The sequence below is a fragment of the Leptosomus discolor genome, chromosome 1, assembly GCF_034619465.1.
Source record: "Leptosomus discolor isolate bLepDis1 chromosome 1, bLepDis1.hap2, whole genome shotgun sequence".
NCBI classification, from domain to species: domain Eukaryota; kingdom Metazoa; phylum Chordata; class Aves; order Leptosomiformes; family Leptosomidae; genus Leptosomus; species Leptosomus discolor.
Window position 1 is genome coordinate 153,820,707 of NC_141391.1, and position 72,089 is coordinate 153,892,795.

At 40.8% G+C, this 72,089-nt stretch overlaps 2 protein-coding genes across 2 annotated transcripts; both read right to left on the minus strand.

The window, feature by feature from the left end:
• Positions 1-4,722: 4,722 nt before the first annotated feature.
• SLC13A4 (solute carrier family 13 member 4) lies at positions 4,723-30,057 on the minus strand. Its single transcript, XM_009952249.1, has 16 exons — positions 29,959-30,057; positions 23,798-23,926; positions 21,057-21,193; positions 20,344-20,525; positions 19,563-19,617; positions 17,875-17,914; positions 17,137-17,214; positions 15,442-15,632; positions 14,057-14,176; positions 11,135-11,236; positions 9,869-9,970; positions 8,666-8,763; positions 7,641-7,771; positions 6,668-6,829; positions 5,494-5,631; positions 4,723-4,860 (listed from the first exon to the last, which is right to left on the minus strand). The coding sequence occupies exons 1-16, from the start codon at positions 30,055-30,057 to the stop codon at positions 4,723-4,725; spliced, it is 1,902 nt and encodes a 633-aa protein (XP_009950551.1).
• Positions 30,058-34,774: 4,717 nt separating this feature from the next.
• FAM180A (family with sequence similarity 180 member A) lies at positions 34,775-59,201 on the minus strand. The gene is made up of 3 exons (XM_009952248.2): positions 59,126-59,201; positions 36,132-36,232; positions 34,775-35,116 (listed from the first exon to the last, which is right to left on the minus strand). The coding sequence occupies exons 1-3, from the start codon at positions 59,199-59,201 to the stop codon at positions 34,775-34,777; spliced, it is 519 nt and encodes a 172-aa protein (XP_009950550.1).
• Positions 59,202-72,089: the final 12,888 nt, after the last annotated feature.

Sequence of the window (72,089 nt, forward strand, 5' to 3'; positions counted from 1 at the left end):
CAGAAACTTTTATTATGAATTCAGGTAAAGATACATGACTCACAGTGATTTCTGATGAATAAAATAACATAGTCTTGATCTAGCATGACAGGACATTTCTCAGTGGTGCGGATAGTTGTGGTATCACTCAAAATATGTATTGCCTTTGTGAATGCAGAATTTTTCCACTGTGGTTGGTTGCCCTTTGTGGTTCTCCTTTGTCCTGTGGTGCTTGCAGCTGTGTGCACCAACAGCTGTTACGACTCCTAACATGTTATACATGCTGAGCATCTGGAAACGTGCTTTGAAGGGCTCAGACTACTGTCGGCCCAGATTATGGGTGGCCCTTGTGGTGAAATTGAAACGTTACAAAGGAAAAACTGGAATTTTCAGAATTAATAAGAAGTTGATTTAATAAGCCTAGAATATATCTGTGTTTCTAGAAACATGATTGTGAATTGGTATTTGTATGTAAAAATCATTACCCACTGTATGTAATGCAGAATTATTAGGAAGTGACGGTGGATATCAGAGTGCCTATGATACTGATAAACTCCGTAGATAAATTTCCTGTACAGCTCTTTTTATTTTTGCCCCAGAGGGACAAGAAAGAGACACCTAGTTCTATTTATTACAGTTCTTGGTGGTATATGCTAACATTTACTTTACAAACTCCCAAGCCAAGGTTGTTTTTATTGAATTTGTGCTGAGATAAAATAGCTGTGGAGGTTATTTGCTTTTTCACCTGAAACATACATAAATCACAGATGGTCAAATTTACTTTCTTGAAAAATAAAACAAATTTCATAATTTGCCTTCAGAATAGATGTTCCCACCAAAGTCGATTCTGGGTTTAGTCTTTAATACATCTGTAAAATACCTAAATACGCCATTCCTATAAATCACTGACTAACACCATAGCTACACTAGTAACTTTCCTACCCTGTGAGCCCAAACGCTGGATGGGAACACATTGTTGGTTTTCTGTGTGAAAACAGAGATTATGCAACTTTTCATGACACTGATTGGAGCCCTTCTCTGACAACTGCATCTTTGGGTTCAAAGAGGCAACCCAAGAGGTAAGATAGTAATCAATGTATGAAAAAAATATAAAGGCCTGTCTTAAATTCTAATAGTAATATTTTCTGCAAACCAGAGGGAGTTTACCAACCCATGTACAAGTATTAGGTACAGCTATTGTGCTCTGCTTTTTCTTTCCTGGGAAATAAAACATTATCACCTACAGAATGAAGAATTGCTCAGTATAAATCACCTCAGTTTACTTCAGTTAAATTGTTCAGGTTTTATATCACTGTGAAAAAAAAAAGTATGTAGTCTTAATAGGATTCTAGTGAAAGGTAATATAAAACTGTAAGATAAAATAGTATACTGCTACTAGTTAATGTGATTATACTTTTTGAACAGGAATCTTAAATTCTGGGCTGAAAGCAGAACTTTTTTTTTTTAGGACCTGATGTATGTGTGTGCTGAATGTTGAAAGCATCTGGAAATCACCTAATTTGAAATCAGGCTTATCTCCCCTCTGAGGAAAGTACTTCAGCTTTGGGTATTGGTAGAGACAAATCTGAAACTGGGTGACAGTATGCTATAAATTACAATGAAAATTTCCCACTTATTTCCAGTTGCCATTTATTGTAATTAAAAAAAAAAAAAAGGCAGCAATCAGCACCCATTGCTATCACACTATGAGCCATGCAGCTTGCCCAGCCCTAAGCTTGTTGTTCGTCTGCTGCTGTTTTCCTTTGCCGTGCTCAGATTCTGCCACTAAATACTTTCTCATGTACTTTCTTATGTCTTCAGTGAAATGAAAGGAATCATACATGTATATCTAAGGGCAGAATCTGGCTGTGGTGCATGCACTGACTGATCTGATGGGGGAAAAGGGCCAGTACAGCACACTGCCTTCCTGTAAATGCCTGGTGGGACATGGCAGTGACAAGTGCCAGCAGCTGTGGACGTAGGAGTGTGCTGAGAGCACTGGAACAGGAGGGAAGGCTTCTGGGGAAACTCCTTGCCTGAGTCCACTCCATATTTCTCTAACCCAGTCTCATGAGACATAAACTATACCAGAGACTCATGGAAATGTTTCTGAAGAAATATTGCTTGAGATATGCAACACAGCACCAAGCAATTTCCATTTACTCAGTGCTATTGGTGTTGTTACCGAACAGTGTTGGTGGCCACCCTGTTTTGAGTTGTGAGTCATCTTAAATTTCCCTAAAGCTGATTGACATGCCAGCTGCTTGTCTCTTGCAAATGAGAATATCCCATGTTCATATCCCGTGGGAAAAGTGTAGGATAGCAAGGCCTGACGGGAGCTGAGCTGAGCCGAGAAATAAGTATTAGGAGCCCGGAGAGTGATTTGTTGCCAAGCAGCTAGGCAATTTGAAGATGGTGGTGGACCAAGTGTGAAGTGGAAAAGATTAGAAGATGAATGCACAGTAAAAGGTACAGAGTGGCTAAAGTCTTGGGAAGAGAGCAAGCCAGAAAGAGAGTTTCTTGGCAGGGGGACAATGTTTGAAAATAACTTTGGGGACTGTGAACAAAGAGATGTCCTGCTTGTTGTGCGTGGGGACAGGACCCTTGGTACTGCAGACGCCCCCACCCACCAAAGTGCTTGTTTCCAGAGAAAGTTGCCCGTCTTGGTGGACAGGCATTGCAGCCCCTCTCTCCTGCTTCAGCAGCTTCGGTACTGGGTGCAGCTTGCTGGGGGACTGCAGCTTGTGCTGGGAGGGAGGCCGGGGCACCTCTGCTGTGAGCACCATGTTGGGGTCTGTGGCCAGCAGCAGCTGCTTGCTGGGGAGCGGGAAGACACCCAGGGAGGGGAGCCGATGTGGTGTGGAGGATCTGGATCCCAGCAGCAGGCGTGAGTTTTGTATGCTGGGGTGCAGCAGAACAGAAGGCTCGGGATAGGGGGAACGCAGGAACTGGGATTGTAAGAAGAGTTGAAAAAGTGAGGCTGAGGTCTTGTTTCATGGATTAGGAGGGCATGGGCATACACCGAGTCACTGATTCACAGAAACACTTTGTTTTCCAAACCAAATTTACAGGGACTACTATGAATAGCAATACAGGATGCTGCCTCGTGCTTTTGGTACAAGGGCTAAGACATGCTTTTGTCATTTTCCCATTTTGCTCCCCCTCTGCCAACCTATGACCTTTTACTGTATCTGTTTATTTCCAAGACAAGTCTGTGGCATCCGTCTGTTTTGACAGCAGTAAACCAACACCTCCTGCTGTCTCAACACCGCTTCCCTAATGGCTTGGTGACTTATGGGGTGAAATAGATTTTAATTTATATTCTCATAGAGCACTAGAATGTGCAGTAGTGAATAATTTATTTTATTGACATCTTATATTTGCAGAATAGGCATTCACACTAACATCAAGAGAACCTAGATTATAAGTGGAAAGCATAAAAATTCATTAAAGTATATATATGAAGAGTATGATTACATGAGATCAAATCATCCTATTATACAGCTTAAATGCATTGACATTAAAGAAGTGATTAAAAACAGGACATTATACAAGAGAAGGTTTACTGAGTATCACAGGGATCCAGTCAGAAAAGCAGGGCATTCACTTTGCAGATGATAAAGAGATTGGCCTTTTGATTTGGTAGTTATCTGCTCTATGTCACAGTTTACTACATTTGAAGTTCCTGTTCTCTGGGCTGCTAGAGAGCAGGTGGGTGTGGTGTCCAAGTGAATGTGCATGATGAGGAGATACACCAGCACCACTCCTCTTCAGCCCTCTCCCTTCTTACTCATGGAGCAGCACTGAGTACCATCTTGGATGAGATTGTACTTTCTCTGTCAGGGAAATCATGACTGCGTAGCTATCTAAACAGCAGCCAAAGAGAGAGGAGAGCGATGGGTGTGTTGGCCTGGTAAGGTTTTGCTAGTCACAGCTTCCCCTGCTGAAAAAGCTCGTACTAAAGTACAGTGATAAGAAGGTATTGAAAAAAACTTTCTCTGTTTCTGAAGCTCTTCCTTCCAAAGCAGAGTTTGCAAGTACTGCAATATTGGAAACTTTATACTAGTGCTGTTGAAAAAAAGGCATTCTGCTTCTGAGGAGACTTCTCCTTCCTATCTGTTTGGTGGTTTGTATTATCCCTTTGAAGTGCTGTAGCTGGTAGCTGTGTTTCTGTCCAGGCCACATCAGTTAGGTGGGAAAGTGTTTTTTTTGCGACACAGTGATGAGTCACCGCAAAAGAAGAATAAGAATTTGCCTTTAAAAGAAGTAGGCTTATAAAACTCTGGGTTTGGGAATAAGACTCAGCCTTCATTCACTGTAGTAGTCAATGGTTGGACTGAATATCCTACTACTGAGTACACCAGTGTATGTATACTTGTCTTCTGTCATTGAAGTCCTATATTCCCTGTTTTACAAGTTCTATGTAATTGTTCTAGGGCATGAAAAAGCCATAGGTGAGAATTTGGAGGACAGGGTTTTTTCAGAGTTATGGAATCACAGGGAAAAAAAAAAACAATAGAGCAAAGCTAATCTCTCCTTTTAACTCATGCTGATTTTCAGAATTGAAAAGCTTACACAGAAGATCTCCCTGTGGATTTTCTTCATGGTTTTGCTATGGATCGTGGTTCTATGTATACACATTTTCTCCTTTCTTTCATATGTGCAATGCAGGTTTAATATTTTGTCCCAACTCACTTTGGTCTTGCTTTTTTTTTTTTTTTTCTTTTTTGTTTTCATTGGAGATTATGTTTGGCTAGTGATATTGCTGACTGCTGCCCATTCTGGAAAAGTATTCAGCTGGAAGAGTCTAATTCCCCAAGTGTTGATTGCCACCGTGACAACAACAAGGCCAATCAGATTTACACCGAGGCCAGCTTTCACCTGCAAAAGCAAAATGCATCAGAGCACCATCAATGTCAACTTGATCCAAAACAATTAACGTGGAAAAAAGAAGGCAGTAGGGTGTATGTATGTATGTATACTGACTTATATAGTGTCGTAAATTATGGACACTGATCTCTAGAGCCAAAAAAAGCATAACTGTTATGTATCAGGGTGTACATTGTGGGAGAGTATTAAGGAGTGATAGTCAGAGGCTGATGCAGCTCACTGGAAAACTGCTCAGTTTGTCACTTGAAGTTCTCAATCACATAATCAGAATGGGGACTTATACCACACATAGCAGGGTGACAACTGCATGGAGCTGTGATAAATCAAATTTCTCGTGCTCTCCTGTGCTTGTCTTAACAGGTTTGTTTGATACTTCTTTAGACCATTGCATTCATAAAAAATAAATATGAGAAATGTGCGTATTCTACAGCAGATGTGTGGATGTTCTTAACCTGACAGCTTGGTCACTTAACAGCAGTGAAGATCAATATGACTTCGTATTAGCACTAATATCATTGTTTATTATTATTATTGTTGTTGTTGTTATTATTGGCTGCTGGATGTGGGGACAAGGTGTTGAAGTTGCATATAGCATGAGAGGATATACCAGATCTCAAGACTCACCATATCTTTGATCTGGCAGTGCCCATAACTGAAGACAATGGCATTTGGAGGATTACCCACTGGAAGCATCACCGCAAATGAGATACACATGGTGACAGGAATCAGAGTGTATAAAGGGTTGATAAGCAGGGTTTCTGACTGGAAGGAGAGAAGGACAGAGGTGTTTCACTGAGCCAATAAAAACCACTGCTCACAATTAGGATGAAAGGACCCTCTCTGCTTTATGTGAAGATAAGATTCTGTGAATCTCACCTCCCTAGTTTCTAAACTTAAATGTGGAAGTCTTTTTTGTTTGGGTGGGGGTTTTTTAGTAGAGTAGGTAGAGTAGTGCTATAATTTGGAGCTGGTCACGCTCCAGCATTTTCTATTGAGATGTTACACACTGAAGGATGGTGGAGATTGCTACTATTAGGCTGCCTTTGTCTTAGCTCTTTCTCCCACTTGTTCTCCATGTCAATCTGTGTTGTGTCTTCTGGATCTTAACATTGACTGCCACTTCAGTCTTCATCCAACAGAAGTCACAATAGGCCAACATGAAGAACTTAGTTCTTTTAGTTGCTGACAATATTGAGACCATTATGTAAAGTCCTTCTGAATGGTGGTTAAGAAAACTAGTTGTCTGTGGTCCAGACTCGTATGGCAAGAAGACAGTGATGATGGAATGTTCTTTACAGTGATCTAAAGAGTTGTTCTTCCACTGCAGCCTTCAGTGGTGGTGAAATTTAGCATTTTCGTTTGCATTGCCATGGCCTAGTTTTATGTCAGAGGGAAAGGGAAGGGTATTCATAAGGCTAACTTCATTTTGCAGAGGGAAGTGTCTCCAGGTTACTTGTACAGTCAAAAAAGGGAGACTGCCTTAATATGGCAGTTCAGACTACTAGAAGTAGATTGATGCTCTAAATTTCTCTTCAGGAGAGTCTCTTTCTGAATGGGACAGAGGTAAGTTTGAACTCATAAGCCATACACATAATTGCTTATTTTCTTCTGCCCATACCTTCATAGTACCTCAGAGCTGTTCACATAATGTACTTTGGGACAATCCCGTAAAATTGCTGTAATAGGGAAACATGACCTGCATTCTGCTTCACATTATGTAAAATAAAAGAGATAAGACAGTTTTCTGTAACTGCTATTCTAATATAGAATGACAGACTGAAATGTTGCTTTTACTCACCATGCTGCATAAAATAGGCAGAAAGATGGTTATGGTTGCCGGATTACTAACAAACTCTGTTACCAGGGACACCAAAATGCAGGCTAGCAGAGTTACAGCCCAGTAGGGAAGGCTGCTCAGGGAGAGCATTTGGCGTCCAATCCATGTAGAGAGGCCAGAGGTCTAGGGAAAGGACGGAAGTGCAGGAAATACTAAATACTTCCTATGCTTGTAAAACAGATTCTTCTCTTTGGGGCAGTTTGCACCAGAGAATCCCACCAACAAATAAACAAAGTTTAGATCAGTGTTTTCTGCATTTCCTTTTGTTCAGTAAAATGGATTTCACTGTAGTGCCTAATAAATAGTTGTCCATAGTAACAAAGAGTTACGTTTGACAGTTGCTAACATTAAAAAGGCACCAAGGCTGATCTTCCCTCTTTCTTCAGCATGTGAACTGGAGTATTGTAAATTGATGATGAAGGATTGCACGATCTGGGTAGAATTCATTGAGATTAAAATACACAAATTTAGTTGTCTTCATATAGGAGTCTATAGGAGAGCTAGATGTGTATTAATGAATTATACTTAGTAGATACAGTCAGTAGAGCCTAGAGCATGATTTTTTCCAGTCAGCGCTAAAAGCTTGACTCAGTTGCCTAGAGAGGCAGCTGGGATGTTCCCTCTCTGTCTGGTTAGCTGCTAGTTGAGAAAGTGTGAGGTCTCCCTCAGACCCTGTGTCATGTCTGCCAGTGCCTTGCAGGAATATCTAGATATTCTAAAACATCTGAAATGGTGGATGCTTACACAATTGACTTGAGCCCTAACTATCTTTTTGTTAGCTAGATAGCTGTCCATTGAGCGCAGGGAGTAGGACTAGGTGATGTGGAAACTTGAAAGTATCCACATTGTAAATCCAAACTGGGGAGCATACAAAGGGATGAAAGGGCAGGTTTATAATTTTTTTAGGAAGGAGGATAAAAGTCTAAATCTGTACCTTGCATCCAGCTGCTAAGGCATAACCTCCTCCAACCAACACTACAATCTCCCAGGGCATGGTCTTCTGGAAGTCCTTCCAGGTAATGATGGGATCCAGTGTGTTAACATCTGTTGACTTTTCACCATCTCCTATATCAAAATAAAGTAAGTGTGTAATCAGTATTACATTGGCCTTTTTGCAAAGATCTTCACATTTTTCACACTAGTAGGATTAATATAACATCTGTGGGAGTTATCTTAGAACTATGTGTGAGAGAGGTGAAGACGAAGCACGTAGCCTATTTCACTGGTTAGCTCAGCCTCAGGAAGTGCAACATAGTAATTCCAAATGTCTTGACTTCCCCTTGGCTGCTCTGTTGATGTGAGTAGTTTTAAACCCCTGTGTTTCATTCTATAACTTTTTGAGGCTCTGTAGTGTATACGCATGTGCAATTTCTCTGTACACCACAAAGATGGAGTTACAATGGGATTACTTTCTCAAAGAAGGGCATTTTTCTCTCTCCAGTAGGCCATGAAGCTTGATAAAGTGCATTTATGCCCCTAGGTTTTATCTGAGGACATTATTTTTTCAGATGCGTGAGTATTTTCTTGAAGTAGGAGTCAGAGAGTGTAATTTTTCCTAAATGCTGCTTAATATATGGCAGTATGAAAAATAAACATACCTATGTACATTTGTAATCCCTACATAAGACTCTATGCTGGCAATTCTGTTTTCATACAGAACTGCTGAAAGCCTGGCATAGCAAACTGATTAATAGCACTGCGTGCCACCCAAACGTGAATGTGAATTAACGATCATTATTATTATGAAGAACACTGTGAGAGAAGCATTGCACAAAATTGGAACTTTGTCTGACATTTACTTTTACGTTTATTTTATGACATTGTAGGTGATTTACTGGAGCTTATTTTCAGCTAATTTTGAAAACATCTGCATTATAGTTCTCTATATGGAATTCCATCTGAACCTTTCCTAAAACTCAGTCCTGAATTTTAATGACTTTCTTGCTGCATCCTCCTCACCTTTTTCCCTGTTTCCAAAACATGGCTTTTTTGCTGGAATCAGGAAAAGGAGAAAACCAAGAAATACAGAGACAGTGGCATCAGTCCGGTAACCTTTCCTAGGAAAGAAACAGTGGGGTTATCATAAAAACACACTAACAGAAATATTTCCAAACAAGGTACATGGCTCCAAGCAAATTGTTGCAGGTGAAGTTGTACTTCCACAACTGAAGTCTTACTAACAGCCAACTAGAAAAATACGTCTACATATCAAGGATACAAATTGGATTTTTTTCCCATTTATTAAACTGACTCCTGTAGACAAATTCAATCACAGCTCAACAATTTTTAACATTCCAGTGGAAAAAAAAGAAATCCCTTTTGGTTTACAAATCTATTAACTTGGATATACAGAAAAATAGTGTGTTTACTAGAAGCAAGAAACAGTAAACACATTCTGGGGAAAAGCCAAACCCAAGTGATCCTTTCGAAATTAACTGTAGATTGATTTTAAATTAAATGTTTAAAACTAATTCTGAAAAACTATTTTGAGGAGTGCCCAACTCCAGAGATCCTCAGGAAATTGTATTATTAGAAATTGTTTTTCTGTCAAAATTAGGACGAAAAATTAAAATAATTTTATGCAGTAGAAACGTAAAGAAAATTTAAGTTCAAAACACTTATTCTTTGATATGCATTGTGTTATAGTTACTTTTAATATAATTTGTTTCAACATTTTTTAAAATAAAAGAAAAATTATTTGCTTCAGACACTATTCTGTGTAATATTTAATTGAAATGGACATTTTCTTGATAAAAATTATATTCAGAAAAATACACTTTTTGTCAAAATTATTATTTCAAAGTAAAATTGAAAAAACCCCAAAAATCTAATTTGATTTGCAATCTATTTCAGTGACATCTTCTCTATTAATGCACTAAAATGTTTTAACTTCAGAATCTCACCCTCTATTTTTTTACATTTGAAATATGTTTATGTTACTTTCTCTACTTAATTCACTCTGCTTTCTGAGAAAGAATTTGGTTTGCTACCATGTGAACAGATGTAGCTTAAAAAGCAAAAATCCTAATTTTTGAAGAAAGACTTAATTTTTCACTGCCTTGTTAAGAATGGCTGATGATATTTGAAGGCTGAAAATTATTGCAGAAAGTTGGAAGGAGCAAGGCCATATTCCTGTGCAGTTCTTTAGGGAATTTCACTTACTTCTCAAAAAAAGATGACCATCCTGGTACAAAGCCAGGCTCACGAGTAAACCAAAGCAAGGTCATCAGAATGAAGAAAAACGCAGTCACCATCTCAGGATAGCTAGAAATAAAAGCAAAACAAACAAACAAAAAAAGCAAGGAATTAAATCCAAGGTCTGTCTGCAAACTCAAGATCAAGTTCCAGAAGAAGTGAGAAAGTAGAAATTGGTTCCAAAAAAAGGATAAAAAACATACGGAAAATAGAAAGGAATATTAGGTTGAATGCAAGAATTCTACATTTGGCTTCCAGCTGTGAACCATTTAAATCCAGTAAAAAATAGGCTAAAAATATCCATCTGTATTTGCAATTCAATCATTTATGGGCAAGATTCGAAGGAAAATATTTATAAATGCTTGTTTTGTATTTGCATTATTATCTGATTAAATGTGTTAGCAAGGTAAAATTCATGTTACTATTCCACTGTAAACACTCTCTATTGCATTTGTTAAGAGTGTAGAAAGCCTAAGAGCAAATGACAATGTAAATAGCACAGATATTTTACACACATGGAATAAATAAATGGTGACTTGAGGATACTGAGTTTTAATTTAGGATAGATTTAAATTAAATGGTTTCATATTTAGGCACAGTCTGAACAACAGTCTAGATTCAGAGTCGATCGTATTCAGCAAGTTCATCTGTCGACATTTCAGCTGAAAAACTCAAAAATGTTTTGGGAAGAATGAATTTTACGAGGTATCATCCCTTTTGAAATATGAATATCTTACAAAATAATCTTTTCAAGAGACATTTCTTACCACCATGAATAAAGATTATGGGCAACTGGGAGGGCCGGACAACTCATGGCGTGGAGGTTGCTGCAAAGCCTTTGCTAACAGTGAACTTCTATCCACCAGAATAAGTATGTGCCTGAATTGGGAAGTGGGATCCTTTAATAATTTAGTTCAAAGGTAGAGACGAATCTTGACTCAATGACCTTTGGACACTGGTATATGACCTTTGGACACTGGTATAAACCGGGACCTTCCCTTTTATTTCATTTTTCTTTAGAAATAAATAAATGAGTAAATAAATGCATGCTTGTAACAAAGTCTTTGCTTTTAGTTCATATTTACATTTAGTTCTACTCCTATCCTGGAAAGGAGGAGAAAAAACTGACACTTTAAGAATAATGTACATGAGCCATAGGCAACATGGAGGGTGATATGAGAGGATGGTCCCGCCTAGAGAAGCAAATTCCTGAGGAAGGCAGGTCTGCTTTACCTAACATTTCCCAGTTTCTTATATTCTTCGTGAATTCTTCTCTCTGACATTTCTTCCCGTTTGGTCTTCTTCTTCTTGCTCACAGAACAGGTCTCTCTAAAACTGGGGGGAGACAGCACAGTAAAATTAGACAAGGGCATCAAGTGGAAAAAAAAAAGTCATCAAAATTAACAGCAATGAGGCAAACTGACAATTCCAGTTGCCAGGGGCTGTTGGGAGAACATGTGACTGGGGCAAGGTCTGACGGCAATGGAAAGGGAAATTACTGCATGTGATCTTTGCATAATCTAGTTTCCAGATCTTCTGAGAGTCAATGCCAGACATAGTAGGAAGGTCCCCAGAGCATTCTAACTAATACTGGCTGGTGTCACTGAGACATCTTGAGCTGTGGCTCGGCTCCCTTTGTGCAGGTTTCCTCAAACAGCTGCTGGTGGCTGGATTTTTCTGGTGCCAGAAACCTCTGAAGGGTATACCTTATTTCTATCATCACATGGAAAGACTGTGACAGAGGCCAGCTATCAATAGATTTTTTTAATGGAGGATCTGTATGCTTTCCAGTTGGATAAGGGGTATCCAACACATATGGAGCCCAGTCTAGCTTCTGAGCCTGGGTTTGACTTGAATATTCAGGACTCACTGTAAGTAATGGTGGAAAGCTGTGCTCAGGATCCCAATAGCTTTCACGATCTGTCTGCTTCTACTAACTGTTTCTAATCCAGGCACAATCAGTGTAGCAAGGCAATTAACCTAGTGTTTTTTCATGGTGAAAAATGCCTGTGCTTCTGCCAAGAACATACAAGCACATGCGCATTCCATAGCTGAATACGTTTAAACCTGCTATACATTTATATGAGAATTAGGTGAAGTCCTTAGTTTATTCAGATTGTCCTCATACTATAAAAAACCCCCTAGATGTTCCTAACTGAAATTAAGTTACTTGCAAGCTCACTTTAACCTTTTCCTTTTATTCATTCCAGTAGCATCGCTTTGCTGTGCTGTGAGCCACAGAACTCTGCTTTTGTGCTCCAGCTGTACCCTCTGTCACACAGAGGTGTGTGGGGTGGGTTGAGAAACCTCGGCAACTAAGCCTGTCTAAAATAGGCTGCAGCAGCAGGGACTTCAGTGACTGAAGTACCATGGGAGCACAATGGCCTGCTTTTATAGTTCCTGCTATTTTATTATCTCATTTGGTATCCCAGTAGAGATCCATGCCATAGCACTGGCCAAACCACGGACTATGATCTCTCTCCATGTGTCTGGTTAAGGCCAGGTTCTCAAAGGAAATTGCAATAGCTCAAGATGCTGGAAGGCCCTGTCTAGTTAATGAAAAGTCTTAAACAGGCTTTTCGTTTCACTTGTAAATGGGCATCTACATGACACTTGTTTTTAGCATCCTTAGCACTGTCCTGCACCTATAAGTCCTTGCAAACCTTTCTGTTAGACTCCAGGAAAATCCACCAGCAGTAATGCAGCTGCTGGAAGAGAAGAGCTATATGGTTTATGACGGCCAGTTCTATGGTAATGGTTTTACTCTTAGCTTTGCTTTACTGGCAAAAATCATTTGGCGGGTCCATTATCCTTCCCCTTTGACCTAAAAAGTAAGTCTGACGTATTGTTCCAACTGGGCCAAGTAAGAACAGATTGATGACGGTGGGCTTCCTAGAAAAAGAACATTAACATTAGGGGAATTCAGTAAACATTTACGCACAGACATTCGGCAGCTGTTTCAACATGTTTTAAGTGTTTCTAGGTTTAGGAGGATGTGAAGGCAGAGTATTGTAGCCAAGCTCCTAACATGGTATGTTCTTTAATGAACTGCAGTGAACAGGAGGCAGAGATTAAGGAGGCTTGGAATAAACCAGTACTTCTCAAAAAGTCGATAATGCTTCAGTCTCTGGTATTATTTAGAACAGCATTAATCAGCATGAGGTCTTGGATGCAATGTGGAATTTCAATTATATTTAAAAAAAAAAATAAAGTAATTGAGGGTCATGTTAGGGCCTGTTTCCTCTCAAGATTAAAAAAAATAAATAAAAGGACTTAGTTTAGCCTTTTAATTTGGAACTACAAGGCTCAGGAGACGGACTGAGAGGACATGAAGCTATTCACCTCTAAATTACCTCTTCAAATCTAGTCAAGGTCAGCAGCAAGCAGAAGTCATTATCATTTTATTCATTGTCTTAGGTGAAATAAATTAGCCATGTCAGTTCAGCTTGCTTTTAAGAGTAAACTAAATCAAATTAGGGCCACTTTAATTCTGAGTAAATGTGTCTGCACCACAATGTAATGCAGATTAACTAATCCACTCTAAATGCACACATTTAGTCAATTTTCATCAACTTTGCTGAGTGCCTCTGCAAAGAGAATACATGGGACAAATGAACTAGGAGACTGAGCCTTGTTCTTATTTTGGGGCTAAGGGACTTACTGGTACCAAAATGTATCCATCTCTTAGGCTGTGAGTCCTTTCCACTTTAAAGAGAAATATATATGGAGTCTATTTACCTTTAATTTTAACTGGTCTTACGTTAATTACATTGAGCTGGAGGCAGATCTGGAAAGTAACTTGTTCACTTGCAGTTGTTTTTCTGTGCACCTTTTAAGCTGTACTTTTCCGAAAGTACTTTTGACAAGATTTTTGGTCCATAGTGGGATCCTCATGGTCATGAGAGTCAAAAATTAGTTGAATGCATAGTAAGGATTTCCATCAGCAGTACCTAGGCACTTCACTCTCAAGCAGCCATACCATATACTGCTGTCTATGCAGCACAGCTAAGCAATAAGATTTCCTCCAGTAATTGTTCCGGCAAGAAGAAGTTGTCCCTTAGTTTTTATCATTTGCAACTGGAAACATCTTTATGAGACATGTTCTAGAGGAGCCACAGATGCCCTGCTTTCATAATCTATGCATCTTGAACTCACTTGCAACCCAAGAACAGCCAATGCATCCAGAACCAAGTCAGGACCAACATGATGAGGGAAATGGGGAAACTGAACAAAAACCAGGTTCCAAAATTCACCACTTCAGCATTTGGATAGTGGCTGAAAAGGGAAAAAAGAATGCACAACAAGTTAGAACAGTAAAAGGACAGGCACCTCCAATATGCATAGATGCACACAAATATGTCAGTATATGTATTTGTCATAGCATGATAGAAAAATTGCAGCAGCATGCATTAGCGACAACTGCATTACCTGTGCATAGTGTAACCAGTTGCCAAAGAACATCAATCATCGACCACACCTGACCATCAGACGAGCCATATAGCACTTCACACTTTTAAGACCAGATGGTCTGGATTGCCTAGCCAGCTTTAAAAACCCTTAGAGTTACCAGGCATGAAAACCTGGCCCTACCTGTAGTTTTTGTTAAAGCTCTTTTCAGTATCAGCAGACTTAATGATTTCACCCAGAATCTCTTTGTATGTCTTATCATGAACCATACAAAGAATGACTATAGTCTGCTGGGCTCTTAACAAAGATGTCTGATAGGTGTATTTGATGGAACTGTCATAACAGTAAGATCTTTGGGAGTTCTGTAAAATACAAATCCTTGGGTTAAGGTTGGCTTCTGAAATTAGTTTTCTAGCTACCACCATTTCAGAGAGATAAATGAAGGATACTATGGCAGCAATGGCAGCAGTAGATGATCAGAATCAGATTTGAGCTTGGATGCATATCTCTGCATGAGAAGTACTTCTGACAGAGGTAACAATCATGTCTTTGAGAGCCCTGGGCATATATGATAAAGGAAATACTTAGCTGATCAGAGAGGTGCTTCCCATCTTCTCTGAAGCAAAGGTGTAAGGCCACATTTCTAAGTTTATTTTTGCACTACAACTTGAGCAGCCTAAGTACCACTAATGATGCCTCTAGGTTCACCGTAAGAAGTTGTTCTCTAAGAACCCATAGAACAACTTGAAGCTGATTTTATAACATTTTTTCTTTTGCGAGTATTTATTTTTGTATCCTTTGCTGTATCTTCATTACTTTAGTGTTTACTTTTCCAGAGTGTCTGCTGCCTTCATAATAATCAGTTTTTAAAATCAAAAGAAGAAACTTAAATGTTACCACATGCTGAGGAATTTTTATTTTGCACGGGAGAAAGACATGGATATGTATTAACTTAAGCTCCCCCTTTCAGTCATTAACCATTAGTAATAATATTAGAGTAGAGAAGGAAACAAAATTGCCTTCAGAGAGACTGTCTTACAAGGATTCCTTGAGGTAGTAAATAACCCATGGGGAAAGCCACAGATATGATAATGACCCAACCACCATTCTCACACAATCACAGTATCACTTACTTGTTGAAGTGCTCTAAGAATATGAGGCTAGTGGAGGTCCCTATGATGGTTGTCAGTCCTCCAATCGTTGCAGCATAGGAGATACTCAGTGAGAGACATTTACAAACCATGTGGTCATGTCTGGTCTGATACCGGTACTTAGTGCTCAGGCCCAGTTCTGAGGGCTTAGGAGGCAGGACCAGTATCTGAGCCTGTGAGGGGATATATTCACCAAAAAAAGGAGGTGATCAGAACAGAAGCCCAACTTGCTTTAATGCCATGGTGATACTGGTCCCAGAGAAACAACAGGTTTGTGTAAGAGGAGGCAGTTTTTTCTTCACAGGAATTAACCGGGATCAGAACTAGAAGCCTGTCCAGGGGCCTGAAATTGCCTGGTCTGTGGCAGAAATGTAGGACAAATAGTAATCAGACTTGTGGCTGTGGTTTGGGCCAGCTCTAGTTCTGACTGGAATCTCAGCAGGATACCGAAAGCCTTTGTGGGCTGCAGGAGTGGGATGCCAGCACTGCAGCAGTAGGAATTCATAATCCTCAAGGCTTATGAGCAGCCACCAGACAAATCCTTGGTGGACTTTTTGCACAGACACTGGCTCGGGGCCTCTAATTAGGAATGGAGTTCTAGGGGTCTCAGAAACAGCATCAAAAAGGCTGGGCAACATGGATAAGGAAGAAAAAGCTCAGGAAAATATTTCTCCATAAGAAGCTTTCTTAGCAGTGACGTGAAAGTCTCCATGTTGGTAAATCAAGTTCTTGTACTGGAAAAAAAGGTACAGTATTTTAAGGCACTTCACATGCAACCTAAGGCTGAGTTTAGGATCAGGAAAAAGGCAGCAAGTAGTTCAGACAGATTTGTTAAAATTATTAATATGGATTTGGGGTTATGTAGTAAAATCAATCATGCTATAGGTTCGTCATAATTGTGAGAGTACTTGACTAAAATCCCTGTAGCTTAAAAGTGAAGTGAATATATTAGATGCAAAATAACCACTGAGTGTGTGTGGGAAATGGGTATAAGAGGAAATTAAGTATCAGGAGCAGCACATTAGCCTTTTTTGGAAACATACACTCAGATTCTTTTGAACTGTGAATGCAAATTCATGTTGATTTTAGCCTAATCTTTCCTGGACATCAGTTTATGCCATTAAGATATTTCGCAATTGTAGTCCACAGAGCAATTACTTCTTGGATCCACTCAGAAGAAGTAGAAATACTGGAATGAAGTGATGTAATAGAGGATTTTGGGGGTGCATATTTGGCAAGACAAAAAGGAGGTGGATACTGACTACCTAATGAACTGGCTGAACAGTTCAATGGTTCATGCCTGCTGCTGGTTTAGTTCTGAGTAGGATTTTGTGTGTCAGGGAGTGTTGTTTTTGAGTTGGGCTATTTTCCAAGGAGGCTTTGCAGAAATAAAGTGGGTAGGACAGCTAAATAAGAAGGGAAACTTGTGATCACATTACTGAATGTAAAGGTAAATGAATTGTACTAGCCATTGGAGGAGGGTCTTCTGAACATACCTGTGCTGGGGGCATCTAAATGAGAGCAAGAACTAGCACAGGGCCAAGCCACAACTGCTGTAAGATGTTGGAGAAGGATTCCATGTAACACAGCTTACAAGGAACAAATATGAAATATTTGGGAGCAGGTGATGTTCAAGTCTGCCTTTTCCCTCACCCCCCAGGTCTAACAGCTCCTTACCTGAGGTAGGTGCTGCCCATTGCTCTTAGAATTCATCGGTCCAATAGGGTTGGCTATCATGTGCACACCATTCATACTCTGTAGGGAGGTAAATGCCTTTGGATTAGCCTTTCTTCTGTTCCTATGGGCACTCAGATTAGAATTTATGATGCTTTGTAAAGGTCATGTAGTGATAGTGGGCTTTTGAAAAAAAAAAAAACAAAACCAAACCACTAAAATTACAGCTGTAAACTCTACACTGGAAAAAAAAATATGATTAAAAAAAAAAAATCTGATTTTATTTTAAAGTTATCTTAAAAATCAGATTGTAAGTTTAGGTCTTCTTACTCTGCAGTGTAGGAGAAACTAACAGGTCCCTTGCTAGAGGCTGTGACTTTGTGATATGTGTAGGTTGTTCTAATAACTGAGGTGTCTCAGCTGCAGAAGCTGGCAATACCTGGACAATAAAAGATCATGCCTGAACTTGCTAGAAACTGTATGAAATTGTTAGCTTACTGACTGGATCTCAGGATATCCAGCAACAAGTACCACAAAGTTGTTGCCCAACTTGATTTGTGCAAGCAGGCTGATAGGTTAAATACAAAGCAGGACATTCTGCAATACGTATTCTCTGCCAACAACCACTGCTTCTTTAAAATAAAGGAAACAGCATTTTGTTACAGAGCTGTATGGACTCTGCCCTGATGGTTCCTGCATTAGAAGACAGTGTAGCTCAGAAGATACTACCTATGACAATACCTTTGAGTGCATCAAGGAGCTGAAGTCAGTAGTAGTAGCACTAAAAACAAAGAAAGGAAAATATACTTTAAAAATGCCTGTTCACCCTGCTCCCTCAAAAGGCACACATCATGGGTAGGAGGGTCAACATCTGCAGGAGAACTAGTGCCTACTGAAATGGTGAAGAATACCATTTATTAATAGCTCTTATGTGATGTCTTGGCTAGATACATAAGACTCATCATTGTTTTTCACAGCTCTGTCTCTAGCTGTATAGCAATGGGGTTCTACTTTCATGCAAGAAAAAATATGTATTCTAGGTAGTATACACCCCATTCTAGGAATGGACTCCATTCACAGTGGAGTGAATCACCAGGCAATCTAGTGCTACCACTGTCTTGTTTTACTCAAGTTCTTCCTCTGCCAACCTCTCCAATGCTGTTTCTGAGCACCTACCCGTACCACATTAAAGCCTTCACTAAAATCTGTCCTGTGTGGCATGTGGATTGTGCAAACAATCCACTGAACTTTTACTTTGAAATTGAAAACAGATTTAATTCAGGAAGATGTGCTACTTTTCCCACCAAATTTCAAACTCTTTTTCAAGTAATACTATTTTAATAATCATTCTGTTATGAAATATCCCACACATACTATTCAATAGGGCTTAAAGGGATTAATGGCACAATGCCAAACTGAAAATCTGATTCTATTCTGCACAGAAAATATGGCTGGGAAAAAATGAGATAACAGAGGGAATATTGGAGAACCCATTAGTCTTCAGAGTAATGAGAAAACTATTTAGATCTTGAAAGTTAACTTAAAGTCATCCACATGTACAATTTGAATAATAATGTTTGTTTTAAAGTAAATTTTTAAAGGTGTAAATAGAACTAATTTCTATTTTATTTTGAACATTTGTGCACAATATAGAAGGAGCTCAAGAAGGAACTGTGCAATTTATTGTCATGCCTTGTAAGAAGATGCTTCTCAGGATTTAGCCTGTTTTAAGACAATAATGTTGTGTGTTCTCCTGTGTATCTTGAACTGCTGGTTAATTTGGTAATTTCACAAAGAAATTAGTCTTTTGTTCAATTTGCCCTTTTGACCTTACTAGATTTTACCCCAGATAGAGACCTTGTTGAAACTGTTTCAAACTTCTGAAGAACTTTGTCTATATTAAAAGAAGAAATTAAAATTTTTTGGGGTGAGGAGGGTTGTTTTTTGTTGGTTGCCCCTCCCCATGCCCCTCCCCCACCCCGCTCTCATCTCTCCCTTGAATGCTCTTGACACTTCAGTTTTTTCCTCAGGAATCCTCTGTAAGTGCCTTCCCTCTGGATATGTCCTGTGGGCACACCATACTCCGTCACCGTTCCTTCAGGGGAACAGAAATAAAAATCTGTGGACAACACTGTCTTATACAGCACAAACACAGACTTCAAAAGAAGATCTTTCAAACCCTGAGAAACATTTCCCTTCTCACTAAAATGGCCATAGTGTTAAAAAATAAATTAATACTCTGAAGCTTTAGTGAGATCCAGACCATGACATTAATCCCATTTCTCATATAAGCCTTCCTTGTCAGTCACGTCTCAAACATTCATTTGTAAGCTTCTGCTTGCCCTTCCTGGCTCTACTCCTGGGTTCATCTCATTGCAACCTTTGTAGGGCTCAAATCTCCAGTCGTGATGGACAGGGTTCATTCTTACTCCTCATTGATGAAGATAAGCTCCAGCGAAGGCTGGCCATGCTTTTCGCTGAGACCTGCAACGAAGCAAGAGAAAGCAGCCTTTAGAGTAAGAACTGAGCTGAGCCCCTGGGCCACATCACTGAACCTGGAGAAGGTACTACAAAGAAAAGCTTGTCCAAACTGTCTCAGGTACTCTGTGACCCTTATGCGGCATTTTGTTGTGTTGTATTGTCCTGATCACATTCCTCTGGCAATTAAAAGACTATCATATCTACATGTAATAGGCAAGGTTAGATTATATTTTAGCCTGGAACCTGTGAATTGAAAGAAAAGAGATTATTTTCTTCCTAAATCCTTTCTTTCTGGGAAGGAATGAACAAAACAAACCTTAGAGCTCTTATCTGACCTGGACAGCCTGGAAGGGCAGGGGTAGAATGGGCAAGCATGGGATTGTCACAGAGCACACTTTTGGGTCTCTTCTATATTTCTCTGATTTTCTTCTCAGAGGTTCGCTTCTAACGCTGTAAAATCCTGTGGCCTAAGAGTTTATGATTCAGAAACTCCAGTACATGTCCTAATAGTTCAACATTAATAGTTTCCCAACTCCAATTCTCCCAACACATCTTAAAACTTTCTTTTATTGTTTGAAAAAAATGTTAGAGCACAAAAAGAAAGAGAACAGACCAGCGTCTTCGGCAATACAAGTCAGCTCTGACCTCGATAGAAATTGAATGAAGAGTATGAACAGGTCTGATCACTGATAAACAAACAAGAAAAGAATAGCCAATATTGACAAATACCTATTGGCTTGTTTTCTTCAGTAATGGTGCTGCCTGCAGGACTGATGACCTCATGCTCCTCTTCAGCATTCACTAGCTCCTGGAGCACTGCCTCCACAATTGGCATCACCATGGCTGTGGTGGATGTGTTGGAAAGCCACATGGAGAGCACCGTGGTGCAACACATAAAGCAAAGAAGTAACCTGGAGTACAAGACAGGGAAATCTTCTTGAGGCACCTTCAGAAATATTAAAGGCCTCCTTGCCTAACATTTTTGTTAGTCAATTGATAACTACACGGGATCTTTTTCTTTTTCTGGGTGCCAAAATATCACACTGTGAGCAGATGAAATGCTGTGTTGTGCTGAGAACTGTCATAAGACAATGTATCATTGAAAACCATTTGCTCCCCCATGTGGGAATCAGCATGTGATGTGAGAAAGAGCAATTTTCAGCATATCCAGGCTTTAAGCATCCTTTTGTGTTTGTTAAACAACAGGCAAAGAAGGAACAGAGAGACTAAAATCAGTATTAGTAAAAAATAAAAAGCAAAGGGACAACATGCCAAGAAGGTGAGAAAATTTGTAAGCTTTAAAAACCTGAAAGGAAAGGTGGGCAGGAAAAGGAGCCTAAACCAAGCTAGCTTTTGCCCGTGAATGGGAAAGTCGGAGTTATTTGCTATTTCAAGCTGCTGCTGTCATCCTCAGACTACCCCAAAGTCAAAGGTTCACTCACATGCCTGGCTTCGCTCCAGCCATCATGACCATGCGCAGGGCAATTCGCTTGTGAAGATTCCACTTTTCTACAGAAGCTGCCACACAAATCACGCCCATGAGGAGCAAAGTTGTGTTCTTGAAATATTCAGCAGCCACCTGCATTAAGGGCAAGGGGAAAACAGTCAGCTAAAAAAGCAGTAACTACTCTACACGGAGAACATGCTGAATGAGAAGAAATATGCTATTGTGGATTTTTCCCCCCCAGCGAAAGAATGACAGGGAGCTGAAGAAAATGAAGAATTCATAAGTCAAAATGTTCACTTTAATCTCTTTCGTGTCGTGTTTACAAATAACAAGGCTCTATACAAACTTGTTAGTAGGTTTCTCAGCTTTGAAGAGATCAAGAGAAATTTCACTTCTTTGAGCAGGATGTTCACTGCCTGCCGTTAATCATACTTTGCTAAGCCCAGACTGAAACAGCCACAGACAAATCTCTGCAATGAAGACAACTTATTCACGTGCTTCATCTGCTTTTTCATTCTGGATATGTTGTTGTCAATCTTTGTATTTCTCATGTGTTGTTCAACTGTTGGGCAAAATGTGATATCCCTAGAACCTACAGCTTCAGAAAGAAGTCCTTTTGAACTTGCTCTCTGAATGCAATAAGGAAAGATTGAGATATTTCTGTAATGATCCACAAACCCCGTGCCAGAACTTTTTACTATGGAAATCCATCTCCATTGTATCAGAAAAACAGGGCAAAGTTTCAAAAAAGAGAACTTCAATTTAAAGGTGATGAGGAAAAATCATCAGCTGGCTACAGAAAAAAATTCAGAGACCACCCATGGTCCTCTAAAGCAGCATTCTTGAATGTGGACCTTGCTAAGAAATTAGATGTTCTGTGAAGTGGCTGCAAAAATAAGAAATGAAGCAAACCAGAACATTCTCTCTCTCTCTCTCTCATGTGAGAGCAAGAAAAATAGGAGAAAATGAAAGTGACAAATAGATGCTTAGACTCTAGCTAAATTTTTCACGTTGTTCTGATGCAATCTTTCACAAGATGTTGCTGGAATATTTTTCCAAAACCATCATTTCTTCAGTTTAAAAGTATTCCTCTAACCAAATGTAGGTGCAAGAATTTTAAAACAATTAAAAGCAGTAAAAGCAGGATTTTTTTCCGTTGTCCTCAGTTATACTGACATTTCTCCGTAAAAGTGCAAGAATGACTCTACTGTTATTTTGTGAAAGCTGCAGCAAGGTAAGTATTTAATTATATTTATTTAACAAATCCCCATGGTGACCTAAATAGACTTGGCCATCATAGTTGTGTGCAAAAACTTTTTAAATATCACTTTTTTGGCTTTCTTCCACTGGTCTCTTTCTCATTAACTTTCTTTATGTTCCTGCTACCTTGTTAAAAAAAGATCTTGAACTGAATGAAAGGAATCCATCAAGCCAGCAGCACAAAGAGTCTGTTGTTTTCCTTTATTCTTTTCACAGTCATTTTGGAGAAACAAGTGAATACTAATATTGCTATTAATACACACGTACAGATGTATGACACACTGGCTCATGTTCTTAAGACCCTGTGAGTCATTTTCAGCTTAAACTGCTAGACAAGAGCCCTGGGTTTCTTTGGCACTCCAGAACAACAAACTGGAAATATTGCAGCAGCAGCAGAGTTGTTTATTTTAAAATACAGGGGTTTATTTCTGTTCCTAAAGCAAATAATACATTCTCTGCAATAGTCTCAGCGTCATTTAATTTGGTATTACATTGAGTCTCTGTTAGGCTGCCCTTAAATTTTCCTTCTCCAATATGCTGCAGAATTTTGTAATGAAAATATGTAACTACTTTACCTTTATGTTAGGAAAAGAATCCTGAAAAATTAACTGTGTTAGTATGGAAATGTATCTGATTATATTACACAGTTGTTACACCATTGGGAGGAATAAGACAAGTCATAAAACTCTTGGTTAATGCTTCATCCATTTGTGGGTACGACCAGTACTAGATTGTGTTAGAAATTAAACAATTTTATTGTTGCTATATATTCTTCTGTGTTCGTATCTGTATTCTAGTCCTTGTAAATCAAGTGTAATGCCCCCGCATCCCCCAAAAAAAGAGAGAAAAAAAAGTAGGGGGAGAAAAGCTGCAGATGAGATGAAATTAATTCTTGATATATCATGAAAGAAAGTAACACTAAGAAAAAACCCTCAAGTAAGCGAATACAGAACTGATCATGGAGACTTTTTTGTATGGCTACGCCTTTGCCTTAGAATGCATGGCTACAAGGCAGCTGTAAGGTTACAGCTTGGAAAAAGGACTAGACATTCACCTGGATAACAAAATTATCTAGTCTTATACAGTAAATGGTAACTGTTTGTAGAACATGTAGCCTTTTGCCTTATACATCTCCTATGATAAATATAATTTGAAGGAAACTTCACAGTTTATCCCATAACTGCTGTTTACAGGCCTTTGGAGGAGGGGAAAGGCAGGATCCTTTGATGCAATGGGTTTTGGGAATTGTTGAGATGCAGTGGCTGACAGGATGGACACACCTCTTGGCTAATATAGCCTTTCCTATATCTATCTTCAGTAGAAAAAAGAACTGGTCAGCCTGAGTTACACATTACAAGTTGTACGCTTCTTCCCCCCTTACCTCTTAGTCTTGGTAGTCCACCCAAATTAGTTTTATTCAGATAATTAACTGAGAGTAAGAATATTAAATGATAAAAACGTTCACATTGGTCTGACCTCACTGGACTTCATGACTCCAAAAAGTGGGTATAGGAAAGCAGGAACTAAGGCTGCTGCACCAAGAGGTACCGCTTCAGAGACCCAGTATACAGCTGTCACGATCAGCACGTAGGCACATGAGGCTTCCTGCAGGGAGAAAGCACAGAGGTCATGTGTTACTGCCTGATCACCTGCTGCGGAAGCCTTGTGAACACATTCACAGGACTCAGCAGATGATGGGTGTGTGGACTTAAAAAAATCAACAAGGACTGCATAAGGACCTCCTAAGGTGCAGCTGTTTGGACGTGAAATCTAGGCTACCATCTGAAAGGCCAGTTCCTGATGCTAATGAAAGGGTTTGCGCATAAGATAGGGCAAAACATTGGGATAAACATTTATCAGCAAAATAATGTTTTCAAGTGCATTTACAGATTTGTTTGATTTCCACAATCCAATATTTACCAAACGATCAACCATGACTTCTCTGATTGGGTCTGCGGAGCTGGTATTTCTACACAGCTTTCTCTCCAATATTGGACAAGAACAGGAACCTGTAGTTTTCGGAATCAGATAAGAACATCCACACTTGCCATTGCATTGATAAAACTACATTGGGGCTCTTTTGGGAAATACTCTGAAAGGTAATTTTTTTAAACAGTGTGCAAACCTACATTTTTTGTCAGTTGATTTTCTTTTCTCAGGTAATTTCTACAGACCCTTGGAAGAAGACCACGGATGTGAAGGGCTTAGAGGCAGCAGTTTAACAGAGTCAATCCAAGTTTGCTGCTGTCCAAGGTTCTGGTAGAGGAAGACACAACAACATCATCCTGAGCTTTCATGGAGAGCTGTATATGATGGAGAAGGGTGCTAGTTGCTGAGTAGTTTTACAGGAAAACACAGCTAGTCCATGGAAGTCTTCTGGTCCATTTTTTAGATAGATATGTCTTTATTTATGGCATTCGGTGCAAAGTCTTTAGGCTCAGTTTGATATGCTTAGAAACCTGGGGAAAATTTCTGCTGATAATTACAGAAATTACCCTCAGCAAAAAGTTTTTCCTTTCCTTTTCTCAAATTTGAAGCCAGCTCCTCTACTGGGTCTAACTGGTAGTTCTATGGAAGCTAGTAGGTCTGCACTGATTTACATCAGCTATAAATCTACCTGTCCTTCATTATTCACTGGATGTTCCGTGTGAACTTACTGAGCAGTATGGATTCACAGCTCACAACGGCTATTGTTCAGAAAATTCACTGTTCACAGATGCTATTTGAGTGTGTTAAAATATAATTTCCTTACTTTTGTTTCCTGACTGGGTGACCCTCAAATTAAGCAACTTTCAAGAAGTCACACAAGCAATTCCCACAGATCCTTATGCAAATCAGTAAGCATGTATTACACTTCATTTTTTTCAACCAGTTTTGTGAACAGGGTGGTAAAGTCTAAAGTAAGACTAGGGGATGTAGGTTCAATATTTAAATGCCTGTTTACACATGTCCTTTTTACATTACCCTTAGCAAAGAGCCACAATGAGCTGCTCCTCTTTTTTAGTACAGTTTATAGTAGTCACAGGCAGAACACAGCTCAGAGGAAGAGTTAAGATAGATTGCTATGTGTCATTTCCCTTATTTGCTTAAAAATTGCAGCCAAGCTTACTCAGAAGCTTGGGTTAAATTAGCTGCCAGACCTTGCTCTGACTCCTAATTCAGAAAAGTGTAACGTTAAAGAGTTCTGATTCAAGTGAGCAGGTCTACAAAAATAACTGAAATAAGGTCATCAGGAAAAATAATTTCCTTGAATCAGATAAACTCCAATTACTTTAGAGACTATAAAGAGTATCTGAAAGGCTATTGGAGAAATTTAGCTCTGGATTGTTCCTTTATGGATGGACAAGCACTCTGAACCACACAAAAATGTGCATATTTGTTTATCTTCCTTAACTATTACAGAAGAGCAGTTTAGGTTTTAAGCTCTCCAGTTTCACTAGTGCTCTATGACTAGGTCCTTCAGCAAAATATTACAGTAAAATATTGTATTGCAGCTGTAGCTTCATTGCCACCAAGAAAAAAGTTATAAGAGAGGCTAGAGAAGGTTGGCTTGGAATGGATGAGATCAGAGAGGTTTTTTAATATTTACGGATTATGAGGCTGCATTTTATAAAATGGAATTGCTATGTTGTTTGAAACTCCAAATACTGGTGTTCAGTTTGTAACAACTTTGAGTGATCACTTGGTAAAAAAACAAACAAATAATTTTGACTTAGAAATCAAAATAATTTAAAAATTGAGATGATAAGCATTAAAGATTTTTAGTAATCTCTACTAGGGGGACAAAACTATTTTAGATGAGTGTCATGGAGCTGATGGATTGGCTCATAAACATTAGCCAGCTTGCTGCTCAGTCACCTTTAAATACATTATACTTCACGGTTAATATTCCACAAAGAGCAGAGCATAGGGTCGTTTTCGTGACCTAGTGACTATTTAACACAATTTTTATTCTTTAACTCATTAGTTTCTGCTACGACATTTGCATGGGCTCTGTATGACATCCAGCAGTTGTCCTAGGAGAAAAATGCCTGTTAATGAAAAAACATTGATTTTTACTTCAAAGCAGTGCAGATGTAAAATCCAAGAGATCTATTTTTCCAAAATTCATAAAATTAATTCCATTCTAACTTGATTCCAAACTATTTTCTTACTCCAAAAGCATACTTTTCTTTAATTTCTTTGAGCATAGATTGTTATTTTTTGTTGCTCTTCTGTGTGTAGCAATAAAGTAGACTGATAACAGAAATGGAATAGGACAAGGGGAAGTTGCGTCTCTATCAAAACCTAGCTGAGATGGGCACTGAGGCTTCATGTTTCCCATACAATAGACTGTAATCTGTTTACAAACAAAACTAAAATAAAGCACACTTTTAAATGGTATAAAACTGAGTAACAAGTACTAAGAAAGCCAAGTTTGATAATCTCCACTAAAAACTTAATCAGCTTGTCTAGCAACTTCCTTTTCAATTTTCTCAGCACTTTGAACCAGCTCATTTCCAAGAGAAACCATATTAATCTCTTCAATTTAATTGAACTGAATTTATATATTTAATTAATGGATACCAGAGCTACTAAGTACTGGACTGAAGTGGTGGCTGTATAATTTTCACTGTTTCACCCTTCTCACTTCTTGTTGTATAGCTGAAAATTACTGTTAAACCCACTTCAGGGCTTGAAGCAGGGAATAGGAAAACATGTGATGTTTGGAGGGACTACCACCTATCTTCAGTCAGTCCCTTAGGGGAAAAGAAAAGAGGAGTTGAAAGGAAGCCATGGCTAAAAATTCCCCAATAAGGGTCATGCATTAAACTTTTGAAATTAAAACATCTGAGGATCTTAGAGTGTCTAAAAGAAGAATGACCTTGTGTTGGAGATATTTCCACTTAAGGATGTGCATTGTATATCTTGCATGCAGGCACCTGGTTAAGCTGTGCAAAGAAGAGGTAGTCTAGCCACTGGACTCCTGTCTTGGAGATGATGGGGTCACACTATAATTCTCTCTGTTCAGCTCATGTAAATAAAAACATAGGTGAATGAAATTGTGCCATCTGTGGCTGTTCAGAGCATTTTCTGTGCTTTAGGGTCTGTTCTGCTGATTTGGAATGTTAAGCTGTCAACATCATCAATGCTGCAGGTGTCATAACGTCCAGCAACTATTGCTGACTTTTGAGGAGTCTTCTATGTGTCCTTGACTGGGTTCAGTGTGGCCAAAGGATCAGTGGTCATAGGAGACCCTGCCCACAACTGACAGAATTCATGTGGTATGCTTTATGGTATCACTGGTGATATGAAAAAAGTGGATAAAGATGAAAAAAAAAGTGGCAAAAATACTCCCATGTTACTGTTAACAATGAATGAAATAAGGGCAGACTGAAAAAGACCCACAGTTTATAAAGTACACAATGTTTTTTCCTGTGTGTGTCATGACCTGAAAGGCACTTATGTTTGTCCCAAACCTTCTGTAGAAGTCATAGTTCAGATGTAAACTTTCGAAAGGGAAGAATTAGTACATTTTCTCAGGTTTATATTTTACCCAACCATTTATTACAACAAAATATAGAAAACAAGCTGTGGACATTATTCCCATAAGTCATATCTACAAAAAGTTCTGAGTCCTCGTGCTCCCTTTGATCGCTCTTGCCAATACACATGTAATACTCGTTTGACATTTCCAGAGTTGTCCTGGAAAGAAGCTGCGTCATCAAAGAAGCTGCAAGCTGATTCCCTGCAGAAATGCAAATGTAAACCACCTGGTAATTCTGATCTCTATAAGAAAGACAGAAAACTAATATAATTGTCTGATAAATGAAAATATAAGTAAGTCAGCAGGCAACAAATTTTATCTTTAGATTTAAGAAGTAATCATAGTCAATGGGTTGTATCAAAGTAAATACTACACTAAACCACTTGAATAGTGTATTGTCAAGTGAGTTTATTTGGTGTAGATGTTTTCTTAATAGCATCATAAACATTTGTCCAACTCTGGGTCCAATTCACGGCTAAACTTTACCATCTGTGGTCATTCATGTGTATATAAAGTATATAAAGTGGATGTAAAACATCATCTGATGGCTTTTCATGTCACTTTGCAGTAAAGCAACACCATGAGGTGCAAAGTAATAGCGCAGAGGAGTTTGTACTCTATAATAGCAATTCTTGCAACAATTCTGTCAGTGAACTTCTGTTTCGGCACCCATGTGGTGTTATTACAGTTCCCTTGGTTATTAAAGAGTTTCCTTATTGCATCCTGTGCCTCTGAATCCGGGAGCAAACATGAGTGACGAATTTTAGTTCAGTGAATCCATGTTTCCTAGGAGAGGTTCTCAAGGGACATAGAGCATGCTGCAGTTACAGTGATATATGGGCATGTTAGGGTGTATCTGTTCTTATATCACCCTTCCAGTGACATTGGGGGAGATTAAACCCTTTTTTTAAACAAGCCTTTGTGAAATACTGTGCCCTACTATTCTCTGAAGAGCATGACTGTCTGTCATTCATCCCATATCTCAAGAGAGAAGAGATGGAAAACTGCTATGAGGACAGCTGAGATATACATTGAAGTTCAGAGCAGGAAAACTCATTCAAAGTGCAACATACAGTTCAGCGGAGTAGGAGCATTTCCTTTCTATGAATTCTGCTTTTCTTTCCAAATGAAATACTACAGTTTTACTTTTGAAAACTGCTCCAAAAAATCCTTTGAAGTTCTATTTGATAAAGTAGTAGTATTCACAAATCTTCTGGTATTAGAAGGAAGAATTAATCTTTAGCAGGGTAGAGGAAGGAATGGAAATTGCTGCACCACTTGGCCAGATTTATGTCTAAGGACTATGGAAGTGTCAGCTGCAGAATTTTTTAATGCATTGCAAATTTTGATAAGTTAAATATCACCATCTCCATAAGGTAGGAAAACATTGTTATTTTGTGATTTACAGCTTCAGAGACGTGCATAGAGAGGAATTAACCACATGGCCCAGGGTGCTCACTTGCTCCAAAAGAGTGTCAGGAATGCAGCTACATTCACTCCTATTGAGCACAGACTATTCCCTCCTTTGTATAGTTGTCTCTAAGCCATCATTTATTAGCCACTGTCAGAACTGCAATGTTACAGTAGAGGTACCTACACCTGCTTAAGAGTAGTCAATGCCATGTATGGACCTACATGTCTGTCACTGAGTCCTAGCTCCTGCCTCACTTGAATTGCTATCCTATAAACTCACACTAAATGGAAAGTCCTTCCATGCATATTTATTCCTAAAAAGTAAAGACACTAAAAGTATTCCTTTCAAAGACCTCTCCTTAAAGAAAATTTTATGGCTATGTTTGTACTCTTCCCTCTTCCACACACATGTTATTGTAGAAAAAGAAGAGAGACAATATTTCTGCTTAAAAGTAGTGGTTTACTAGATTCACCTGCTTCTTCAGCTCTGCTTGTGACATGACTCAAGGTACCTCTAGTTCTTACTGTGATGACTTCTCAGTGACCTTACCAGTCCTTCAAATTTTAGTCCTTGATTTTTCTAAGAGCTAATCTTATTTAGGTCTTTGCCTTTCTTTTTGCACACTGCAGACTTACCCAGCATGACTACCTACTGCACTCAGAGGCTTTGTTTAAAAGAAAATGAAAATGTACTTACACTGCTGGGGTACAAGAGTGGCAGAGGAAGCAGCAGAAGTGGAATGAGAACAACGAGCAAGAGATTTCTGGACCGGAGTATCTCCTTCATCATTGCCATACTCTTCTACTTTGTGGTGGCTTTCTTCTCCTTGGGTTTCTTCTCTGGTGCCTCAGATACTCCAACTTCCACTGCACCTTTTTGCTTTACCTGTGCTTGGATTTCCACAAAAGGTCCCTCACTGCCTCATTTCCTATCCCCACCCAGTCACCTAAAATAGCTGTCAATTTATTTATTCTTCAATCTGTTGCTTTGAAAAGATTTTTCAATTAAAAAGACATTCAGTTTATGTAGGGCTCACCAGCACATCCAAATTATTATCACATCATAACATGCAGAGGTTTGCAAGCTGGAGCATAGTGATCTTTTGACAATTTTTTTTTTTTAATTTAGAATCACAGATGTAGCTGTGTTGCATCCTTATCTCCATGTTTTGGAAAGTTTTTTTCTTCCGTCATCTAGCAATGTAACTCCTGTTTTCATAAACAGGGCGAGAGATATTTCAGGCTGCTGCTTTCCCTCCTTTGATAGTCTGAATGTCTCAAATACAGGTTTCTTTTCTGCTGGAAAATTATTAAAGCAAACAATTCATTGTTCAGTGCACAGAAGCAAATCTGCAGGTATTAATTAAAAAAAAAAAAAAAAAGGAAAAAGAAAAATTAAACCGTCTGCAGCTCCTCCAGATTTTGTCTCTTTCTATAGTTTTGGCTTCTACTTTGTATCTACCTTTACCCTACTTTTGTCCTGAGCTTGGAATTCACATGGCAGCAATTCCAACACAGATTATGCTTGGTCTCAAGATAAAAACTTGTTAAAAAGCTTCATGCAACTCTAATTCACCAATGAGGACTGTAGAAAGTAGTAGTTGCTCCACCCATTATCCAAAACCCAGTCAAAACATTTAAGGAAAACAGCAACCTTCTCTTTCTGACATGCACACAAACGTACAAAAAGACCTTTTTTAAGTTGCTGAACAGTTTGTTATTGTTTCAAGGTCCCAGTACTGATGACAAAAAAATAATCATTGTTTTCTAAGCAGTATCTTTTGTCTTTCATATTTCTTCCATCCTGAGCCATGAACATCGCTTATTCATAAGGCATGGCCTGATCTCTGTACTGATTCATGTGCCCTCAGTAACCGTAGGATTCAGACTCGAATTGAGAATTTTGGGGAATTCTACTCTAGTCTTCTAGTGGAGAAATATTTCTACAACTCTACTATTATTAATGCTTTTTGTTCGGCAGAAAGTCCTGGAGATTTAGGACTGACTTGGCTGGCGCCACCTGTAAACAGACATCCATTTCCCTTGTATCTCACAGGAAGCCACGCGCACCTAGGATCTTCCATGCTCCCAAACCTTGCTTGCCTGTCATCTCCCTACGCCCTGCTAGTCAGACACAAACTGAGCTCCCCAAGCTGAGCTGGGATGCCTCTGTGACAGTGAGTCCCTGCAGAACTGGCAAAGGCAGACCTGCAGAGGAGTTTGATGTGCAGGGCGAATTCTTCCTGAAATTATTATTTGTATCTAAAACTGTATAAAGTTTCTATACCTTGAAACTTCCATCAAGTGACAGAACCTTGAGACCCATCAGGCAAATTTAGCAATAAGTTCTGGAAGCAAAAATATTGTTAATGTGAAGATTTTGTGGTGGGCAATACAGCCAGGGAATCTACATGTTTTGCCAGTCGTTTTGGAGAAACTAAAAGAATGTCTAAAATACTCAAAAAAAAAAAAAAGTTTTATTTTAAATGAAAAAAATCTGTGTTTTATTTAACTTTTTATCATCTGTAAGGTCAAAGGGTGGATAAAATGTCCTGTTTAGAGGCAATGGCTCTTTACTCCATGAGAGAAAGACTGTCTACAAACATGACTCAGTCTGAAGTGATAAGATACAAACTGAACTAGGGAGCAGGCAAACTGCACCTACATCTTAAGCAATACTGAGGGAGGGAAGCTGCCCTAAGCCCAAAGAGCTGCCCTGAGGCAGAGTTCTCCTTCTCACTAGAACTCTGGAAAAAAGAGGCACTCTCATTCCTATTTATTGCCTCCTCCTGCCTGTCAGAGTGTAGGGCTGTTCCTTCTTATCTCCTGTACCTTTGCTCCCATGAAAGACTTTCACAGTCCAAGATATCAATTACTCAAGCTGCAAATTGCTAAACATAAATCTGCTGCTGAAATCAATACATTGCAAAACCAACTAGTTTTATGTAGAATATTTTTATTATTACATTGACAGTCTCTGTTAAATTAACCTGGGCAGTCCAAGAACATTCCCAAGGAATAAATCTTTTTCCTACACTACACACAGTAATGGGAGGAGGGAAACAAACTCAGAAAAACTTTTTTTTTTTCTGTTGAGGAGATAAGGGTTTTAATTACCAATTTGTAAGATACAGTAATGTTATATCATAGGGAATGATCAGATATTCAAAATTATCTTTAATTCTTTTCTATGGGATACTTACTGATCAGTAAACGCTGACTGTTGTGGGGTGAGGAGAGTGGCTGGGAGGTATTTCTCTGGATGGTGACTGCTAGCAATTAATACTTGCTGTGGTGCTCACTCTTGCTATCTTTGCAGACTTAGAGTCACTGGCTGTAAGGGATTTATGAATTGCACTGGTTCCAGGCTCTTCCAGCAAGTGGTGCTTCAGGGAGCCAAGAAGCAGAGCTGGAAAAGCAGGAGTACACTCCAAGGAATTTCTTCTCCATGTGTTTATAAAGCATGGTGTGGGAAGAAAACATGAACAGATCATCACTGTTAATGCTGAAGCCTTAAAAGGCATGTGGACTGTAGCACAAGGCTGCTTTGTGGGCACTGAACTGTGTGTGCAAGTAGAGAGGACAGAGATACTTGTGGCTTATAGCTTTGTGGTTGAGGTTTTCGATTTCCTTTGCCACATGCCAACCAGGCTTTGAAGATGGCCAACAAAGATCTTCAAGTATAAAAATGCAGCTACACATTCTGTGCGTCTAAATACAAACACGCACACTCATGCATACAGATACAAAAAAAACTGCTGGGAGAAACAGGACTGACTTTAGCTTTTATAAGCCCTTTCCCAGCTGCTTATGCCATTGCCATCCTGCCCCTAAGGCTGCTGTGGTTCCACATTCCCACGGGTGATTGCCAAACGGCAATGTGCTCTGACTGCCTGCACTATTTGCTCTTTGCTGCAACAAGGTGGTGCTGGATGGATTTTTTTCAGCTCCAGTACTTGGAGTATCCCTGTTAAGGGACACAGAAGAGTTCATTCCTTTTGCTCAAGTGATGCAAAATCAGTTAAACACGATTCAGAACTGGGGCTGGAATGTTCAGTTCTTTTTTACAGCCTAAGGGATTTGTGATTTGGGCCTGTCTCCTTATGATATTACACCAATAGAGAGCTAGAGAGTGCTGCCATGAAAGGATGAAATAAATGTTCAGCTGTTTTGCCATGCTCTGGAAGTAGAAGCACTTCTAATATCAATAGGGAAAGAGAGTTTGTATAACTTGCTCACAAAAATTAGGGGATTTTCTTTAGAAGAGTTTGGCTTTTTCATTGCTAGTCACCTCTCTGACAAGATATGTCTCCTTTTTCTGTCCATGATTTTTTTGCAGTTTATAATTATCAGTTGCACTATTTCTACAGCTTTTTGATGTAAACAAGTGCTGCATTTCCGCTGCTCCAAAATTCATAATTCCCACCACTGGATTGCGGAACAGCCTTTTCTGCTAAGTGATCGTATGCAATTGATCCCTGACTGAACAATTTAGGATTTTTCCATGTACTCAGCAGTTATGTGCATGCACATGCATGAACATACACACATATATACACACTCATACACAAGTGAATATGTAATTTACCATCAAAAATGAGCCACACTGCCAAATTCAGCACCAGGTATGTTTTAATGCACCTTCCTCCCTTGCCTCAGCGGGATTCTGAAGCACAGGTTTAGTTGACCTATGTTCAAGTGATAGAAGCAGGAAAAATGTGTCATTGTTAAATTAAAGAGGGCCTTTGTCTTGCCTTTGGCTCCACTGAGGACAAATCTATGTTCCCTTCAAAAAACAAGGAGGAGAAGCAAAGTTGTGCAAATAATGAAAGAATCATTGCAGATTCTTTGGGAGGGCAGATCTAGGAAGCAGGGAATATGTTCACAGGCATTGTTTGCTGCTGGTGTTCACAATGTCCTTTGTCTTCTGCAAATGTTATTGTGATTAAAAACTGGCTCAGCCAAATGAAGTGAATCAGACAGTGCTTATTTACAAGAATATTTGGAATGAATAATATGAGGCATAATTTCTGAGGGCTGACAGTTATGAAACTTCTTCCTTTTACAGAAGGCCTTTACATCTCTGCATAATATTTTTTCACCAGCTAGCCAAAATATGAACTTGATTCCCCACTTAGGAAAGCAGCATTCTCCAGCACATACACATAGGTATGTGAGCATAAGCATAGTATACTAATGTATTGCTTATAGGAAACCCACCGGATGAAACGAGGTCATGTCTGTCTGGAGTATACACCAGACTCCCTTCTTTGCCTGTCACAGAATATACCTCCAAGCCAGCACAAAAATTGAATTCCCAGGATTGAAGATAACATTTTTCCCTATTTAACATGGAACTATAAAGTGGATTCCACAAGAGGGAGCTAAAAAACAAATAATCTTTCATGAAGCAGGCTATTAAACTCTTTACAGAATAAAAGTGGTGGACGTGGTACGTGTGTCCCTTATCAACCAGAAGAGGTGGCTAAGTTGCTGTTGCATCAAGTCCCCCACTATGACGGCTCCTTGTTGTATGGTAACATCAAGTCGTGCTTCAGGGCTTTGTAAAGATTGACAAAGGATTCAGCCCAAGCGTCTTTCTGGTGCCCCTGGGACTGAGCAGCCCTGTAGGCCGTGTAGACCATGGTCAGCACTGTCCTTTCAAAGTCTTCTTTCTTGAGGACCCTTGGGTAGGAAGACAGCCTGCTATTCAGCCTTCGGATGTCTGTAATGCTCTTGGGGATAATCTCATTGCAGATGGTGTCAAACTCAGCAGCCTTCCTTAGTGAAGCAAGCTCCTCATCTTTGATGGAGATCCTCTGACCTTTGTCAATGTCAAGCTCAGCTAAAAGAAACTGGTACAAAATCAGAACACAGAAAGCTATTTATCTTCTCCAAGAGACTCTAGGCAGAATAAAAGTGAATTAACAATATGTCCTTAGGTCTCTACTTTAAGTCAAATGGAGCTAAAACTCTCATCGCACTGGCTAGAGGTGGGGCAGACCAGAAAGTCTCTGTGTGAATGTTGGACTCCTGTGTTACCTACGTGGGAAAATTAGAGACAGTCTATGGGGAAAGGAGAGAGGAACGAGAAAAAGTAGGTAGTCTTCTGTTGTCCAAAATAGGCATGGGTTGCTGATGGTGCTGCACGAGGATTAGAGAGGTGGAGAAAGTAGCACAGCTGGCAAAGGCCATTTACGCTGCCAGGGATAGCAGCAGTGGCCTAGCTCTGTGTGAGAGAGCACAGAAATGGCTTCCCAGCCCATTTTCTCTGTTTGGACATCCAATCCCAGTTTCTCAAGGTGTGAGATAAATAGATTTGACCCGTGCACCTTTTTCAGGTGGGCCACTTTCCCTTTGCTAACCGTGTGAGACTGTTCCAGACTGTGCATTACATCTGCAGTCTCCACTGCTGTGAAACAGGGGACCTGAATCTTTTGAAGTGAAACAGTCATGGCCTTGGTGTTACTTTGCAATGACTGATACTCATGGCTTTAGTGATTTGAACAAATAATTTGGCACTGACACTTAAACCAAAGAATTTAAATGTGTTGTGTTGTTAATATGTAACTGTTTTGGAAGAAAGTTGTTTTCAGTGGAAAGCCCTTTGCTCTGTTTTTTGCTTTGTCTGCCAGTGAGCTGGAAGGCACATTTGAGGTACAGCAGGCAACTGCAGCCTGCTTAAGTACTGAAAGAACTGAATTTATCATATATTCCCTCCCTTCTGGTGAGCTATTACACAGTCAGCAATGGGTTTACTGCTGGGCTGAGTAAAAGCGACATGAAGACAGATAATGGATAACCCCAGTATGGACAGTAACCCCAGCCTTGGTTAAGGCTTAAGGTAACATCTGCTCCCATATACTGAACCTCATAAAGCAGGACCACATCTTCCAGCGAGTTTTGTAGCACTGGGTTAAGGAAGGCAGCTGAGGACCTCTTGAATCGCTGAGCAGCTGGGAAAAGCATAGCTGGAAAATAATAATGGGAAAAGAGAGGTTCCATAGGGTAGCAAACACTGAAAAGAGGAAGCACTTTTCAATAGTAGATTCAACCAAAGAACTGCCTGTTGCAAAGACTTACTATACTGTATGACTTCTCTCTGTAAACAAAATGGGAAGCATGGACTGCTTTGACTATAATCTACCAGGGATGGAGGTTAGCTGGTTGTTCTGTATCTATATCGTGTCTAGCGAAGAGTGGTTTATAATCCAAGCCTGGGACTCTGAGGTGCAGCCACGGCATAAGGAATAATAATGATAACTGCAATATCAATATTGCCTGAAATATTTGTTCTTCTCCTGGCTCTGCAAGCGGAAATCAATTCTGATCCTCAAGAAAGCCCGCTTTATTCAGACCAGGTAGAGCATTTGTGGAATCGATGACCTGTACAGTCTGGAGTACAGAAAACATCTGATGCTCCATTACAGACCACCTAAATGCTCTGAGTTACTAACTAGGTTGCTAACCAGGTGACTAGGTACTATCAAAAGGCACAAGTTCCTTCCAGAGCAAAGGGGAAAAACTCTGTTATATGCTTAATGCTGTGTGGATATGATTTAGATGTTGATGTTTACGTAACCATAGTTTGGATTCGTTGGATTTTTTCTACTCCTCGGGAATAGGAAGTTTTTTTCTAAAGCTGTGCTTATGTGACTTGGTGCATTTCCTCATCAACTTTACTTCTCAACTTTAACTGTTGTTTACCAATAGATGAATTTGGAAACTAGTTAAAAAAAGGAATAAAAAAAAAAAAGTCTTTTAAAAGGCTTTATGATTCCCCCCTCAAAATGTAGAGTTCTACTATTATAAATAACATATAATAGAACATGCAGCTTACTTTGAATTTCTGAAAAGTTTCATCCCACCCTCTCTCTACCAGATTTTTTTTTCCATGAAGGGTTTTTTACTAGATCAATTTTGGCTTGTTTTGCCAAAGTTTTTGTGATGGATTTTACATGCTGCCTGTGGAAAACCTGAATGTGATTTAAAGTGCTCTCTGCTGGGCATGCAAAAAAAAACTGGAGCAATTGTAATTATTAATCCCTGACTACATGGTTCCTCAGACAATTTGCCTCTTTGATTACCCAAGCAGATCGCAAATATACAGTTCCTTCTAGACTCTGTAGCCTAAATGCAGTCCTGTTTTGTGGGCCATTGCCAACTGTTGATTTTGTTAAAGTTTGGCTTGTTAATGATATTTAAGTTCTAGTAATGCAAGGAGAAAGAAACCAGGCCCTCAGAGATTGTGTTAATTAGGACCTTTACTATCTAGCGTAAGGAAAATTAATTGGGATAATACTAGGCATGAAGTAATTCATGCTTAACACAGCAGAGGGTATTTTGGCCTTGAATTAGCTAGGGAATATAGTATAAAATAGTTTGTTGAATTGTGATAAACATAGTGCAGCTGGATACTACTAACTGTAAATGCATCCTGCAGGGATGGGTTTCAGGCATATTGGTAAGACACCTGCAGAGCTAGGTGCTTCCTATTGGATCCATGTGAGTTTAGATTAAAACTTGTTTAAATAACCAAATAGTACTGAAGGTATGAATGCACCAAGTAAAAGAACATGGATGTTGACAAGGACTTTCTCTGCAGTAGCCTTTCCCCAGCACAATGCCTTTACCACCCAAGCATCTTGTCTGGTCCAGCCGAGGAGGTGGTGAGTTTGGGAAAGGTCACAAGCTGCCTGCAGGTTCTGCTCTGTGAGAGTGTTTTCCTGGCTGACCACTGGCAACTGAGGCTATACCCATTTTCTGCTGCTGCTCCATCACTGATGTTCACCACACTTGCTTAGAGCTTTGCTAAGACACACTGGAGCTATTCCATCTTTTGCTCTTGGCAATTCAAGAATGCAATTGAGTGCATGTGAAGCACTTGAAACTTCAAGCACTAATTGCTGAGTAATTAAAACTTTTATTACTGAGCAATTAAAACTCTAATTACTAAGCAGCTGGCAGAAATCCAGTCCATAATGATGACAATTCGGTTTTATCTCTTTTAGGTGCCCTTTCAGTGGAAACAGCCTCAGAGTACAGAATACCTCTACGTATGCAGATGGTTTACATCTCAAATATTTCCCATGGAAAAGGTGTCTGTGGCATCTTACTTCAGTGCTGACATGCTTATTGTCATCACACTGATCACTTTTAGCTTTCAGGCCAAGTGCAGATTCCCACCATGGAGCTGAGCTAGGAGTCATCAGATTCAGCCCATCACCACTCACCCAGAAAAGCCTCAGTGAAGGACTCGCACAAAAAATGAATGCCATATTATCGATTTAGTACTGACCCTCTTGCTGAATCACAGGTAACACCTCAGAAAGCAGCTGTGTTTTCCTACCCAGCTGTTCCCAGGATAACACGGTTTAGCCTGATCTGCTATATTGTGAGAAAGGACTTTGTATGTGAATCAGAGGCATGCCATCCTCTGTAGAGACCAGGTTAGCACTGACTCCCTGATCTCATTATCTTTTTCCCAAAACTTACCAAACTTTGTTACAGTTCTTAGAGACTCTACTCAGAAACTCTTTCAAAACTCGTTTGTATTTGTCATGGTGATCTGATTTTCCAGATCCTCATTTTATTTCAGTCCTTTCCTTTCTCTCTCTTCCTGCACAGTAGTCAAATCCTTCCACCATCACTCCCTCTGCAGTCCTCTCCATGAATTCACAAGTTCCTCCGAGATTGTGTGAACATTTAGAGCAAGCATCTCTGATTTTCATTACACTGACTTAACAAACATGTAAGATAAGCACAAAAGCTGAGACAGAAAGATTTGCAACCAATTTCTGCATTTAGAAACTGCAAATTCCACTTGAAACTCTTCTGCTAACTTTACTTCTTCCTGCATTTACTTCCATCTCTGACATGAGTGAATTGGGCAGTATCAAAGGACAGCAGAGGAGCATTACTTTGACATACCATCTCGTTACTATTTCCTTCTCCAAGGGAGTAAAGCTATTAAGGAATTATTTCATAGGAAGATGCAGAGCAATGTGCATCATTTTATGTTGATGCTGCAGTCAATTTGTTTTAATGGCAGTAGCTATGAACGTCTGAGGAGAAGAGATCCCTAATCAGTATTGAAAGAGAAAGCCCAACCCAGTGATCTCTGAAGTCAGTGGAGAGACTCATATTGATTTATTGTTTTTACTTCTCTTACAAATGTGTCAAGACATCTCCGATGGTGATGTGGGGGCTTCTGTCCTGAGGGCTGAACAGTCACATAATGAAAAGCTTATGATCCACAGAGATGAGGTAGGAAAAACAAGGTTTTGATTATACTTACTGAAAACATTTTCTGTTATATATCTATGTACTAGCAGGCTCACCCTCTTCCAAATCCCTTCTTCAGAGGGGTCTTAGGAGTGCTCCCTAATCTGACCTCCCTTGCTGCCCACTGAGGCCTCAGGGCTAGAGGTGGATGAAACCAGTGTGCCTGAGCACAGCCACCTCCTCCCAGCCCACTTACCCAAGCCTGAATGGCCTTGTCCTGTGCCGTGGATCACACCACTGCTTGTGCCCGAAGATGGTGGGCAGCCAACAAGTTTAGTCCTAAGAGTGGCTAAAAGTGTCCATCAAAATATGGTTCAGGAGCCCCTGTTTTCTGCACTGCTCACTGCAGGAGTCTGTCCAGACTTCTAGGGCTCTGTTGGCTCAACTCCACCTCTCCTTAAGGACTACTGAAGTTTTTAAACAAAAGCTGCAGCCGTGTTTACCAACTCATTGGCTTGCTTCTAATTATTTAACTTATGACAACTTAGAAATTTCTTTACAGTTTAAACATAACATCACGTCTGAGGCTGACAATAGATTTAATTAAGGAGGCTTTCATCTTTCTTAAGTACTGTGCCAGAATTTTCTGGACCTCATTATTCATGTGATAAATGTCTGTGATCCTCTCCCAGGTTTTCTATGCAGTTTCACTGGTGTGGGTAGAGATATTTAGTTTTGTTTTCCAGGCCAGACTCCTGGTCATGATTTCCCAATTGCTGCCTGTAATGTGTTTGCTCAATAAGTTCAGAGCATAGCTGCGGGAGTGCTCAATTATTTGTGTATCATCAATGCCTTTTTGTTCTCCTACAAAAAGGTATGAAGCTAAGAGCATGAATCAGGCCCTGTGCAGGCCATTGCTCTAAAGCACATACACCTCCCTGGGGCTCCAGGATATGAACACAGTTTAAGAGGGGTCATGACTCAGTAGGAATTATTTTGATTGACTTCAGGGTCATGGAAAAGGGATATCTCATTGGTTCAGTGGGACCCATTTCATGAAGGACAGAAGGAGCAAAGGAACAAGAAGGACTTGTGGGACAAAACTCCTGACTCCCTGCAAGCAAAGCAAAGGAGAGTCGCCTGTCGGCATAGACAAAGGCAGTGGCCCAGTTGGAGTTGTCCTATAAGACAAATTCAGTCAGCAGGCTGCTAGTTTTGTCCTCCTGACTTAGATTACTAGGGCCTGACTCTGAAGAAACTCAGGAAAATAATTTCTTTGGGCGTCTGGCTTCCTGGGACCAGCCCCCTATTTCTAGGAGTGCAAGGTAGGGAGTGGTTGCACAGGCAGCAGCAGTTACTGTTAGTGATGGACCTAAAAAGGAAAAGCGATCTCTGAAAATCCTTTATGTGTTTGCCAGAAGTTGTAACAGAGATTAATAGGGCTGTGCAAAACCATAGCCTCTGAGACCATCACAACCATTATTTACTGCAAGCTTACAACCACCCCTTAGTAGTGAGAAACTGCTACAAGCTCAGCAGTACATCCAGATAGATCCCTCACAGCAAAAGTTTCCCTTTCCTGCTCAAAGCTTTTGAAGCCAGGTCTCCTAGACCTCAATAGAAAGAAGTTAACACATCCCAAATTATAATGACAGCAATTTCTCCCTATTTATCTTTATCTTATTAGTAAAGCAGGGAACAAAATTGTTTGTTACAAAATAGTTGTTCTATGAGTTCATTTGTGCATGGAAACAAATATACATGATGCTCCCTAAATGAAAGGAAACGAAAATGCAAAACTTTATAGGTTATTGTTCATGAAGGCATAGCAAAGAATGTAAACCACTTTTTAATAAATTCATTGGCTATTGTTGTTTTGTTCTGTCCTATAACAAGTCCAGAGAAACAGACCATTTGAATTATACTCCAGAGGTGTAATTTTTTCCCTAGCCTAAACATCGCAAGGCTAGAAAAGCAAATAAAATAAATCCATGGCCATGCTCAGCCTTTTTTTATGCCAGCTTCTGCAATAGTCAAAAAAGGTATTTCCTGGTCCAGATGCATAACACTTTTAAGATTGCTGTCAATCAGCCTGGAGTGTATCCTGGTTCTACCAGTGAGCTGGAAATTTTCCTTGTGTCACGACATTTTTCTCTAACCTGCCTGGAATTTGGACAGAATGGATCTCAGCACACTCAAAGGCTCCTGTGAGAAGGACAGGAGAGAAAACCTTTGTTCATAACCTGATAACAGACTTTCTCACTAGCACTGACTTCTTTGAAAGATGAAGACGGTTCTTCAAGATTAATTCAAGCATTTGCCAAAACCATTTTGCTGCCCTGAGCAACTACCTGCTTTGTGCCTGCAGCAGACCTTGGTACCAGAAGCATTGCTTCCTCTAGGGTGAAGTTGTGTTGACCTATGACAGCTGTATGGTGGACAGTGAAAGTAGTAACATAAATCACAAAAAGTACAGTGTTAATAAGTGACAATCAGGTTTTATGCATAGTAATCCCATCCTTCTTTCCTTGTCCTGCACTTACCTCATCCTCAGAAGGATGCGTGTTCACCATCTACAAGGTGTTTATCCTGCCCTGGACCTGCAATTGCTGCCAGGGCAGAACTTGAGCTTTGACTGGCCAGCCCTGCAACAGAGCATGCTCTGGCATAGCTCCTCTATGCTTCCTGACTTTTTGCTTTTCTGCTATATTAGAAATGATTAAACTCTTCCCCCTAGCACAGAAGAAATGGAAAGAGCAGGAAGCTGGAGGAAGAATAAGAGGAATGAGATAAGGGAAACACACACAAGAACGTAGAAAGACAAGGGAAAAACACTGCAGTGCTATAGGCTAGCTCTGAAACTTGTATCTGGAATTGCAGTTACTCACATAAGTAGCTCCCATGACAACAAGTGCAAGGCAAAGGCTTGTGCATTCCAACTTTAATACATTTAAATCTCCATTATTGGGAGATGAAATCCCAGTGCGCCTTAGGAGAACACAGCAGTGAGATGGAGAAGACATTTTAATTACAAACCAACATGAACAAGCACATTTTTAAAAGCAGCTACCAAGAGAATTTTCTTCTTTTTACTTTCAGCTCCATAGCCTTGCTATCTTAGCTCCTAAGACTAAAAGTAATAACAGCAATGGTCTCTCTTTATTCCTGCCTGTTGGATAAAAGTGAGAATTTGTTTCTTCTTTAGTTATAAAAAGAATGGTTGGATAAAAGTGAGACATTTGTTTCTTCTTTAGTTATAAAAAGAATGGTTAAAAGAAAAAGCTCCATCTTGAAAGTCTAATTTTTGTCAATAAAGGTGTAAGAAGCAGATCTCCCTACAAAAGTTGGCAACAGGCAGTGGTTTTCTTAAGGAAAAAAAAAAAAAAAAAACAGCTTAAAACACTTAGAATTAGTAACAGATTGTATTAAATTCCTTAGTTCATCACATAATCAGTTTTTTCAAAGTTACCTTTTACTAATTTATCTCCTTTTTAAGAAACACACTTCTGAAAGGGTGTCTCGGTTCCATAAAACAGCCTACACTTCTGCACTTCATGAATGTCCTGAGACGCATTAGATTAGATTAACATGCAACAGAATTTCTATATAAAAACTAGAGTGGTAATAGCCTTTCTAGGTACTTGCCATGAGTAAGAAATGTAAAGTTGTATTAGAAAGACCAAAAAAGCCTAAAGTCCACAGAAATGGATATTGCTAGAGAAGGAAATGGTGCATCTGAGCCTGTGTTTGTGAGAGGTGGAGAATGTTTCTTTCCTTTATGATTTCAGCAAAATGGTTTCAAAGATATGACTAGCATCAACCAACTAAAATAGTCTGAGAATTCATTCCCTCAGATGGAGCTTCCATTATGCAGCATTTTCACCTTTCACCAGTCCGAAGCAATGTATGCTGTGTTATTTATTCATAAGGAGGGAGTCCCCACCTAGAATTATTTATGCTTACAGAAAAAGATGCAGTCAGCCAAGAGAGACCTTTAACATGCTAGAGAAAAGTTGCCACAGAACGCGTGGAGAGGAAAAACGCGCACAGAGAAACTGAAGGAAAGAAAAAGTGAAATATGTTGTTATCCTTCATTTTGCTGCCCTATTACCAGGAACTGAGGATAGGCTATGGTGAACACTGTATGAGTGAAGGACAGCAATAAAGAAAGGAAGTGTCAGCCCTGTTCCACAGGTTTAACACAGAGGCAATAAGCAGTTTTGGTAACACAGGAAATTTCAGGCAGAGTTGGGAAATGAACCAGTGCTTTATATCCTTGTCTTCGTTGCAGGGTCACCTCTCCTTTGCTATCTATCTGTGTTGCTCACAACAGCCCTTACGCAAGGGGAAGACACAAAGCAATCTTAAGCAAACACATTTGAAAATGTTTCTTACAAATGAACCAGTGAAGTGATATAACGATGATCCAGTCTACTTCCATTTCTCCCAGGAAAGAGCAGAGAAGGGAGGGAGAGAGGGAGGAAAGAAGGGAAGAAATATAGCTGGGTGTTGGTGGTTCAGTGCTGAGCCATGGGGAAGGACCCTAGGAGCAGAGAGAAGTGGATGACTCTCCTGTTGAACACTGCAGCAAGAGCAATGGAAATCAGAGCTCTACTTTGTGGGAAAAGACAGAGCTGCAGCAGCTCCAAGAGCTCTGTGCATCATGCTATTGCTGCTCTGAAAGGAAAGCCCTTCAAAACCAAACCCCTCTCTCCAGTTCTCTGCCCTTTTTATATTGGCATCACAGAGCTAAAAGGGGTGAGCTCAAGCCCTGCACCACCTCTCAGGTATGTATTTACACAGAGCTGAGACACTGAGCACAGAGGAGAGGCATCCAGTAGTTAGGAATGGTCTTTTTACATTTTGTTGTACTTTCTTTTTCAGTCAGGCTTCCTTGATTTCCTGGCAGGCAAAGGCGACTTAGTAGCTAGGGTTTTGCTGAGGCTGACCTAATCACAGCTGCAGATGCAAGGGGCAGTTCAGTGGCCTTCTCAGCAGTCAGGCTCTCCCTCCTTCCCTTTGTGCCGTCATCGCTTTGTGCGGCCACACAGTGAGCCAAGTCAGGGATCTGTCTCATCATGAATGAAGGGAAAAAGCAAACCAAAAAAAGGGTGGTAGATTTCAGCTGTCTCACTCCCCATCACAGCTGCTAGGCCAGCAGCGCTCCTGCGTATAAGAAACTCCCAGTGCAAGTGTGGTCCAACTGCTCTTAGGATATTTGGTGATGATTCCAGTTCTCAGATGACATAAGGATGGACATTAGCCCTGGTTAGGAAAAGCAAGAGTCGCTTCCTCATGCCTACACACCCTTAATCTAACCACCAAGCTCATGGGCTCCTTTCTGTGGATAGCCACCTCAACTAGTGTAGTCATCGCACCTGCTAGAGGTGAGGATTGTCTGCAGGACCAATAGCTGCCAAACACTCCTTTCCCTTCCATGTTTACATCCCCCTGAACTTTTAACAGAGTAAATTCAACAGCCACAAAGAATATCTAAAATTTGTTCCAAGACTGGATGGTGAGAAAGGCATCCAAGGTCCAGTTTGAACCACAGACCTAGCAGGGAGCAGTATGAATTTTATTTCATTATCATGAATGAAAGCTCAGATTCTTCCGTTCAAGTATTAACTGCTGTCATTGACTAGTTCCATAAAATGTCTATTCAGAAAGTAGAAACAGTACCATGTTCTTTAAACGACCAATACTATGTAGATATAGGAGGTCTCTGAAATTACCTTGCCTTTTTATCTGGGAAAATGGCGATGCCCTACTACATGCTACGAAGAGAATGGGCATATTTCCGTCTCATGATGTATTCCAGTTCAAACTGTCTGCCTTTTCAGAAAATATGCATTAATGAAACACAATGCATTGGATATGTTGAAAGCGACACAACATGAAATTCTGTGCAGGTGGCCAAATTGAAAAAAATACGTGGGCGTTCTGACTTTAAAATCTATGGCCGTATCATCTACAGATTAAGAAAAATAATGAAGGTTTCTTGTTACTGCTGATTGAATTGTCCTGTGCTGAATTATCCTATGGGAACTGTCCCACTGAGATCATGGAGCTGTTAGTTGAAACAAAAGAAATAATGGGGACCCTAGAATTAGTGACCTAAGTCATCTATGAATATTTTCAACTAGCAAGCAAATTCAAGTGTTTGATGGTGGATCTAAGAATTGTTATTGAACTGATAACAAACTACTTATTATTTTATTCGTGTATGAACTGCTCACCCACATGTAGTAGCATACATGTGAAACAACGAGCTATTCCTCAAACTCACTAAGTATCAATATCACAGCTCAAAACTGAGGAGGAATAAACATTGAATTGACCATTTCGTCTCCCTCAGATTAGAAAGAACCAGAACTGTGTTCCCCTTTCCTTCAAATCCCCATCTGAGTTGAAATAATTTTTTTTGGAGAATACATAAATCCCAGCTTTCTGCTTCCTCTGCTCTGGGATTTCACTTGTTCTTCAAAAACATGGAGACACCAGCTGCCTTTCCAGCTGTTCATTGAGCTCCAAATGTCAGTGCACCTGCTGCTGGTTTTCTTAATGACATGAATATGCGCTGGATGGAGAAAGTGTGTAAATCAGCCTTGCTCAATAAACAAAAAGTGGGGGGATACCAGGTCCTCTTTGTGAGGAAATGAGTTCTTTCTGGAGGCAATGCCTTTTCAAAACATTGTATGTTTTCTAATAGTGATGATAAAGACAAGAAGTCTGAGAAAGTAACTCAAAGCTGAAGATGGATTCAGGTATGTTTCTGAACTAGACTGGTACATCTGTTTTGCCACCTGAGCAGAACATGAAGGGTGAAAAGCTGTGCTGTATTCCTGGGTAAGAGGCAGGGGAAGAACATGTTTTTTCTGGAGCGGTGAGTGGGGGTCACTGTGAGAAGGCATCTATTCTGTCAAGTTCACACCTGCATGAATGCCTGGTCCCCATTACATTTGTTGCTGCATCTGCATGAAACATATTAAAAAATAATGGAAATCAAATATATTCGAATATCATCCACGAAATCTAATCAGGGGATTACAATGTGTGCAGATGCAATGGTGGGCCAAGACAATCTTTGTGATATTGCCTGAAAGAGAAAAGAAACGTGAAGGATGAATGCAAAATGGATTATATATATAGCTGCCTGCCCCACTCCACAAACACGCATATGGGATTTCCATTTTACAAAGTTGACATTTTTCCACTCTTCCTTGATATTTCACGCTCTCCTAAAATCTGACTATTTCTAGATCTTTCAGGTTTCACAATCTGCTGAAATAAAGCTAAGACTGATGCACAACTGGGTTCACCATTAAATACAGGAAGCCCTGCCAGAACCTCGAGTATTGCAAATTGCTAAAAGCAGCTGGACACTGTGGACAAGGTCCTCAGGTGACCTGAGCTGGCAGCACCAGCCCTGTGATGCTGCTGTGAGGGCAGTCAGGTCACCAAGAACCCTGTGCTGTGAAAATCACGGTTGGGATCAGAGGGAAGAGAAGAAGGTTATGTTCAGGCTTACAGAAATCTTAGAGCCAACAAAATAACCCAAATATCTTGTTTTCTGAGAAGTGAGACCTGAAAGGCACAAAACGCTGACAGTTGCTTCTGAAACTGATGGCAATTTAACACTCAACATCTTTTGCTGCTGCAGCTCCTGTAGCTACACAGATGCCATTTTGCAATGGCTTCCAGCTCGAGAGGACCCTGCCAATTTGTCCTGTCTATTTGATTCAGTGCTATTCTTCCTTACCACACATTGTCTTCTCTTGGAATCTTTGAAGCTGAACTTGTAAAATATATTTTGGCTTGAAAATAGTCTAAGTAAATGTTTAAGGAAAAAATGTTAATGACTCATGCTCTAAACTTAGGAAGAATAAATTTAGATAAAGGGAGGAAGACTTGATTTCCAGTGAAAACCTCTAGCATGTTGCTGAGTGAAACCAGATGGGAGTTTACTCTTTGATTTAACAGTTGGACTTGATGATCTTAGAGGTCTATTCTAACATAATGATTCTATGATTCTATGAACTATTTAACTCCTCTGTGCATGGGGACTGGTAGAGAAGACATTATTACTGCAGAGAAGCGCTTTAGATAAGATGCTGTGAAACTCACATTGTAATTTTCAAGCTGTCTCTTCCTGGATTTGGGCTGTCTTCTTACTAATTCAAACACTCTGAAGGTTGCATAATGAAATTTGCTTACTTAGAAAAAATTTTGCCAGCATGTGTACAGTTCATGTGTGGTCATTATAGGCTTCTAAAGAAAATTCTTTTGGTCAACTGACACAAATCTCTCGTCTGGTGCATAGAGAAGCACTCCTTTCAAAAACTAGACTTCATCGTGTGATAATTCTGCATGACAGCTCTTCTGCAGCTTGGTAGTGATAATGATCTCCCAGGTAAGTTTATAGAGATCATCTGGTTATGAACATGATTGATATTCATCTTACATCATCTTCATATGACTTCCTTTTGTCATATTAGGGGAATTTGATTACTGGTCTTTGGCCTATAGGTAAGAAGTAATCATTGTCTGAGGTACTGGAGCACACTAATACAATAAACGAATCATTTATAGAGGTAGATTGATATTTAGCATGGCCACAAAATAAGGCAGGGACTACTTGTCCCTTTATTTACACTTCTAAATGCTAGCCTCAGTAATCTTTAAGTTCTGTTTTGGCCTCTGAGCAGTGTGCAGATATTAAGGATGAAGCAGAATGCTTGTCATGGCTGAGCTCCTCGGACACACTGCGTCAATAGCTGTTACCCATTGCATTGGGTTACAGAGAAAGTCTGGTGTAAGTGCTCCAGTTTGTTGTGGAAGGGATACTCAGAAGGTGATTTATAACTTTGTTTAAATAATGTGTGTGCTACTTTGTCAACAAAAGTACCCATAAGGAAATGTGCTGGGTTTTGAAAACAGGTAAATAAACCACAATATGTTCAAGTAGCTGCTCCCAGCTGAATTGCAGTGAGGACTAATACTATTTTCCACCTCGGCAGGCATACATTCAGGGGGTGCTGAAGTCCAGCCTCGGATTCAGCAGTGTTCATATACAGAGGCATTAGGGGAGATAACATTTGCTTCTTTGAGAGCTGATATCTTGTTTGATAGCATGAATTCAACTAGGAGTGAAAAGCTCCCGAGGAACGTCATAGATGGGTCCGAAAAACCAGCTGGACATGACACACATGTCCACCTTTGATCACGTAAATAGAAAGGAGGGATGGGTATAGGGTATTTAAGGCATGTGATGAGCTAGTTGCATTTACCTCACTGACGAATTTGTGCAAGTAAAAAATGAGCTCTTTGCCTTGATGGTGATATTTTGCTTAAGAGTCCCCCTGTTTCCTTTGGAGGATATATGTGCACATGTTGTTCAGCTTTGGAGTTCACCTCAGCTGGACCACACTGACTGTGAGCAGCATGCACAAAGATTAGGGCTGACATAACCAGATGCATGCTGAATTGATGGTCTGTGGCACAGGCAGTTAGTCATTCAGGGTTTGAAGGGCATCCAGAAATTCCCAGCAAATGTCCAACAGCCCAATCCCTGAATACAATTTCTGGCTAGAAAAGCAGTGTCTTTCTAGGGAAATACAATTTCTATGGTATCCATAACACTTAGCTATTTACCAGGCAGACTCTTTAAAGACAGACTTCTTCATCAGCTGGAGCCCACAGCATTTCCCTGCTGTGAACATGAGAAATACAGCACCATGACAAGACAAGCTCCCAATCTGTGCAACTGCCAGCTTGTGACGGCCTCATCTTTCTCAGTCCTGTTGCTAAACATCTAAATCCCCCTCTCAGCTCTCTGTGTTCATGGAGGATTCCCTCCATCCACAGCATGCAGCATTGCCCAGACCTCAGCCAAGTGGCTACTGTCTTCCCTCTGTGAAGCAGGGCTGGTTTTAGGGAGAGATGGGGCACAGTGAGAAACAGGGACCTGGTAAGGGAAGGCAGGAAGGTTAGATAACACAGCTAAAATCCCCAAGCCTGGGCCAGAAAGCAGGTTTTGCCTGTTCTTAATGGTTGATATTGAACACCTTGTATCAGTAGTCCATCTGGTATTCATGAAAACTGGGGTCCTCTGAGCTGAGCTCAGACACCATGCTGCCTGTTCATTTCACTTGCTTCTCCCAGGCAGTCTGTGTGGAAGCAGGCCCATGTCATCATCCTCCACCTGCTGGAGAACCCAATATGGCCATCACACATTGCCCTTTGCCACTTGAGCCTAACTGGGCCTGATTTGGTCTGATTTTTGTTGATTATATCTGATTCCTGTGATGAGATACCCCAGTGTGGAAAAATCTTTGGGTACTTTTCTTATGAGGATCCAACTGAGATATAGATTTGCTAAGTGCAAGTTAAGGTAAGTCAACCCCTTTGAGCTCTGTTTATTAAGAACCCTGGTGGTAGAAAGCAACAGAACAAGCAGTATATGTGTTTTTATCATTAGAATTATTACCTTCCAAAACTTGGCATGGCAAACCATAAGTTGCTGTGACTATGACAAATGAATAGTTTCACTTCACACGTGCTGCACTACATTAGGAATGTCTACAAGTAGTGTTAACTGGAAATGGAGATTGTTCAGTGCCAAGCCATGAACAATTACAGTAAATAAAAATATTACATGCCTTAAATGTCTTTTATTTTAGGAGGGGGCTTAAGACATGAACAGTTCCCTCAGACATAAAATCTGCATTTAATAAATAAATTCAATAAACAGTTACTTTGTGTTTCTTCAGAGACAGGCATAAACAAAAACATAATGTCATGGCTGTGAGCATTATGAAAACCAAGGAGGAAACTGAGGGCTTGCATAACTTGATCCATTCCTCCTGTGTTTTCCTGATGGGGAAACACATATTTGTGCAGCTATGGTACTGTTACTATGACTGGTGTTAACAGGAAAGCTTGACTAGTATTAATGGGAAATTCTGTAGCCCCATAGCCCTGTAAAAGAGCAAGTTTCTTTCAGTTTCTGTGAAATAAAACAGGCTGTTTCTTGGGCAGTGGGAAGAGTCTGTTTACATACCTACATAGTTTAGAAAGCTCAAAAGGAGGCAAAAAACCAAGAGATGTGCAGAGACCTCCACATATTGCTGATTCAGTATCAGTAACTTTAACTTTTGTACTGTGACCAGTGGTGAATTGCCCAGGCTAGTGTATCTCAATATCCTGGTGTGCTGAGAGGCTGGTGGGGACCAGAAACATGAGTCCCGCTTACGTGAGAAAAAGGCAGCGCCAGTTCCAGAAAAATGCAACCATCCCATGAGCCTGAGGAGCAGACGGATAAGATGAAGACCAGCTGTGACAGATGGACATCTTCTGAAGGGCGGGTTCAAATGGGAATGCATATCATGCTGACAAGGGGGTGAATGCAGCAGCATTGCCCTTCCACTGTCCCATTTCCTCTCAAATAACCTCTCAGCTTTGAACAAGTTATTTTTCCCCTTCTCAGCAACATTTTTTCAGCTGCCACCTGGCTCCTCCTGAGTACAGAGAAACTCAGTGAGTTTGGAGCCTGGCTTCTGGCTGGTGACCTGTTTCACTGTGGCCGGGGAGGAATTTCCAGTGGACGAGTGGTATGCATGCTGATCTCAGGGGAACTAGGGAGGTGCCAAACCTAACCAGCAAACTGGGCCAGGAAAGGCCCCACATACGCTTTCACCAGAGGAAAGGAATGTTTGTGGAAACTGGGAATAGTGGAGCTTATTTAACTCTGCCTTTCTCCTTCTCACATTCTTCTTAGTCTCAAGCCCAGCACGGAGCTCTCCCTGACACAAGCACTATGATAGCAAGACAGGAGGAGCCAGGTTATTGCTGCAGCTTGGAGCATCTCGGGGAGATAAAAACAGTTACTGACTAAGGGTTAGCCACTGAGGAGGCAAGGTGGCCCTGTGACTTGTGGGGCAGACTCAGGCTAGTTTAATGTCTCTGTATTAACAAGTATGCTGTGAGGGATATATCATAAAGCTGCCATTAGCAATAGCCAAATAAAACAGGATTGTGGGATAATGAGACACAGGGACAACAGGGGCATACAGGGTCCCTTCCTCTGCTTTCTTTCCTTCCAGTGGGAAAGAAAATCCCATAATATGATTGTCCTCTTGGAGACTTTTGTCTATGTGTCTCCCCACAGTGGTTATTTGCAGCTTATCCTTACGTTGCTTTTTTTTTTCTTTTTGTGATGCTTTGATATGCTTCCTCTGCTTCCCACCATCAGTTATCCATGTAGCTGACTGGCATGAGCTTCACCCATGACAGTGCCATTTTGCTGAAAAGCACTTTAACCAACAAATAACGTGTTTGGGCTGGAAGCTTTTAAGAATCAGGGTTACTACAGGAAATCAAATTCCAGATAATAACCAAGATTGCAGCCTCACTCCTGAGAGTGGCAAAACTCCCGTTGACTTCATTGGTGCTGGTTTGCACCTTTCAGTGCTTTTAAAGTTAAAGCAAGGAGAAGACTAGTTTGCCAACTTCAAACTCGCACAGATCACTGTTTTGCTGCAGCTGTGTCTATGTACACAGCTAGCTTCTCTGCATCTTGGATGGACTCAGCTCCCTTCAGCAGAGCCACCGGGGTGCAGAGGGAGAGCGCATGGTTTTGCAGGGTCCCAGTTCAAGGTGGGTGCAGGCTGTGCACACGGGCAAGCACCCACGTTTGTCTCTAGTATCCTAGGCTTGCCCTCTGGGTCCTGCCCTGCCTTGAACCCGAGCACAGGCACTGCGTGCAAAGTTAATTGCTCCACCACTCAGTGCTTTACCTCAGCAATTTACATCTTGCCTGTCACTATTTGAGTAATCAGAGCCTCTGCAGTGTGATGATGTTCATTAAGACCTGCTGACTTTCCTTTCAATGACATTGTACTATTCAGTGCGTCTGACAGGATTTCTTTCTGCCTCAGAAGTCATTACACTCCTGCTGAATCTGGCATGATCTACCCCAGGAAGACAAGAAAAGCACTTTATGCTTCAGAAACAGAATTTTTTAAAAAATCACCGCTATTAACAACATACAGGACTACATGCACACAGTCATCCTGAAGAGATCCGGGGAAAGTGATTTAATTACTCCATGCCTCACAATGAAAAGGGATGCTAATGTTTCCTCTCCTTAATTACACTGGAAGTTCTTAGGAGAAGGAAAGATTTTTTTTTTTTTACTCTGTGTGTCTGCACAACGCCAGGTACCAGTGGGGTCTCTGGGCCCAGCAGTTGAGTATAAGGTAATCAGGAGGGAACTCACAGAGTGTTCTACAGTCTTTGCATGTGTACAAGATTTATTTAATTCATAACAGAGGTGCTTTGCTCATAATGTTTGCTTAACAGCATGCATTAAGAGCAGTGAGGCAGTTGTTAAAGATAAGGTGAAATGAGTTATTTCCACGTGAAAGTATTTGGAGGGATTCGAATGGCAGGAGGTGCTTCTGAGCTGGACTTTGGTTGGGACATGAGGACCTCTGTGCAAACTGATCCAGATCCCATGACAGTTCTATACATGGGACTGAGGCAAATAGATGGGACACTACAGCATGCAGGAATCCCCCCAAAAACTACCAAGTGGCAGCAAATGTCTTACTGACTTCTCAGTTCTCAGTACTGGGATGGAACTGGGATCACTGAGAATATTCTACTGGTGCCACTTTCAGCTCATAGTTCTCACTTAGTCTAGCACATACCAAAGGGAAAATAGATTTACCTCATGTGTCTTCCTCTTGTTGTTCACCCAGATTTCCTCAAAATTGTCTAGCTCCTTTCTCTTTTTAACTTTGATTCTGTCAACAAGTTTATGACTGTATGACCTGTAAGCTTTAGCCATTTTTGGCTGCTTCCTGTGGTGAAAAGAGCCTCAGAATCACTTAGATCCTTCCTTGCTAACAGCATGACTGCTTTTACAGAACATAATATCCATCTGTGATCTAAACTAAAAAGCGGAAGCTTCTATAATCTCTCCTCCCTCTGATCTCATCACAGTTTAGCATCATTGCCCTAGAAGCAATTATAAACCTTGACTTTTTTAAGCATCCTTTGTATGTCTTTCTGTTTCAGGTATCCACTGTGAATTCTAATTCAGGGATCATCATCCATGCAGGTTAAACTAATTAAGTCTGCCCCTAAAGGAGCATTTGGGGAATCGGGACATGCTAGAAAGCATTTTGATTACAGTCACAGCCCTACCCTCTTGGATGTTTATCCTAGACAGGTTGAATCCACTCAGAAACTGTTATATTCAAGCTACCTTTAACAACACCAAGCAGCTTTCTCAGGTACTAACAACTAATCCCTTTTCAGCCCCTCCTTCAGTCCTCTCCCTGCCTTTCCTGCAATAGCACTTTGTTTAATGGTTTCAGACTGCTACCACAGCTGATGCCCAAGGGATCTGCCACAAGGAATGGGATGGCCACGTCTGCACGGCACAGCGAAGCACAGGGCAGAGATGTCAGAGACAGAAACGGTGTGACCATATCAGTGTGGCACTGGGTTCAACCAGGTGATCCCTATTGAAAGGCAAAGCTCATTCTCTTGGGCACACGCCATGCACATGACTATCACCCTGCTGGGACACCAGCTGGAGTCCCTGCACTGTCCTGTTACATGCAAGGCAGGCAACTTGCCTTGGCCCTGGGTCTGTCATCTTTGCTCCACACACCATTGTGCCATGCAAATATTCTAGGTGCCTCCGTAGTTCATTAATTCTCAGGTATTTTCCAGACCTGCTTGGAAACATATTTTGGTCTTTGCTTTCTTCTAATTTCTTAAAGAGCAGAAAATCTTCTAATGCCTCCTTCATACTACTTACAGTGTAGGACAATTTGTGTTTTAACTGCAGGATAATTTTTTTGATCTATTTTTAGGTCGTACATTCATACTCATCTCCTATACAGCTCTTTACAAAGGAATTCATGAAGTAAAAGCATAGATATATAAATTGTCTCCTTCAGGTCATCCTGCTGCAAAGCTAATTTCTCTGAATTTCAATCCCAGACTGCCCTTCAGGCAGTGCCTCCCTCTCTTTACAGGTACAGTTGTGATACTTGGTGCAGTAATAATTTGCATCAGGCAAATAAACACCCAGACCAGGAGAGTCCAGTCTACAAGCATGTGCTCCCAGGAACTGGTACAGACTTACGGAACAGACTCAGGGCAGATGGGAAAAACTTCTGCAGCAGATTGATCAAGCCTTTTGCAGGTCCAGTGAGATCACTGGAATGGATCCAACAAGCAGGGAAGTTGGAGCAGTTGAGGCAATTTTCCAAGTGATCATGTAGGAGCCAGAGAAAAGGGAAATACTGCATTTTCTTCATAAGAAGAAACATTCTTTACACAGTCAGGCTTAGACAGAGTTGGCTCTGTTTCATAACATCTCATTGTTTTATGTGCACTACATTATTTTAAGACTTGGATAACAATAGCTTTATGGAAATTAAAGGAAGTCAAATAGATGTTGCATTTTTTTTAATTATTGTAGTTGGTCCATCTGGTGTAATTCTTTTTACCCTTTGACCAGACCTTGGGAAACCTCAGCATGTCCTAAATAAGCCAAGACCATAACCTGGTATAGTCAAGGCATGCTGGGCATATATCTGTATATGTGTTTGACCATTTGTGTTGTAATTACATGCTGTGTTCAGGCCACATTGCCTTTGCTCATGCTGTCCAAGCCAAATATGTCAAACAAGTGTCACTGTCAGTGGTGGAATCCCAGAATTTGCTCAAGAAGGTAGTACCTGGCTGTAAGGATGAGACGGGAGAGAAGAGAGGCAAATAAGGTGAAAAGGTGTGGGGATGCAGTACATGCCCTAATCTCCAAGGCACTCATCCTTTGCCCACACAGCAAGATCGCCAGCAACGTGGTATGTAACAAATAATCAGAGTATAGACTATGTTAAACACTGCTTCCTTATAAAAGGACTGCCTGGCTTTCTAGCAACAACCAGTCTCTCTTCTACAAAGTCTGCCCTCTTCTGGCACTGTAGAGCTGCCAGCCTACAAGCAGAAGCAGCCTGCAAAATTTGCTCATGGAGCAGCTGCTCCATCAAACTCACAAACTCAGTTGCTACAACACTAGAGCAAATACTGAAAGTTTGCACTGTTGTAGGGAAATCAAGGAGGATGAGCCTTCTGTTCTTCCAAGTAATTCCTCCTGCAGAAAGCCTCTAAAGAGAACAAACTGTTCCCCTGGTGTTATGGAACAATTTGACTTTCACTGAGCCCTAGAGACTGGGTACAAAATAATGCATGTGGACCAGATAGATCTGGATGTGACTGTAGGGGTCTGGAAGGCACAGCACAGCCATTCCCCAAAAGCTTGAAAACTCACTGGTGCTAGTATAGCTAATACATCCTTTTCTCACTGATAGGTGAAAAGTTTTACCTTATTTTGTGTCTTTCAACATCTTTTCCGAACTCCACTGAGGGGCGAACTTAGCATTGCAGCTGCTTCCCCACTGTCCAAGAAGCCACAACCACAAGAAATCATACTGCAACTTCACTCCCTGAGCAACCACGAAGCAAGCACGCTACTGTTTGTGTACCATTTATTTGAATCAGAAAGCCCCAAGAGGAAATAAACTACAGTCAGCTGAGATGAAACATGCTAATAAGGGTTGCCTTAGGGTGTCTCCTCAGGGAACAGGCAATTCTTATAATGCAGATCTGAAGCGAACTTCTGCTCTCCAATGTGTGGTACTCATCAGAGCAGTTTGATGAAAGCAACTGAGTGGCAAGCAGTGATACTGTCTCTTGTTACCACAGCTGCATGGGGTTTTTTTTGTTTGTTTATTTTTGATGTCAAAGAACAGGATTTGTTCCTTGGTTTCTCCATCAAATATATCCCTTAAGATCTCATTTGGGACCTTCAGAAATTAATATAATCTCACCTCTACTGTCGCATAGGGAATATCACTCAGTAGAGACCTAACATTACCTTTTCTCCCTAGACAAGTGCTTTGCAAAATCTGAGAGGGTAATACCATACAGCTAAGCCTACAAGAGGCTCAAGGAAACCTGAGATGATGACAAGCAAATTATTTCATCACTACTCAGGATCTTTTCTTTATTATTCTGAACATGTCCATCCTAGGGACCAAGCATTGCCTGCGACTTCTGAACCAATGCCCATAGCTGGATCCAGGCAGGCTGAGGAGTGTGTGAGATTTTTAACACAAATGTCTGAAGGAGTAAAATAAAATAAAATAAAATAAAGCACTCAGTTTTCCTGCCAGTAGTGCTTTTTTTTTTTCCATTCATTGATGTTCACAAAAGCAAAATGAAAAGTGAGGTGGCAGTCTGGAGCTCCCACTCACCAGTCAGCACTAATATGTTCATCTTTCCTGACATCTGAATTTTTCTTCAGCCAAAGCTTAAATACTTGGTTACAAGGGATGGGCATCCAAGGCTGCCCCAGTGGCCCCTGGTGAAAAACCTGTAAAAGCTAGACCTTGTTTTATCCAATATTGACTGTTCATTTCTATTGCAAACAACTGTTGGTAATTAAAGCAGGACCCCTCATCCTACTGTTTTGTAAACAATCTGGACTACTAGTCAACATGGAGATGACATGCAGATCTGTCTTTCATTTCCATTAGTCCAGATGCTGATCTGTCTTTGCTTTTCCATTGCAAAACTCAGATCAGGAGTTGGCTAAGGCTTAAATGACTGTGGTTTAACCCAGACAAGAGTCAGTTGTCATTTGTGGAGGGAGGAAAGAGCTCTGAGTGTGCAGAAGGGTGTGTCATGCCTTGGTACTCAAATTTCCTCTTAGGATTCTAAACAATTCAAAAATTAGGACAGTGCTCTGGCCCTCTAGATACTGCAGATTAGGATGGGATTAGTTGGTCTGACACATAGATAGTTTAGGGGAGTACAGGTTCTCTAAAGGAGCTATTGTTGAAGGAGTCATAAATCTAAAACATATTTGGAGCTATTAGTCCCAGCAACTGTGGAGAAGAAATCTGGTTTCCTCCTCAGTAGATCTCTATATACAATATTCATGAGAACTGAACTCCTTATCACAGCAGGGAATGAATCTTCTCTTCCCCCTGAAGTCTCCAAAAACAAACTCTAGAGCTTCTAGCTTGAAAACAATCTGTTTTACCAAAAGGCACAATAGAGTTCTGATGTTTCCCTTTAAATATTCATGGTGATTAAAACTGGATTTTAATAGTTGCAGTGATTCCTTTTAGAGTTGTGTTGTTGTTGTTTAATTAAAGTAAGTGTGTTAGCAAAAATGAAGAACATCCTTAAATTGCATAGTGATCATTCCATGGAAATTAAGCCCTTTCTTTTTTCCAGTTTTTCCATTTCATAAGTTAGGTGACCTTTTTCTTCCAAAAGGTAGGGTTGGGGGGTTTTTTCATATATGCATATCTAGTTCTGATTTCTTTATCTTTTTCTATGTCATCCCTGGAAAGACAAATTCTTATCTACAGAATTAAGGGATTTCATGATGACAATTGGTGTCATTACCTCTATTATACGGTAAGAGAAAAGTAAGGTACGTGCAGGCATAATGACTCATCCAGTATCATCCAAGAGGCTGAAGGAAAATCTGAGGATAGAACCCGCCATTCTGAGTAGCAGGCCAATGCCCTGTCAGTGAGTCCCCACTAACTGTAAGGAACATTAAGCATTTATGCAGCCTTAGCAGAACTGCATAGCTCTTCATTCCTTCATTCAGTCCTTGCCTCTCCTACAAAATCAAAACCAAAGTGCAATAGCAGGTTGAAAAGGAACTAGCCATAGTGAGGAAGACATGGGAGATTGAAGTGAGGAGGGGGGCATCTGAATATTTATCTTTTTTAACAGACTCTGGTTCCTTTAAAAATCTGTGAATTTCAATATCAGAATCAAAGAAATCTTTTGGGAGGTGTTTCCTTTCTCCACTTCCAGCAGCTATGGAACCCGTGCCAAATACCGGAGGGAAGAATAAAGCAAAAAGGGAAAGGACATCATCACTAGCTTTTAAGCAAGCATCTCCTATGCAATCAAATAGTCCTAAACAATTTTATATGTTACTGTCACACACTTGAATGCAGATATGTCACAACTATATATTGTCATATTGGCAGAAGCCTGATAACACTGCAGGCAGCTTTCTCTATGTTGTATGTGCTAGTCTGTCAGAGTAGGGTCATAGGCGTTCCTAGGCACCTTTCACAATCCAGGCATTGTTGTGTTTACTATTACCTGGTATCTGCTTGGTGGAGCAGATTATGCCACCTGTAACTGCAAAGGATTTTTCTTTAAGGTTTCATGACCTGTAATTTTTGCTAATGCAGGAGAAAAAGGAGAAGGAGAAAGAAAGGAAAAAAGTGAGAAAAGAATGTAGTTTTTTTCTTGGCATATTTTATATATATATATATATTTTTGTGTTAAAATAAAATACGTATATAATTTTACCTTTATGCACTTATGCATGTGCATTTTTCTATTAGTCTATATAATCACTTAGCTGACCTCCTGTTTAATGGAGAAAAAGGATTCCAGGGTTGGATGGGACAAATTGTATATATATGTACATATATGTATAATGGAACATAATTTCAGACCAAATCTAGTTTAGCTCAAAGTTTTCTCTTAAATAGTTTTTCATGTTTAAATCTTACCTCTGCTCCATCTGTGGGTCACAGTGGCATAAGCACTGTAATAGAACAGCAGCAGCAGCAAAGTCTTCCAAAGCATCCTTCTTTTTAAAATATGTCTAGCTGTATATGAACTCTTCAATTTCCTACCTCCTTTCTTTTCAGGAATAAATAAATGTCTTTTCCTCTCCCCCTCCCCCTTTGAAGGAGAACCTGTCTGTTCTTCTGAGTACAGCTGAAGTCAGTGTGCAGCTCCTCTCCCAAACCAAGTCTCCTCGGGATCAGGAAACTTACTTTCACAGACAGACTTTGTTTTTATCCACATCTGGAATGACTCATGGTGCATGTGAGTTTGCTGGCAGCTGTGCGAATAAATATCATTACATTTTTGTAGTTGAGTTTCATTTGTTATATGGGCCAGTTGGAATTTATTTTTGTCCAATAAACAGCCACAAGTAATTTCATTAAAGGACGCTTGAATCCTAGCTCTGTAGCTACTCCTCCATAATGCAGTGGGCTATGCGCTAACCCATGTCTAAGGTGAAAGCCTCCTCTGGAATGATGTACAGCTGCCTTTGGAAGCTTAAGTCAGGGAGTGGGGCATGTGCTCTGCGAGAACATTTTGCTACTGTGATTCATATAATCGCTCCTTTATTAAGAACATATAATGCCCCGCTTAGACTTCAGTTCTGCAAGACAAGTCCTGGACTTTTCCTCTTTTTGGCCAGTGCAGACAACGAGAAGGTCCAAATCCTTAACTGTCTCTCTTCAGCAGCAACACCAGGCAACACCAAGCAACCCTAAGGACAACCTAGGATATCGAGGCTGAATATGGAGAGGTGATGCTGAACAAAAAGGCTACTGATAGCCATCTCCTTGCTGACAGTGGCCCCAGGGAAGACAACACTGGAATAGTTTATCCCAGAGCAACCCAGCATGAAGGAAGCTGCAGGTATGTACTATCCCTGGCCCAGCTTCAGCAGCAGTGTCAGGGGGTGCTTTGTGGGAATACAGCGCTGGAATAACAGCAGGTTGCTGTGTGTTGGAATACACTGATGAATAATAGGAACACAAGGAATATTTAGCAAAATTAAGGGACAGTAGATACTCCATTTGGTGCCTAGAAGTGATGAGTCTAATTCTCTTCTTTTATAGGCAAGCGTAAGCCAGAAACAAATCCACAGACATCCATGAATTTACACTGGTGTAAAACTGGCACATAAGAAAGGAGACGCCAGCTCAGAGGGTATAAATAGAAGGATTAAGGGGAAGGCCCAAGAGCTTGAATGACAGAGGGCACTGTGGGTCAGGATTAATGAGCACTGGCAGGAAGGCATGGAGAAAACCTGTTCAGCTCCTGTCTGCCTCATGCCAAAGTCTGGCCTTAGCCTCAGTCCCCTCTCTCTGTCCCAGCTTCAAGTAACACGAGCTGTAAAGGAAGGAGGAGGGTCAAATGAGGTTGTCTTGCTCAAGGCGACTCCACTTCTTTTCCTACATGTACAGATTTTCCTATGCTTAGAGTGCCTCAGGTTACTCCCACATGAACAGCACATGAATGCAAGACAGTATTTTACATGCCAAGGAGATGACGAAAGGTATAGTTCAAGCAGAGGGTGGCTAACTGACTCTCTTGTTATATTCTCTTCTTGTTACTATAACATACTAGGGATGGTCTGAATGCAAGGTTAAAGCTAGGAGTGGGCTCACTCATGTGCATCTGCCTGGAAATTATGGACCTGGAGTAAACTAGTTCTATGTTCCCTAGAGAGGGGAAGAGAGAGAGATGCCACAAGAGAATGGTTATTCCTTCTTACCTCAGATAAGTCACTTAGGACAGGATGAGTTTCTCTCTGGAGGAGGTGGATCAGCCATCAACATGGCCGATTCTGAGATGATGTTCATCAAGAAGACGCAAGTTGCACCATAGTATGGGGATAATGATCTATCAAGCACTGAGGAAAAAACGTATAGCTCCTACCGGAAAGACTTCAACCAGTAAGGAGGGCTTGAGGAAGTACACTTTAATTTAGTAAACCGCCTCAGTGAAAGCCCTCTAGCAAGCAAACACAGTGGGTATAGGTGGCTTCATCAAACTGCATCAGCCTAGCTACCCTGACACGATGATCTTAATGTCAGCAGGGTCTGTGAACAAGGTATTTCAAAGTCAGGCAGACAAGGGAGAAGCAGCACTTAGGATGCATATTGCAGGCTTGAGAAATGCAAGAAAACTACAAGAAAATTTAAAATCCCGTGGAGTAACAAAGGAACACATTTTCAGTGGTATTTGAGGAGGGGGCTGGAAAATCTTCTGAGGTGCTGTATCATTTCATTGTTTACATCTAAGGAAACTGCAGCAGATAAGAGTCAATGAAGGAGGCCAGATAGGGTCTGTCCCCCTCTAAACAGAATCAGAACTATTTTGCAGAAAGAGCCCTGTAAAATGGCTCTGCATCCTGACTGCCAGCAACGGGACACTTCCTCTGCTCGTTCATTGCCACTGCTTAATATATCCAGCCTAGAAAGGCAGAGGAGAAGAATCCCAGGAATTTCCTTCCCTAATCTTCCTCTACCTCCAGCTCCTGGAGCAAGCACCCTAAGAGCAACAAAGGAGCAGCAGCTGAGAGACAGAAGAGAAGACTGGCATACAGGTCAAAGGGATAGGAGGGCATGAAACAATTACTGATCCCTCCTTTTTCAGACCCTGAAGATGTTGCTCTGAAGCTACATTATATGTGTTTTTCAAATTATTATTTATTTCTCCTTAATCTGAGTACGGCTACAGAATCCTCTCTAGCAGCCTTTTCCTTATCTGAGCTCAAATACAAACTCTCCCCATCTGTGATTCAAAGCTCCACAGTGCAGTCTTCAGACATTCCAGCTTTGACTGCCTCTCTGTGTGTACCACAAAGGTAGGGCAAATTTGGCTTTACAACTGTGAATGATGCACTCACATCTGTTTTCTTGCAGGAAATGCAACTTTAAATATAACAAGTCTTTCTAAAATAAAGAACGCTTTCCCTGTGGCATCTCCTCAAGAGGTGTAAATGCCCCTTTTCCCCCTTAAAACTGGAGATCTTTTTCTCTCCTATATGGATGTATGTACACAGAGAGTCATATCCTCCCTATTAAAAAGCCCTCCAGATGAAGCCAGGAAACAAATCTTTCAAGCATGCTCAGGGCACTTCAACTATACAGCTTCTATTCATCTCATGACTGTATTTTATTAGATGGTTGCTCAGTTTCAGCTCAAGGCAGTTTCTGTCTATGCTGGAGGTTTGAATCACTGCAACTGTAATGAATGTTGAAGCAGGGTAGAAATGCTCACTACTTATAAATATTAAATGCTCCTAGATTGCTTTGGAAGTATCAGGCAGATGAGCTTTATGTGAAGAATTCATCCTGAAGATGTCTCTGGCAAGAGAGGGTACCATGCTGCTGAAGCCAGGAAGTTGAAAGCTGGTCTGCTGGCTGGTCAATATTGAGGTCTTAAATCAGTGTAGTGCTAGACACTGTCACAGTTATGTTAAGGTGAATATTTACATTTTACCAATTCTCATATACTTAGGTGTTGGAGCTCCAAGTCCTCCATTTCTCTCGGTATCTGCGAGAACTTTCAGGCATAGGAAAGGTATGACTGACTGCTGCCTCTGGCAGGCTGTTTGAGGTGAAAATGGACATTTATGCAACTCTATGACTAGATACCAAGGGAGCAGCTTTTCCATTTGATTCCTTCATCCTGATGCTGTCAGTGATTGTCTGTACACCCTGCTACTCCCACACTGTCGTTTTAAGAAACCTGGAAATAGAGCAGGGAGGAAAGGAGTGGGTGAAGATGGAACAGGGAAGCTGCCAGCTGCCTTTTTGCGGCCCATGCAGTGAGAGAAGAGAGCTGTAGTGGTAGTCCAAAGCTGTCCTTCCTTCCCATCACGGATGCTGTCATGGTGAAAGGACAATGTCAGCCGTCTGGGAGTGCAGAAACCCTGCACTTCACAGGGGATGCTCTGGAGTGACCAGTGCTTTAGGTGAGGTGCCTCTATGTCCTCTTTAGCAGCTCATTGTGTGAAATAAATTATAATCTAAAAGGAGAATAGAAGGGGAAACAAGGCAACAGGTGATCCAAGATCAGCAGCCTGTGGGTCTTCCAAGAAAAATAATCTCTTTTTCACTGGAGAATACCAGCTCATGGTGTCAAAGCAGCTTTGGCTTTGATGAACCTCTCTGAAACCCAAGGCAGGGTTCCAGTCTGCCCTGACACCTGAGTCACTGGGAGGGTCCCTTGAAAATCTTCTATCACACAGATGGATATTTTTTAGATTTGCCCTGGTTTGATTTGAAAAAAGAGCGTGTGTGGGGAGGAAGTTCCTCTGAACCAGAAATTCTGCTCAGCAGCCAGAGCCCTGCCCTGGTCCATAGGCCATGCAACGTCTGCCTGCTAGCACGCCAGCACAGTGGAACAGTATTGATGCATGACACAGACATTGGTCTTCTTCCCACCACAGAGGTGGATAAATGGAGACATACACACGAAGTGACTCATTCCCTGAATGAATTCATGGTAGAACTGGGGATAGAAAGCAAGATCTTATCCAGTCACCTACCCAAAATATAACACCCCAATCTGGCACTGCAGCAGCTCATACAGGACCAGTGCCATCAACCAGGAAGAGAAAGTAGCTTCCACAAGACAAGAAGTACCCTCATAAGTAGGAGAACAAAGAGAAGGAAAAAAAAAAAAAAAAAAATCTGTACACAAACTCCCAGAAGAAGAAACGAAGTTATATCACAACTGGACTACTGGCATTTGAACCTGCATGATATTATCCATGATGACTCCTGCTGGCCCCTCAGCTGAGGTTGCAGCTTCCTGCAGCAACAGTTTGGATGGCAGAATCTCACCAAGCCTGAAAGCAACAGCAGCCAGGATGAACTTTACATAGCCATATAGTGCAATGGAGCTGTAAGCTGAAATGGACTTTGAGGCATCTTTTAGTTGTCCTTCTGCCCCAGATCTCCCTTGTTACCTTGATCTAGCTGCCTGAGCTCGCATTCGCAAGAGCTCTTAGATGCTGAGCTGATGCTTTACAGGTCTACATTTAAATAACTGAATTTAAATTCTGCCCATGCAGCTTTGCAGATACCTGAATTCCTTGTGTGCCTGAGCTTCCCCTGTGAAGCTCCTTAAATGCTTGTATCACTGTATCTACCTTGAAAACACTGAGCCACTCACATCCTATTTCATATTTTAGACAAAATACTAAGACTTGCCTTAATATTTAAAAAAATAAATGACTGCAAATGACCCCTCTCAAGTCCCATGTTGCACATTTCAGGTTTTTTTCTACAGAATAAGGAAGGAGATGAGGCGCGTATTTTACTCTGTGACTTGATTGTTTGGGAAGTCGCCTGCTGTATAAGGTGTCCTGTCTCAGATCCTTTCTCTGCCTGAGGAAATGTGAATACATACCATAAGAGATGACGCTTAAGACCTGAATTACAGGATCTTCTGGGATGGAGCTTTTCAATTCTGTTGCTGAATCTGTTACTATCTGCAGAAGGTAATTAAATATTCATTGTGGCAGAGAGAAGGAATGTGAGGATGACTCTTTCACCATGATCACAGCACTCACACATGAAATGCAGGTTTTACTACCTACCCATTTTTCTGTTTGGAAGCTATTGGTATTTCATTATTCACCAGGCCGACATAAAAGATGGAATTTCAAGTTGCCTCAGGAAGAAGAGGTATTTGAATCCAGGTTCTTGGATCCTAGTCAAGTACACTAACTAATTAACTAAGAAGAGATCCCTCTCCTCTTTTAGATATAAAATGCCAGGAGAGGATTCTTGTTTACAATGAGAACCTGAGCAGAGATAAATAATTCCCACTAGCTTTAAGATCCAAAGACCTACAAAATTTAATATGCCCCTTTCTCTTTGGTATTTCCTCTTTAGCTTAGATAGTCCCTGTGTTTCAGCCTGGATTATGTGAATCATTCTCAGACATCAGGCAGACATCAGTGCTCTGCAGGGACTGTACAGATAGCCTAGATACTGAAAATGGGGCTGTGAATACAGCTCAGAGCAAAGTTAAGCATACTCACAGTTAAGCCCAGCAATGCTGAGCCAGGGTCTCTTGTAAATCAAGACTTCATAAAACTGATGTTCTAGTAAGGCTGCTTTGCTCAAATGTGTGGCTCACTACATAAAAGTTAAGGATGCCAATTTTTTCCCAATAGTTATCAAGACGATATGCAAGTGGGTTTTTGTTCAGTTCCTTGACATCAGTCAAGGGGGTGCTACTCACACCAACCCACAGTGGAAGGAGCATGGAGATACAGCAGTTGGCAGAAACTAGCATGGAAAGTCACTAATGGAAGTCTGACTTCTTTCTCTTGCTGCACCTTATACAATACAGACTTTCCTTGTGGCTTGTAGGGCAGTTGCTGATGTAAATCACCAGAGCTACACCTACCTTAGAGAAAATGTGCTGATTTATACCAGCTTACAAGCATGTAGATCTTGCTGGGTAATGCAGCATAACCCTTTTGGAAAATTAAAATTCTCAAAGGTTCCATCAGTTCTGCTTTTTTGCAACCTGTTGGCCTCCAGTGTAAGCTGCAGTGGCATGAAGCCAATGCAAACACCAAGGTCATGACTTACAGTTAAGCAACAGAAAATTATCTTAGTGGTGCTACTAACTGTAGGATGAGGTCTGAAATGAAGCAGATGTCACAAATCACTGCTAATATCATAAAGGAAGGTCAGCTGTGCACAGAATTTCCTGCCTTTCAGCCTAGAAAGTCAATAATGACATCAATGAACATTCAAAGGGGGAGTTTTATGATTAAATCCTCAGAACAGCAAAAAAAATAGTCTCTTCAGTAAATATAGCCATGAAATGTTAAATCCAAAATAAAACAAAACAAAACAAGAGCTTGACAATACAAAACCAAGAGTAACTGATCCCATCTATGGAGCGGAGAGAAACACCAAATAATAAACATAAGCTCATTATCACTTGTGTCACTACCAAGAACAGCCAGACCAGAGCTTTCTACAGATTTTATGATTTAGTTTAGAGTATATAATCTTAAGTTCATCAGTTTGTTGAAATTGCGGAAGGAAATTGTCCTGGGGTAAATAAAGAGGCAAAGGCTCTGGCTAATAATTATAAAACTAAGAGACAGACATAGTAAAGATGGATTACGTAGTGACAATATTAAAGGTGGGGTGTAATGCAGTGGCATTTAGAGTCAAACAGGAGTGAGATGAGGCTGGATCATACAAAAAGGATGACAGAAGAGGAGTGGAATTACGAATGAGCACCAGATGCAGATGAGGTTATGGCATCAGCGTACAGGGCCTGAACTGAACAGAGCTGGGGTCTGTTGTAGAAGGGCTGGATAAGACTTAAGGCAATGGGAATTGCAATGTGAATGTTAGATCTCGGTTGGTCCTGCTCAGAAAACTTCTCCCACCTACTGCTGGTTAACACACCGACATTCCCACTTGTTTGCACCAGTGTAGCACTGCTGGGGCTCTTCTGGGGCATGTAGGTGATTTAAAACACAAGTGAGATGAGAAGACGACTCAACCCATTCCCTCCAGATGGAAGCAGTAGAGCGGTCCAGCTCTTCCTTTCTCCTTGAGTAGCCATGTGGGCAAAACAATGAGAGATACAACAGATGACTTGCAAAGCAAAATCTGAACCTTAAGATGTATAAGACTGAACATTCCCCTCTGCAAAATGAGCATTGCTTACCCCATCAAACATTTTTACTTTGAGAAATCACAAAGCAATTGCATTTCTGCTGCAAAATAAAGTCTTTATAATTTCTAGGTGCCTAGATAAGCCCCTTAAACCAGTTCGCAGGTAGGGAGGATGCAGGAAGTCACAACATCCTCAAAAAAAGGGGGGCCTGATTTGTGCCTCGGATCCGCTAAGAACGTGCAGATCTTCATAGACGCAAGAGTTACTTTCCCATGCCTCCAGTATGCTTGGCTGTCAGACCTCCAGAGAAGAAATTAGTTATTTTCTGAAGCAGCGAAGTTTTCAAATATGAGAAGAACTTCGTGGCAAAGGTCTTCAAGAGGTGTTCAGGGATCCTTCCATTTACTTTCCCTGTGTAATGCAGGGTTCATGCAAAAGGCAAACTTTGAGTAAACCATTGACTTTTCTCTGCCTTCATTCCCTATGTGCAGAAAAGGGAAGAAAATACTCCCCTTGTTCCTCATCTGTTTATCTCTTCAGACTGTAAAATATTTTGGACAGAGACTGTCTGTGCCATACTAAGCACACAGGAGCCTTTGGCCCTGGGGTGCTTTAGGTGGGTCCAAATCAATACACCATATTCTGCCTCTGATTGTAGTGAGCCACAAAGACAAAGGAACAGAGGAAAGAATCTTCACTATTTCATTCAAACCGGTCACATCCTGATTCATTCCTGAATGACCTAACCAACAGAGGTATTTAGCACACAGGTTTATTTAGCAGCCTTGGAAGGTGCAAAAATGACCAGCTCCTCCAAGTTAAATATCAAGACACCTGTTTCAGTCGTGGAAGGACACACTAGAGTGGCAGCAGATACTAGCGCCTCACTTCTCCAGGCCCTTCCTCATCTCACTTTTGTGAAACAGTAACTTGATTGTACTGATAAGAGCTGAGACACACAGTTTTACTGACAGCACAGAAAATAGCACACAGGTTGGGGAGGAAAAGGAGGTCAGAACCAATTAAATCTCCTAGGCTGCACAGACTAAAGCAGTAATCAATACCCTGAACACATGAAGTGTTGGATGATTGTTCAAGACACACTTTTCCCATTTGTGAACCAGGATTTTTCTTGATAAACAACTGTAAAGTGAATAACATATTAAAGCCCTAGACTGTATCTTAGGCTTCAGGAGAAAAGACAGCTCATTGATTTAACACCTCATGCTTATAGCTAAAATCTGTCCAGGGTGGCAGATTCATTCAAGGATAAAGGAGCAAAGGTGAGTGTAAACCATGGGTAATGACCTGGATTCAAAAGAGCTCTCACAGCTGCTTTAAACCATAGCACCTTTCAAGACACTTTCTTCCCAGCTGTGATCCCTCTCTCTCTGCCCAGACTTGCAGGGCATAGTCTCGCCTTATGTGTACATACGTGGCAGGGCAAAAGCAGATGCAAACTTCTGAGCCATCCTGCCAGACTCGAGAAGCTGACTGTTGCTGGGGTATGTGCTCATACCCAGCAGGCTGCAGCCACCAAGTGCCACGTTGCTTGAGAACCTAAAATGCTACAGTGTGGTGATGAAACTGGCTCGGGGCGTTTATAAATCTTTTCCATAGTGCCAGTTTCCTAAAAACCAAAAGAAAACCAACCAAACAGATTGTGTCAGTGAATAATAGGAGCACAACAGAGTTCCTTCTCCAGAAAAATAATGGATGCACACAGCAGGCTATTCCCTTGCTGGAGAGGTCCACAACCTCTGAAGTTAATGTATATTCCAGCTAATGGGAATTGTAATCATTGGCAGCAGGCCCACGTTTAGCTCAGTACCAGCCCTAGCACAAGGGAGGCATTCAGAAGCAGCTCACATCGAAGGGCAGGAGAAATGAGCTGCCAATTGTGTCAGACATGTTGCCTCGGGGGAAAATCTAGCTTGTGATGCTGCTGCCTGCTACATTTCTCTGATCCTTTCCAGAACAGGCTGCCTCCCTTGTGCCTAGCACCCACAAACCACCAAAATTAATAGCGTAGTGTTCTTATCTGCCAAGATTTGTTGATTGCCTGCGGCACAATGCACGGGTGACAGCACAACCAAATTACCTTTCTCATTGCTGAGAAGGGTGTGGGCTAGTTTCTTTCTGAAGGGCTCTCACTTTCTTCCCTCCTTAGCTTGGCACAAAAGCTTGAAAGCAAATGTAACGGAAAAAGCAGCAAATATCTTCTTTTTTTTCCTTGAAGCACTATACATATAAGGCTATATGCATGTGTGTGTGTACGCATATGGAAGGAGAGAGCATACTGCTTAGAGCAGCTCCCTCAGCGAGAGGAAAATCTGTCTTTTATACTTGCAAAGCATGGTAGTACAGAATTGTTTCGACTGCAGCAACCTTACCTCTCTGATGTTCGCACTTGCCATTCATCAGAAGCTGTATCAGCTGCTCCTTGCATCCTGGACTGTGCTATCAAGTGCTAAGAGACCAAGAGAACAGTCTAATTATCTCGACTTGCACCAGACCTCCAGTGAACTAAAGGTACTGGCCACTCCGAGAGAGACCTAGCTTGTATCTGTAAGCTGAACAATTTCCTATTGCTAAGTTGCTTTAGTTCAGTGGGGCTTGAACCATTACTGTCATTCCCAACTGTTTCTGTCATACACAATAGCAAAAAACGTAATGGAGGCCAGACTGACCCCATTTCTTGTACTTCACCTGTGCTTACAACAAGAGAAGTGTTTACAGATAATGACAGAGATACTGCAGAAGAAAAGGAGAAAGTACTGTCTTCCTTTTCTAAACAGTAAATCAGTATGATTCAGATAATCTAGAGGTGGTAGGGAACTGTATGTTTCTTCTTGGAAAACACCAATCAAATGAAACCGGTGTTTTTCTGAGGTAGGGGTAAACTTGTGACCAGTTCTGGGAGGAAATATTTCTAAACCCCCAAGGGAACTGTTTGTCAAACTTGAGAGAGCACCCAGTCCTCAGTGGATGAATGAAAGGGTGCATCGCTACAACGTATGAAAAACTTGGATTTAAGTCCTTGTAACTCCCACATCTGAGACAAGAACCTTATCTGTCTATTGCCTACCTGAGGAGTGAGTCCTTCAGGCTCCTCCGTTGTAAGCACTCTGTTTACTTCAAGCAAACCGATATTAACTGAGGTAGGGATCCCAACTTGGCTCCTCCACATCCTATGAGCATCTTTTAACCCTAGTTAACACCTTCCTCACTCTTCTTCTTAACAAGTAATTACTTACACAAAGTGAAACCACTTTAACCAGAGAAGAGGAGCAAAGTCAAACCTCTCTTTCTCTGAAAAGTATTGGATTTGTCTTAACACAGACATAATATTTTTGACAATGGAAAAACTTTTGCAAGGCAGGAAACCTGGTTTCCACTCAACATTAATTGTGCCTCTGTAACAAGAGATATGATAAGCAGAACTAGGCTTAATAAATCTCATTAAATGAGGTTTGGGTACTAAAATCCAAACCAAGAATGGCTTGGATTTAGTACTTCTTTTAGTTGAGCTCGCAAACCCCAAAAGGATTATGCAAAAAGTTGAAGAAATGCTTCTAGTTTGGCTTCTCTTGGATCCAAATCATTATGTCAGGCTCCACAGAAAGCAGTGGTAAGTTTTGATCTACAGATACAGGTTTTATGAATATCCTCTTTGGAGAAACATGTAAATGCCTAATGCAAAACAAGATGACTATCTGTCTCTGTCTCTCTCTTTCATACATCTGTGTTCACACAGCTGTGACATCTTGTCTTTAAACCAGTCTTCAGATATTAGGTTTCATCAGATAGAATTTATGTCTCTGATAATGTGGATCTGCTTGGAAGAGCTCAGCATCAAGAGGGTGCATTAGTATCGCTATCCAGAGCAGCACAGGAAAGACAAACGCATCTGGCTTACAAGCTGCAGAGGCTAGGTGCCATCAACAGAGTCAGAGGAAGGTATGATGGGAGTTGGGCAAAACCACAACAGACCCATCCCACTGTTTGTACTAGGGACAGCTATGCAACGCTAGTGGCATAGTGGAATTAACTGACGCAACAGAGGCTGGAAAGCTCTTACAGTGCTCTCATGCAGAAATAAGATGGTCAGGAGAGTATGCAGAGGTGTGACGGGAGGTAAGGAATAACCCCACTGTGCAGTGCTGCAGGGCAAAGAGTAAAACAGAGAAGAGAGCACAGGAGAAGAAATGTGGAAGTAAGATCCTGACAAATGCATGTGCAGTTGTAACATGGAAGCACAAACTGAAGAGCATGGATGGCGATGAGGAAAAAAAAGAACAGAAAATCCATCTTAGCACAATGTTCTGAGGATTTAGTCAGAACACGACTCAGGAGTTTTGCAGCCTCAAGATACCTGGCATTCCCAGCCCGATGCTTCCGCTGATTATTACAGCAGCTGACTTACCGCCCATGAACATCACCATCCCTCCTAGACACCAGAAGAAGCCTGTGCTCCATGTTGGGGGATAAGAACAGGCTCTCCTGCTCCAGACAGCATGGCTTTGTTCACTCCTGTAGCCTCCTTACAACTTTGGGCCCCGAACTGCTCTGTATTTCCTGGCCATTTTGCTGCAGGTCAGACTGGTGCAGCTGAGAACTGCTTGGCTCACTGGCCTGGAGCTGGCTCTCCTCCAGGATAGACCTTGTGCCTTGTGCTAACAAGGGGTGCATGGTTGGTTGGGTATGGAAAGCATGTACAGCAAATTTTATCTGAAAACAGGTAGGCACAACTACAGTGCTGTGCATAGTGTGTGCTAGCAGGTTGTTTAGGAACCAAACAGCACTTGAAAAAAGAGCGGGAAAAAATGTCCAGACACGGTCCTCTTGAGACCATTTCCATGCCCCAGTAATGTCTGAATGTAGAGTCTATATCACTATTAAGGTAATTATTAGGCAACCTCCTTTTGTGACCTGTATAACTTCTTGATCATTAAACTAAAACAGCAGGACCAGGTGGGTGGAGTGTTCCAAAATTATGTACATGTCCCTTCTGAAAGGTCCCTCTGTCTCCTCATGTAATAGTGGCCATTGCCAGCATAACAGAAAAAGCAAAATGCGACCCTGTACCTTTAAGAGCTTGATCTAATGGTTATGCCACATTTTAGTCAAAATGAGAGAATAAGGGAAGGAGACAGATTATGCTGAAACAGATGCTGTTAAATATCAAAGTGAGATTAAATGTAAGCATTAGCAAACTGGGGAAGGAGAAAAAAAAAAGGAATTTACTATAATCCTTTTTGAAATTATAAAATAAAG

Excerpts from the sequence above, each read along its gene's own strand:
- SLC13A4 (XM_009952249.1), bottom strand. The coding sequence starts at position 30,057 with ATGGCAATGATGAAGGAGATACTCCGGTCCAGAAATCTCTTGCTCGTT. Across the intron at positions 19,618-20,343 it reads TGAAGAAAACAAGCCAATAG|GTCTCAGCGAAAAGCATGGC; the intron begins GTATTTGTCAAT and ends GCTTCGTTGCAG. Across the intron at positions 17,915-19,562 it reads CTTATCTTCATCAATGAGGA|TGCTACTACTACTGACTTCA; the intron begins GTAAGAATGAAC and ends CTTTGTTTTTAG.
- FAM180A (XM_009952248.2), bottom strand. The coding sequence starts at position 59,201 with ATGCTTTGGAAGACTTTGCTGCTGCTGCTGTTCTATTACAGTGCTTAT. Across the intron at positions 36,233-59,125 it reads GACCCACAGATGGAGCAGAG|CTATGCTTTTCCCAGCTGCT; the intron begins GTAAGATTTAAA and ends ATTATTTTCCAG. Across the intron at positions 35,117-36,131 it reads ATGTGGTCCTGCTTTATGAG|TTTCTTTTAGCTGAGCTTGA; the intron begins GTTCAGTATATG and ends ATTTTGTACCAG.